The sequence below is a fragment of the Manihot esculenta genome, chromosome 7 (assembly GCF_001659605.2).
Source record: "Manihot esculenta cultivar AM560-2 chromosome 7, M.esculenta_v8, whole genome shotgun sequence".
In the NCBI taxonomy this organism is placed as follows: domain Eukaryota; kingdom Viridiplantae; phylum Streptophyta; class Magnoliopsida; order Malpighiales; family Euphorbiaceae; genus Manihot; species Manihot esculenta.
Genome location: NC_035167.2, coordinates 2,239,277 through 2,311,365, shown reverse-complemented (window position 1 = coordinate 2,311,365; position 72,089 = coordinate 2,239,277). Strand labels below are relative to the sequence as shown.

The following is a 72,089-nucleotide window of genomic DNA, read 5'->3' as shown; positions in this document are numbered from 1 at the left end:
ACTTTAAGTTTTAAAGCAAATTAATGAAATGTTTTAGCATGATTCATGCATCATGAATGCCATGAGATATATTAGGTTGTTTGCATTAGAATTCACGAATATGTTGCATTGCATACTTTGTTGTTGATGTGGATGAATGTTGAATGATCCATTAGCCCTTGTATGTCATGATAGCCTATGTGAGTCCAGGTGTGCCTGCTACGGCTCTACGCCCCTGGCACTATGACAGATTATGGAAGTCCGAGTGTGCCTGCTACGGCTCTACGCCCCCGGCATGTATAAGTAAGAAAGATAGGGGCTAAATGGTGACAAGTTCATCCTTGTTGTGAAATGTTTGTGTTATGGCGCATACATGAAAGCATGATTTAAATTGATGTTTTATTATTCTGCTCACTGGGCTCTAGTAGCTCACCCCACTCCCTTTATCCCCAGAGTTGCAGGTACAGGATAGATCAGGAAGTCGGCTAGAGTGAAGTTAAGTCATGTATGTTGTAATAGATAGTAGTGGACATGAACATGATGTAATGAGTATTTATGACCATGTAATGTAATGAATGATTTGATGATGTATTGAGGATTATAGTAGTGCTTGACCTAGAGGTGTGTGAATCCCCATTATGTACAGAGTGTTTAATGAGTAATGATGTTAATGACCATGATTATCCAAGCTGATATGTATGATGATGATACCCCATTGGAGTATTTGATGAGGACTCCAGTGTGGGGTTTATGTATGATTTTGTGCATGCACAGGTTTTGCTTGGATAAGAGAAAAGAAAAATTTTTACAGATCATGTATATGTTGTTATGTATGGGATTCCACAGGTTTACAGGAGGTATGTAGGCTTGCTACGGGTCCCGGCGGCCTTAAGCCGATCTGGATCCTAGCGCCGGTAACGGGTCGGATTTCCGGGTCGTTACAGGTTTTATTTGAAAATTCTGGCGACAGGATAATCTCTTTCGTTTCCACAAACGATGCCAATTGATGAACTAAGATCTGGTGGGGTGGCCAGATGCGGATACCTGGACAGCGGCTCGATTCCATGGATTGCTTGTTGACTCATGATTATTTTCTTATAGGTCTCTCCATATATGATCTTGAGGAAGGGAACCTCCAAAATATGAAAGGACGGACAAGGGTCTACGGGGTGCTTCCGGTGGAGACTCTCTGACACTCAACTTAGATCTAGAATCATTTTTAGAGACGCATTAATACAAAAAGAAGATAAATGACGAAGGAGCATTCAAAAAGGATTTCTAGAGGGCATGTATTATGAGAGTTCTTCTATGAATGTGTGTAAGAGAGAGATTTTGAGGGAAGGACTCTTAAAAAAGAGATTAACCCCTTTTTTGGGCTAGATCAGGGATATATATAATGGATAGTCATTCTAATGGTATCCATTGTCAAGTCCCATCAGATCGGATGGCTCATAAATGACTGGTAGATTCAACCCATATCCTATTTATCGTGTACGTCATGTTAGTCAGTTTCTCTGCACGCACATAAAAAAATTTCATTTGTGAATAAATACAATAAATATAATTTCATTCGTAAACAAATATAAAAAAATTTTAACGAATCAAATTAATTTAAATTTATTTACACCGGATTATTCACTTTTATTTTTAAGTCCAAAAACCTCTATAAGACTACACATCAATCATGCACGTTGATATATGCACACTAATATATATGTCAAAAATTTCCAGTTAAAGGATAGACTCTTAGTTATGGATAAGCCCAATCAAAATCATTCACTTTATAAGTTGTAAGATAAATATTATTATTATTAATTGTCCTATAAGGTTGACATATTTGAAACCAGAATGACAAAGTTGACTTACATTTGATAATAAGAAAGAGATTAATTGAAAAATAAAAAATATGGATAAAAAACAAAAAAAAATAATTAAAAATAAGAATGATATGAAAATTGTAATTGATGGGTAGCCGTACAAGGAGAAAAATAAATTAATGTCATCATTCATCTTCTAGAAAGAAAAAGAATTTCAACGATCAATTATTTTCGTATTAATTAAAAAACAAATATATAAAAAGTAAGTGTATAATCATCTACCCTTTCTTGTTTGATCTTAAAAAACTGAAAAATAATTTCTTATAAATAATCATAAAATTTAAAAAATTCAATCACAAAATACAAATTTATTGACAAATTACAAGATACAGACTCCCATACTAAATAAAATCACACCTTTTTTTTTATAAGAAAAAAATACACGGATTATGATCCGTCTTCCAAAACTAAGCAAAGAAAAAATAAAACACCTGCCCATGCATGCATGCATGCATAGCCAAACTGCTGAAACTAAGACACAGAGGATAGATATGGCTCCTTGGAGTTAGGAACCACCTTAAAAGCTTCAAAAATTGAAGCTGGCTCAGGTTCATGCATGCCCGTTGAGAGTTCAAGGCTGGTTGTGAAGCTTTTACACTTCGACCCAAGACTCTTCTCCCCTGAATAATATAGTTTTCCTCAAGCCTCTAACTTGTATCTTATCAGGTAGGTCGTCTCGCCTTGTATAGAAGAGCACAGAATCACCAGCACGGAGACCATACTCCGCCACAAATGGATGCCAAGAAGCTGGGGGAACTGTCGGTTTTGGATGAGGACCAGTATTGCGGGTGGCGAGGGGAAACTCCCATCGCTTGCCATTCTTATCGAATGAAATGATGAACTTACTCACATGACCATTTTGATCAAGAATTGGATATCTCTGCAGGACATCGCTTGGAACAATCAGCTGAAGCTCAAGATCAGTTTTCGTGAGCAGCTTGCTAAATAGCACGACTGTGTTTGGATCATTGATGGGGATGATGCCCTGCATTTTTTCTTTTGGAAAAGATTGAATGCTGATATATATGCTTGAAGAAAGCTTAATTTGCTGAAGAACAACAAAGAAAAAGATATGAATTGAAACTTGCAGCTTGAAATCCCTTATTTATAATTGCAGGGATGACCACTGTCACTGTCACTTTCAACGGGGCCGCTAATGTTGTAAAGCAGAAACAGGCCGAGGTAGGTAGGTAGCTAGATTTCAAAATCTCAAATCCCACTATAATTCTTGGATGAAGGTTCAAAGAAAGCTCATGGCTTGATATTCTTAGTACATTAAATTAAAATTAAATTTTATTTACACTGATTAGGTTATTAAGCAGTAAAATATTTTTAACGATCGAATTATGGATTTAAGAGAGAAAAGTTTAGAAACTCTAGTATATGGCCAGTATCTCTTAGTGTTGGCACTGCAACTACTGCCCCCATCATGGACGTTTATTTGGTCAATGACGGCGGCTTGTTGTCGCAAAACAGGACGTGCATTGGCAAAATTTTGTTGTATAATTTCTCTTTAGTAGAAGAAAAAACCAGCAAGTGAAAATGAGTGGCTGAAAGCCTTTTGATAAATTAGACGCGTAGTAGAAGAGCATTGGGTACGGACAAATTCACTCTGAAATTTTAAAATTTTTTTATGATATATAGGTAGTTTTTTTTTAAATATACAAAATTATCATTAAATCCCTACATATTTAAAAAATTTACAAACTCATCCTTATTTCAAAATTATTTAATTAAATCATCATTATATTTTATAATTTCAAATTCTTTAATCCATTTATCAAAATAGTTTTATTATTTAGTCTCTCATCTTCTATATTATTTTTCAATTTAAAAAATTATTTTTCATTTTCAAGATTTCAAATCTTCGCTTAATTTTTTCTTAGGTTATTCACACATTGTTTAATTTATTTTAATATATCATTTTTATTATTAAGTTATAAGCTTTTTTATTTATTTCATTTAGTTATTAATATATTTATACGATTAAAATTATATGAAAATAATTTTTAATGGGTTAGAATACTTTAAAAAAAAATAAATTGCCATAATAAATTATGTATTAAAATATTATATTATTTTAATAATTTTTTTATAAATTTGCATATTACAATAATAGCAAAAAGAAATTTTTCAATAATATTTTTATTAAAAGTCAACTCCATATTGATGAACTATAAATAATTAACCAATAATATATATTAAAAGATATATTTGTAATTATTGATAATGATATCATTAAATATATACTTTTACTAATGATTATAATTTAATTATAATAGTTTATTATTTTTTATAAAAATTTATTTTTTAAATATAAAATTTTCACATATATTAAAAATTATAATTTATTTTATTAATTTTTAATTACACTATTTTAAAAATATTAAATATTAAAACATATTTTGAATATTATGAATATTTATTTAAAAAATAATAATTAATGATAAGTTTGATAAGAAATAATATAAAATTAAATAAAATTATAATAGTTAATTATATATTATTATAACAAAAGGGAGTTAACAATAATTTTAGAATAATAATAAAAAATTAATCAAATAACAAAACAGTAGGTATTTATTTAAATTAAATTTCTAAATTAAATTACTGTATTCGTAATTAATTGAGTACTTGTAAGAATTGTAAAAAAAATAAAAATAAAATAAATTCATAGAGCTTAGCAAGATGTCATAGTTGAGCAATAAATGATCCATGAAAATATAGATATGAACAGAAATATTATTCTGACTTGTAAAGTTAGTTCATGTTTGCATCAAAATCCATATCTAAATTGTAATAATAATAATCTGTGGGTCCCAATCAATTATAGATAGCCAGATTGACGTTGGTTGAATTTTTGCAAGGGTACGTGCGAAACCACACTCTTTCACTGCTTAGATTCGGCGGCGTCGGTAGATAACATTATTGTCTTCTTTTTGGAAGTTTTCGCTATAAAATCTTTATGAGTTGTTATCAAACTCATATGCGCATGCTTTTATCTTATGCCATCCCATGGTCTTGGTAGCATGTTCGTAGGGTTCTAGAAAGTTCTAGTATATTCATATTTAGTAGATTTTAGTGTATTTTTTAACACACTTTTATATCTAGATATTTTATAAATAGACTTTCTGTATATACTGAAAATACTTTTCACAATACCGTATTCAATACAAATAAAGTATTTTCTATCAAAATAAGATGATATCAGAGCGGGTTATTTCTCTTTAGTCTTTAGCTTTTTTTTCTCGTCCCGAAAATTTTCTCTAGATCGAGAAATGACAGAGAGTAACTCCGACGAGAGGCGTCTCCAAAACAATCGTCGACAACACATTGACGCTGCAAAACTATAGATGACAATCTGGCGATGGTTCTCATTTCCATTCAATTAAACGACATTAATTATAGAGGCTAGAATCGCGTGATGAAAATTGCTCTCGGTGCTAAGAACAGGCTCGCATTCGTAGAAGAAAAAATTATTGAATCTAAAGATGGATCTGAAAATTACAAGAAGTGAGATGATGCAATTACAGGGTAACGTCATGAATTCTCAACTCTACCTCAAAGGATCTCGTTGGAAGCTTCTTGTATGCCACCACCACTCGAGAACTTTGGGTCGAATTAGAAGAACGACATGGCGAGAGCAACGGGCTGATGATTTATCAAATCAAGCAAAGAATAACATCGATCTCCTAAGAGAATCTCTCGATGAAGACGTATTACAGTAAATTAAAGCAACTGTTGGATGAATTAGCCAATATTGTCCCGATTTCTCCATGCAGTTATGGATAAGAGAAACTTACCAATCATCTAATGAAATTTCTAATGGGACTCAACAATGCCTTCGACTAGGTTCAACCCCAAGTATTGCTTCTGGATCCATTATTGCCAGTGAACAATGCCTTCTCGATGGTTCTGCGAGTATAGTCTCAAAAGCAAGTTCAAACCAACCTCATAAAGCATACTGAGGTTACTACCCTAGTTGTCTGATCTCAAGGTAATATGTGTGATTACAGGAGATATGGCACGAGAAAGGGCCATTGTGATTACTGCGATTTAGATGGACATACACGAGTGGTGTGCTTCAAGCTAATCGGTTATCCAGAATGGTTCAAGAACAAGAATAAACAATTTACTAATCCAGGGGCATTCAAACCAAGATACGCATCTCATATGTCACACATCGAGTATCATAACATAGAATCAGTCCCAAAAATACCATTAGCAGGCGCTAAATCGGTTGCCACCACTGAATTGAACAAAATGGAAAAGGTCAATGCAAAGCTCAAACTACTGCAGCAAGAGATAAGTAGGTTGATCAAAGGTAAAGTAGTTCCTGTGATAAATATAGTCAATTCACATTTAGGCTACTCTTACAATCTAACCGATTGTTTTGGTAATAACCTCAACCCCTCTCATTTCAATCATAAAGTTTCTTCTTCGGTTTTTGCTTATTGTGCCATGATAACTGAAACAGAGGCATGGATTGTTGATGCTGGTATATTAGATCATGTCACAAAGTAACTATGCACTCGCCGAATGGCTCTTCCACACAAGTTTCACACACTGGAACTATAGAATTACACACGTATATGAAATTAATTGATTAATTGACAAAATTACAAGATACAAACTCCCACACTAAAATCACACCTTTTTTTTATAAGAAAAAAATACACTGATTATGATTCGTCTTCCAAAACTAAGCAAAGAAAAAATAAAACACTATTTAGTTTGAATAAATTTAGCTATCTCATTCACAACAACATTCTACAACTGAAGTATAGGTAAAGAAGTGGGCTGATACCCATAAAAGACTTCAAAAGGGGACATTTTCAGAGCTGAATGATGGTTGGTATTGTACCACCACTCAGTGATAAGTAACCGCTTAGTCCATGAATGGGGTTGCTAATAAGAAAGACATCTCAAGTGCCCTTCCAAGTTTTGGTTCAACCTTTCAGTTTGGCCATCAGTCTCCTAGTGATATGCTGAGCTATAGGCCACCTTGATACTCAACTTCCTTAATAACTCTCTTCAAAATAAACGAGTGAAAATCTTACTCTTGTCCGTTCTAATGGAAGTTGACAACCCGTGAAGTTTAAAGACATTATCCAAGAATACTTCTATGATGGAAGCAGAAAAATGATGCTTTAGTGCAATAAAATGCCCATATTTAGTAAACTTACGGATGACAATCAAAATGGTATCCAATCCTTTTGACATGGGCAGTTGCTCTATAAAAAAAATTTACCTATTTAATTTTATTGAAAAAACTGAGAATCAATAACCAATTTTATATATGTGTTTTGTATATTAGCAATTTTCCTTATAAGCATATATATATATATATACCTTATAATTTTTAATAATAATAAATCAAAACGAAATTAAAATTTGGATTTAATATAAAAAGAATTCAATAAAATGGCAAAAAGTCTAAATTAACTCTTAAAATCTGAATTTTTTTTTTGTCAAAATAAAATTAAAAATTTTATTTTTTAAGTTTTAATAAGTGATACCAGAATAAAATATTATATACAATTTCTGTAATTTAAATATTAAGTATTATTTATTATTTTTAACTACAACAAAAAAATTAGAAAATACAAAAATATAAGAATAAAAATAGTAAATAGTTTTAATATTTAATATTACAAAAAAACTTTATCATTAAAATAATTTTTTATTTAAATGTAAATTTAAGGTTTTATATTATGCTTATTTAAACACTGTTGAGCAAATTATGGGTACTTTTTATAGAACCATATCCAACAACTTAGATTTTGAATAAAATTAGTGAATTTATGTTTCTCTAACATTGATAATTAAGAATAAATTACACTTTAATTCTTAATTTTTAATATATTTAATTAACCAATTCCTATATTTTTAAAATTATATATTTAAATCTCTTTATAATCAGTTGGTCTAAATTAGAAGTCTTTCTATCTATTTTTAATATTAAAAGTATAACAATATCTGTATTACTCTTTCTAAATAAATAAATTACACTTAAATTTTTAAATTTTAATATAATTAATTAATCAATCGTTGTATTTTTTAAATCATACACTTAAATTTCTCTATAATTAATCCATCTTGATCTATTATAATTTAAACATTTTAATTCTTCATTTTTTATTTAAAATCATAATTAAATCTTTATTAACTTTTATCTATAATATTTTATTTAACTAATTTTTAATATTTTTTATTCTTCAATTTTTATTAATTAAAATACTTTAATATTTATAATTTTAAAACTTTTAAAAAATATTTATAATTTCAACTATTTTTAAGTAATATTAAATAATTTTTAAATAGATTATAAACTTTTATAAAATTTATTTTAATGATTGAATATCTATTAATTTTGAATTAATATTTATAATGGATAAAAAAATTTAATTTTAAATAAATTAAATATAAATAAAATTAATAATTTAATTTTAAAAATATAAAAATTAATCATTTAATTGTATTAAAACTTTACGAAAGTGATCAGCACCGCGATTTTATGGAGCTGAGCTCACAGTCAGCAAAGAAATGCGTGTGTCGGATGACGTAAGCAGCGTAGCTGAGCTGAGTGAAGCTCACCATCACAGCCGCAATTTTGGATGGTCAGGTGTTAAAGATAACCTCAAAATAATACAATCATTTTTTGGCTTTATGTTGACCATACTCAAGTGAACTCAAGCAAACCATAGAATCTGGGAGATTCTCTCTTGTGGGACCCACTTATCCAATATGTCCCCAACGTGGATCTCTTTTATTTTTCCAATTTTTTTTATCCACTTGCTTACCATTACGCGGCAGCCGCTATTAATTATTATTACAATAATTTTTGTTATTTTTTATTATTTTAAAATTATTATCCATTTTTTAATTAATTATTATAATCTTATTAAATTATATTTTATTTTTAAAACCATTCATTAATTAAATATTATTAAATTTAAAACTGAAAAAAATTAAATTTCAAAACATTTCAAAATCTGATAATAAAGATATAAAATTTGTGATGCTTCATTAAGCACGTTTCTTTATGTTTAAAAATTTTTATTCAACGCTTTAATGTGTTTAATGATTTATACATAAATAAACATATAATTTGTAAATTAATTTTTAAATAAATAAATTATTTTTTATAATTAACTCCGATTAAAATTTAAATTCGACTTTTCACCACTCTAATATGAAATTAAAATTCATTAATATGAGTTTTTTAATCTAACATAACACAATATATCCAAAAAAAATAATAATTAAAAAAACTATCTAAATTACAAGTATAATACAAACAAACTGGTTTTTTTTTTATTATTAATGATAAAAATATTATACAAGCTTACAACCCAAACAACACTTCAACAAGCAAGTTGATTACAGCAAACCAACACATACATAAACCACTATCAACTTATCCTAAGTTCATCTAAAAATTCTTTTTATAAATTTATTTGAAGAAAATTTTTATTCGCACTAAACTTATATTATAATATATTTTTATGAGAAAAACTTACCATAATTTTAATATATATGACATTTTTATCGATAAATTTACCTTTAATTTTAAATTAATTAGACTCACAATTTATTCAAATTAAAAACATACTCAAAATAAAAACTAACTCACAAAACATTCATCGTCATGCAATTGGAACCCAGCTCCCCATAAGCTTTGTCTCAGCTCTAATGGTGTACGATCGCTCTCCAGTAGCTTCATCAAGCTCCATTGTCAAGATGATTTTGTTACCCTTACGAAGATTCTTGCTACGTACAAACTGAAGCCAATCTCCAGTGAGTTCAGGTTTTCTGTATCTCTCGCCATTGTTACTATTGCGAAGGCAGAGTCTGAAGTTCCAGTGTTCATGGATATTATCAGCACTAGTAGCTTCAAACTCCATAGCATTTTGTCCCTCAGGGATTTGAATACCCCACAAGCTAGCAGTTGGAAATGCTAATCGATAATCAACATCTGTTTGAGATAGGACTTTGTCGATGATCTCTTCCCTTACCATAATGACTATTAGTTTTTTTGGAATTGAAGAAGATGATAAGCTGGTTAAGTAGAGGCTTAGAACAAGCGAGAAGTGTGAGTTATTCTTTAGAATCATATCATATTTATAGAGAGAAATCAACCCTTTTTAAATAATATTATATTTCTTTTTAATGATGAAGACAAATATTTCATTTTCAGTAACTCATGATATTAAACTGTAGAATTGGATAATCTTTTGTTAGCTTTGAGCACATGTGATCTTTGTCATATCATACCTGAGAAAAGAAGAATGATGTTTTCTTATGAAAATTTCTTAGTCAAAATAAATCTTTGGATTAAAACTCTCTTTGTTTCACTGAAATTATTTCTCAAATTTTTTTTTATATATTTTTTTAACATATGAGACAGCCTAATTAATTATTTTAAAAAAAAAAATTTTTAAACATCAAATATATTATTAATATATTTAAAAAAATAAATTTTTTTTTAAAAGAGAGTCGTTTGCTGAAATTTCAGCATAAAATTTTGTGTATCAAGTTCACATGCAGTATTGTTTTGTACATAATATTATTTAGGAGAGCAGTTTAATATCAATTTCAATTTCTACTAACTATATACTTATTTATTTATTTATTTATTTTCTTATACTTAGCGTACATAAATTTTTAAACCATTAAATTCCCTTTCATCTCCAAACCTACCGCAAGCATGGAGTACCCACAAATTGGACTTGATTACAAGCCGGCACAACCGCACGAGCTACCCAGCCGGATCTGAAAAGTTTTTTTTTTTTGTTTTTTCTAATAATATAAAGCAAAAGGGTGATTATCCTATCCGTCTCTCAACTTTAAAAAATTGTTATATTTTTTTTATTATAATCACAACTATTATTTTATTAGATCGGACGTAGACAGTCTTTGGCAAGTGTATCAGGCAGCTCATAAATGACCGGCAGGTTCAGCTCATACCCTGTCTATCGTGTATATCATGCTAGTCAGATATTTTGCACGCACATTTAATACTTTGGAGGGAGTTAGAGGGGTTGACCATCGAGTTGGAGGTTAGTGCCTTACCCTGGTTTCACCCGATCTATATAGAGGTGAGTTCCTTCCGATCATTGAGGTCGGCCATGCCTGCATTCAATACCTCATTATAGTATGAGTTTTGAAGAGATTTGTCCATCCATTTTAGGATTTGAAGAGGTCGGTCAAGGTTTGTATTTGTCTTCAGACAGTGAGGTCGGTAGTCTCCATATTTAATTTTCGTTTATAGTACAAGTCTTGAAGTGATCGGCCTATTCATTCTGGGCATTGGTGAAGTCAGGAGTATTGGTGGTCTAATCTTCATACTCCATAGATCGGGTTTTCCACTGCCCAGTCGAACTAGATGGAAAAGTCCACACGTACCTTTCAAATCTCATGTACACGTGTCACGATCTTAACAGACCCTATTTTTTAGAGACAATCAGCAAGAAGAGGAGGCTGGTAAAGGAGTCTGAGCTGGTCCATTTGCGGAAGGGAACTTCGTCTTCCTTGCCTCCGAAAAAGCCCTCATCGGATAAAGCGAGCAAAGGCAAGGTCAAGGAGAGCTCATCTCAAGGGGCCAACGGCAATCTTCCGACCGCCATGATTTCCAATGAGTTGGGGGTACCTTTTCAACTGAGCCCCTACTTCCATTGCCTAGCTGCTTAGCAATCACGTCTTCGAGCTGTCCCCGAATTTGACTGATCCTCAAGTTGTGAGCACAATTTTTTGAGTAGTTCAATCCATCGAGCAGTCGGCTTCATTTACTTCCCAGAAGAAAGATGACCTTTTGAGTGCCTCCAAAAGACAAATCCTTCTTGTAAGTCTTTCTTACTATTTTTCTTGCTTTTGAATTTTTAGTCATTTTCTGACTTGTCTTCTTGCTTTGTAGCTTCTTAGTGCTTTATTAGAGCTGGAGTGTGAAAAGGCCAATTCCCGAGAGGCTGCCCTTCGTGATATCGAGAAGGCTAAGGAAGAGGAGGTTGCGCAGGTAATCATTGTTCTGAAAAGTTAGTATAAAGAGGAGATGAGCCGGCTAGAAGGGCTTCTCCAAGATAACCAAGCTCAGGGTGAGAAGATTGCTCTCTTGGAAGTGCAACTTGTTGAAAAGAGATATGCCGCAAAAATCAGGTTTGCTTAGGAGAAGGCTTCTGCAGATGAGAGAGAGAAAAGCCTCTCTGCCCGGTTAGTCTAGTTTGAGGAGGAAATACAATGGCTGTCCGGGGAGTTAGAGGAGGCAAAGGTGGAGTTGAGTAGGGCTCGAGGGGACTTGGGTGCTTCTGAAGCTGTGAGGAGGCAGCTTAAGAGCAAGGTCAATGAGCTTACTGTTCGATGCAAAGATTACGAGAAAAAGATTGTGGATGCTTGAGAGAATGCAAAGGTGGTCGTTTGGAGTTTAAATACAAAGTTTTTTAGCAGTCTACTTATTTCTATGCAACGGGTTTCAATGATGGCCTTCGGACAGCTCAGGAGTCTCCTACTGTCTCACTCAGTGCTCTTTGTGCCGTAGAGTATGATTCTGATGGTAAGGAGGTGCAATATGGCCCTGATAACCGTGCTCTCCCCAAAATTCATCCTCATGCTCCTCAAGAGGCCTTAGCCCATTTGGTAGCTAAGTTTGATTAGGGTGCCAGTCAGGTCCGATGATGGTCCACCTGTGCTTGAGGCTGCAAATGCCCATATGGGTCCTCCTTTGGAAATGATATTATAGCAGGTCCGACTTTTGTGACTGTTGATGATTCAAAGAACACCTCTGAAGTTGAGCCCGACTTGATTGGTGATCTTTCTTCGTTTGGGGAGAGTTGAAGGCTTTCTCGTTTCACAAAGTTTTTTAATTTGTTAATATGTGGCCGGCTTGTGTTTGCCTTGCCCCCTTGTTAGTAAAGGGTCTCCAATTTCCTGTAACACATATTTTTATTTTAATGGAATCGCTTCTGTTTCTTGATTGCAATTTAATGCTTGATTTTTCGCTCCTCAGTTTGGACTTTTTTCTTATGGGGCATACTCAATCATGTCGTTTATATGAGATCTTAATATCTTATTGGTTCGGCAGGTCATTAATGACTTGTCTTAGCTCCGATGGCATGTCAAAATAATGATACTTAAGATTCATATAAATAAAAAGAGTAATAGACAAACTATTTGATAAAAATCATAATAAAACTATTGTAAGTTGTTGTATGGAACCTTTGGTCTGTGTGTTTTTTTTTTTTTATTTTCAAAAGTCGTGATATATTTTACTTTTTCTTTTCGTATTGTCAATACATACTCCTTTTTAGAAAGGACCTTCTAGGCTTTTCAATGCCTGAATTATTTTTCTAAACTTTTAGCACTTACATCATCTTTGGGGTTTTTTAGCTCTGAGTATTTTTCATGAGTGTTTCAGCTCTTTATCGGGCTCTTTAACCTTCATTATTATTCTGAACATTTCAGCTCTTTACCAGGCTTTTTAGCCCTGATTCTTCATCCAAGCTCTTTTGGCTCTCTGTATTATTTCGGGCTCTTTAGCCCTGATTCTTCGTTCAAGCTCTTCTGCTCTTTGTCATCTTCTGAGCTCCTAGTCTTGATTCTTTGTTTGAGCTCTTCTGCTCTTTGTCATCTTCTGGACTCCTAGCTCTGATTCTACTTCCGAGCATTTTCGGTCTTGTGCTTCTCCTGGGCTTTTTGCCTTGGACCTTAGTCCAAGCATTTTGCTCTCTAATCGGCTTCCGAGCTCCTACGCTCTGATTTTTTATCCGAGCACTTTTGCACTTATTGTTTTCCAAGCTCTTAGTCCTGGGTCTACTTTCGAGCATTTTCACTTGTGTGCCTCTTTCAGGCTTTTTGCCTTGGACCATAGTCCGAGCATTTTACTTTTAAGTTTCATCCGGGCTTTTTTCTCTCTAGTCGGCTTTTAGGCTATTTTCCCTGATTCTTTACTTAAGCACTTTTACTTATAAGTGTCTTATGGGCTCTTGCTCTTAAGTGTCTTCAGAGCATTTTCTCTTTTAACCATCTTTCGAGAATTTTTCCTCTTGTCGTTTTTCGAGCTCTTAGCCCTGCAATCTTCTTTTGAGCATTTTGCCTTGATTTTACTTTTGAGAATTTTTTCTCTCGCGCTTCTTTTGTGCTTTTTGCCCTTAAGCGTTTTTCGAGTACTTAGCCTGATTTTACTTCCGATCACTTTTGCTCTTGTGCCTTTTACAGGCTTTTTGCCCTTAAGTGTCTTTTAAGCGTTTTTGCTCTTGCGTTTCTTTTGGGATTTTTGCTCTTAAGCGTCTTCCGGGCATTTTTGCTTTAATTCTATTTTTGAACATTTTTTCTCTTACTTTTTTTCTAGGCTTTTTTCCTTAAGCTTCTTCCGAGCATTTTTGCTTTGATTTTACTTTCGAGCATTTTTGCTCTTGCATTTCTTCCAAGTTTTTTGCTCTTAAGCATCTTTCGAGCTCTTATGCCTGAGTTTTGGTTGGAATGCTTTTAGCTTTTCATATTCTTCTAGACACTTTTTAACCTTGGGTTTCTTCCAGGGTCTTAGCCCTGCTTCTGAACATTTTTGCTTTTGAGCATCTTCCGAGTATTTTTGCTCTCGCATTTCTTCTGGGCTCTTAGCCCTAATTTTTTCATCTAAGCTTTTTGGCTTTCTGGTCGGCCTCCAGGCTCACTGGCGATTTCGGGGATTCAGGCTCATGGCCTTACTGGGGATTTCGAGGATTCAGGCTCATAGTCTTACTGGCGATTTAGGGGATTCAGGCTCGTGGCCTTACTGGCAATTTCAAGATTCAGGCTCGTGGCCTTACTGGCGATTTTAATATTTAGCCTCGTGGTCTTACTGGCGATTCTGAGATTCAGGTTCATGGACTTACGCGATTTTAGTATTCAGGCTCATGGCCTTTCTTAGCGTTTTTGGGATTCAGGCTCGTGGACTTACTAGCAATTTCAATATTCAGGCTCATGGCCTTTCTTGGCGTTTTCGGGATTCAGACGCATGGCCTTTCTTAGCGTTTTCAAGATTCAGGCTCATGGTTTTTCTTAGCGTTTTCGGAATTCAGACTCATGGCCTTATTAGCGATTTCAATATTCAGGCTCATGGCCTTTCTTGGTATTTATGGGATTCAGGCTAGTGGCTTTACTAGCGATTTTGGGCTTATTAGACTTTCTTTTACTTTTAAAATTTATCTACAAAATAAAAACTTGCACAGAATATACATAATATAAATGCTTGTTGTTAATTGAGTAATATTTATCAATGAATACTGTGGCACGCAATATACTTAGCTTTACATTTCAAAAGAACGTAAATATTAGTTTTGACCAACTACATCGTCTCATACGATTTGATGAATCTAATAAATAATGTTTCTCATGTGTAAATTATTTCACAGCTTTTAAATTACATAGCAATATGCTTAAACAAATAATCTTTTTCTTAGCGAATTCATGCTAATATTAATCACAGATGAGGGCTTTTAAGCTACTTCAGTATACCATCATGTTCATATTCAATTATATAAGGCTTTCGTCTAAGATTTTAATTTTGTAACTCGTCATGATAGCAAAAAATACTTTGAGCTAAAGCAAATTACTGTACAGTTTGGGTAATTCATGCATGTCACCTCTCTTCCACAATTGATGGATCGCTCTTGGTTTGCACTTTCCTCTCACACCGGCATCTTCCTTCTATCTGACTTTCACCATGTGGCTTTTAGATGTAGCCGGTGATTCTTGGGCCTTTCCCCATCTCTCTTCTCTCTGGTCTTTCTTGTTGCTGGTTGTTAGCTTTTCTGGGTTTTCCATATGGATTTCAATGGGTTTTATTTGGAAACTCTGGCAACAGGATAGTCTCTTTTGTTCCCACAAACGACGCCAACTGATGAACTGAGATCCGGTGGGGTGGCCAAACACGGATAGCTGGACAGCGGCTCGATTTGATGGATTGCTTGTTGACTCGTGATTATTTTCTTATAGGTCTCTCCATACATGATTTTGAGGAAGGGAACCTCCAAAATATGAAAGGATGGGCAGGGGTCTATTGGGATGCTTCCGATGGAGACTCTCTAATACTCAAGTTAGATCTAGAATCATTTTTAGAGACACATTAATACAAAAAGAAGATAAATAATGAAGGAGCATTCAAAAGGGATTTCTAGAGGGCATGTATTATGAGAGTTCTTCTATGAATGTGTGTGAGAGAGAGATTTTGAGGGAAGGACTCTTAAAAAAGAGATTAACCACTTTTTTGAGGCTAGATCAGGGATATATATATTAGATAGTCATCATTCTGATGGTATCCAGTGTCAAGTCCCATCAGATCGGATGTGGACAATCTTTGGCCGGTATATCAGGCGGCTCATAAATGACTGACAGATTCAACCCATACCCTGTCTATCGTGTACGTCACATTAGTCAGTTTCTCTACACGCACATTTAATATTTCGGAGGGGGCTAGAGGGGTCGATCATCGAATTAGAGGTTAGCGCCTTACTCTGGTTTCACCATGTCGTCTCAGCTCACCCGACCTATATAGAGGTGAGTTCCTTGCAGTCATTAAGGTAGGCCACACCTGTATTCAATGCCTCGTTGTAGTATGAGTTTTGAAAAGATTTGTCTGCCTGCTCCGAGCTTTGAAGAGGTCGGTCAAGGTTTATATTTGTCTTCAAACTATATCAGATTGTACTCGGCTTTTATTGACGTTGGTAGTCTCCATATTAAATTTACGTTTGTGGTACAAATATTGAAGTGGTCGGCCTGTTCGTTTTGAGTATTGATAAAGTCAGAGTGTTGGTGGTCTGATCTTCATATTTCATAGATCGAGCTTTTCGCTACTTGGTCGAACCGAATGAAAAGGTTCACACATACTTTTTAAATCTGTGTACACATGTCATGATTTTAATGGGTACTATCTTTTATATCGAATTCGAAATTAATATTAATAGTTTTATGTCATTCGTATAAGCTCAAGTGCCCTTAAATTCTTAAATAAAGGTGAGCTTTCTTAAATAAAGGTGTTTAAACTCATGACTAGTACTACTACTACGTATCTTATCTTGGACGGTTGTTGGTTTTTATTTGGTCAATAATGGTGGCTTAATTAATCATTATAGCATCCCAAATGTTCATTTATATCCCAACATTCCTTGCAAGATTATCTATCCATAAATTTTTTAAATAAAAGTAAATTAAAAATTACCGATCGAAAAAAAAAATTGCTATTTTATATTCAGCAACGAGAATAAATATGATTATTTAAATTATTACTTTTAATTTATAATTATAATTAAAATATATAAAATAATAATTTATGATCGTTGTTTTAAACCTGATTTTATAATTATGATATTATAACTTGATTATTATAGTTTTAATTTAACCGAAATAATATTGATTCGGTTTTTTTTTTTAATTTAGACCTTTATATGGATAATTTTAATTTTTTAGGCTTTTTATAAATTATATATTGTATTAAAAAAAAAACTATAAAATGAACAAAAATCGTCATGAATTAGACACAAATTAATCGGATTAGTGATTTGATGAACATAATCAAACTGAAAACTAAATTTTTCAAAAATGCAAATTATAATAATTGCTTTTGCTTTTATAACAGGGACTGTAATTTTTAGAAAGTGAACCAAAAATTCCTTTGCAACAATAAGAAGAAATGTAAATCGATTACAAATTGGGATACTTTCATTCGTAAGTTTTGAAAGCCATAATCAAAACAAGTACGAAAATTGAGATTGAAACAGCAGCAGCATAATACCCAATAATTTTGCAACAGTCTTTATCACAATCTTTGTCTGGATCAGTGGTGGCTGCAGGAGAGGATGGTCGCTGCACTGGATTCTCTGGGTCTGTGGGATTAGGTGCCTTCTCTGGGCTGCTGGCTGGAGAATGGTCTTGATACTTCATCATGGTGATTAATTATGGAGGTCTTATGAGATAGTTGCAAGAACAAGTAGCTTCTATATATATAACTAGTCTCTTGCCAATGCAACGTACCTATAAGTCTTATCGAATGTTTAACACTTTTTTTAGCGAGATCGATAATTTCATTCGTAAATAAATATAAAAAAATTTTAACGAATCAAATTAATTTGAATTTATTTACACCTGATTATTCACTTTTTTATTTTTAAGTCCAAAAACCTCTATAAGACTACACATCAATCATGCATGTTGATATATGCACACTAATATATATGTAAAAAATTTCCAGTTAAAGGATAGACTCTTATTTATGGATAAGCCCAATCAAAATTATTCACTTTATAAGTTGTAAGATAAATATTATTATTATTATTATTAATTGTCCTATAAGGTTGACATATTTGAAATCAGAATGACAAAGTTGACTTACATTTGATAATAAGGTATTAAGGAAGAGATTAATTGAAAAATAAAAAATATATGTCAAAAATTTCCAGTTAAAGGATAGACTCTTAGTTATCGATAAGCCCAATCAAAATTATTCACTTCATAAGTTGTAAGATAAATATTATTATTATTAATTGTCCTAACCAGAATGATAAAGTTGACTTACATTTGATAATAAAGAAGAGATTAATTGAAAAATAAAAAATATGGATAAAAAACCAAAAAAAATAATAATAATTAAAAATAAGAATGATATGAAAATTGTAATTGATGGGTAGCCGTATAAGGAGAAAAATAAATTAATGTCATCATTCATCTTCTAGAAAGAAAAAAAAAATTCCATGATCAATTAATTTCGTATTAATTAAAAATATATATATATATAAAGCAAGTTTATAATCATCTACTCTATCTTGATCTTAAAAAACTGAAAAATAATTTCTTATAAATAATCATAAAATTTCAGAAACCCAATCACAAAATGCAAATTTATTGACAAAATTACAAGATACAAACTGCCAGATAAATCTATTTTCCCACACTAAAAAGCAAAGAAAAAATACAACACCACCCCATGCATGCATGCATGCATAGCCAAACTGCTGAAACTAAGACACAGAGGATAGATATGGCTCCTTTGGAGTTAGGAACCACCTTAAAAGCTTCAAAAATTGAAGCTAGCTCAGGTTCATGCATGCCCGTCGCTGGTTGTGAAGCTTTTACACTTCCACCCAAGACTCTTCTCCCTTGAATAATATAGTTTTTCTCAAGCCTCTAACTTGTATCTTATTAGCTGGGTCGTCTCGCCTTGTATAGAAGAGCACAGAGTCACCAGCACGGAGGCCATACTCCGCCACAAATGGATGCCAAGAAGCTGGGGGAACTGACGGTTTTTCATAAATACCAGTGTTGCGGGTGGCGAGGGGAAACTCCCATCGCTTGCCATTCTTATCGAATGAAATGATGAACTTACTCACATGACCATTTTGATCAAGAATTGGATATTTCTTCAGGACTTCGCTTGGAACAATCAACTGATGCTCAAGATCAGTTTTCTTGAGCAGCTTGCTAAATAGCACGACTGTTTTTGGATCATTGATGGGGATGATGTCCTTCATTTTTTCTTTTGGAAAAGATTTAATGCTGATTTATATGCTTGAAGAAAGCTTAATTTGCTGAAGAACAACAAAGAAAAAGATATGAATTGAACATTAAATTCAGTTTTCTTGAGCAGCTTGAAGCTTTATTTATAATGCAGTGATGACCGCTGTCACTTTCATCGGGGCCGCTAATGTTGTAAAGCAGAAACAGGCCGAGGTAGGTAGGTAGCTAGATTTCAAAATCTCAAATCCCACTATAATTCTTGGATGAAGGTTCAAAGAAAGCTCATGGCTTGATATTCTTAGTACATTAAATTAAAATTAAATTTTATTTACACTGATTAGGTTATGAAGCAGTAAAATATTTTTATTGAGCATTTATTTTGTATTGAGGATCGATTTATAAATTTGAGAGTGAAAAGTTTAGAAACTCTAGTATATGGCCAGTAACTCTTAGTGTTGGCACTGCAACTGCTGCCCCCATCATGGACGTTTATTTGGTCAATGAAGGCGGCTTGTTGTCGCAAAACAGCACGTGCATTGGCAAAGTTTTGTTGTATAATTTCTCTTTAGTAGAAGAAAAAACCAGCAAGTGAAAATGAGTGGCTGAAAGCTTTTTGATAAATTAGACGCGTAGTAGAAGAGCATTGGGTACGGACAAATTCACTCTGAAATTTTTAAATTTTTTTGATGATATATAGGTAGTTTTTTTTTTTAAATATAAAAAATTATCATTAAATCCCTACATATTTAAAAAATTTACAAACTCATCCTTATTTCAAAATTATTTAATTAAATCATCATTATATTTTATAATTTTAAATTCTTTAATCCATTTATTAAAAAAAATTATTATTTAGTCTTCCATTTTCTATATTATTTTTCAATTCAAAAAATTTACTTCTCATTTTCAAAATTTTAAATTTAAATCTCCACTTAATTTTTTTAGGTTATTCATACATTATTTAATTTATTTTAATATACTATTTTTATTATTAAGTTATAGTTTTTTTTATTTATTTGATTTAGTTACTAATCTATTTATACTATTGAAATTATATGAAAATAATTTTAAATGGATTAGAATAGTTTTTGTTGAAAAAAATTAAATTTCAATAATAAATTATGTATTAAAATATTATATTATTTTAATAATTTTTTTATAGATTTGCATATTATAATAATAACAAAAAAAAATTATAATAAATATCATTAAAACGTAAACTTGATAAATCATAAATAATTAATCAATAATATATATTAAAAAGATATATTTGCGATTATTGATAATGATATCATTAAAAATATATTTTAAATAATAAAAAATAAATGAAAATGATTATAATTTAAATATAATAGTTTATTAGTTTTTTATAAAAATTTATTTTTTAAATATAAATTTTTCACATATATTAAAAAAATTAATTTATTTTATTAATTTTTTAATTACACTATTTTAAAAATATTAAATATTAAAAAATATTTTGAATATTTATTTAAAAAATAATAATTAATGATAAATTGATCAGAAATAATATAAAATTAAATAAAATTATAATAGTTAATTATATATTATTATAATAAAAGAGAGTTCACAATAATTTAAGAATAATAATAATAATAAATTAATTAAATAATAAACTGAATTAAATTACTGTATTCGTAATTAATTGAGTACTTGTAAGAATTGTAAAAAAAAACAAAAATAAAATAAATTCATAGAGCTTAGCAAGATGTCATAGTTGAGCAATAAAAGATCTATGAAAATATAGATATGACCAGAAATATTATTCTGACTTGTAAGGTTAGTTCATGTTTGCATCAAAATCCATATCTAAATTGTAATAATAATAATAATCTGTGGGTCCCAATCAATTATAGATAGCCAGATTGACATTGGTTGAATTTTAGCAATGGCATGTGCATTCAACCACACTCTTTCACTGCTTAGATTCGGCGACGGCGGTTGATAGCAATTATTGTCTTCTTTTTGGAAGTTTTCGCTATAAAATCTTTATGAGTTGTTATCAAACTCATATACGCGTGCTTTTATCTTATGCCATTTCATGGTCTTGTTAGCATGTTAGTAGGGTTCTAGAAAATTCTACTGTATTAATAGATTTTAGTGTATTTTTTAACACACTTTTATATCTAGATATTTTATAAGTAGATGTTCTGTATATATTGAAAGTATTTTTCACAATACTGTATTCAATATAAATAAAATATTTTTTTATCAAAATAAGATGATATCAGAGCGGTTATTTCTCTTTAGCCTTTAGCTTTTTTCTCTCGTTCCAAAAAATTTCTCTAAATTAATGATAGAGAATAGCTCTACTAGGTCATAAAGTCAGTCAACTCCGATGAGAGACGTCTTCAAAATAATCATCGACAACATATTGACGTTGCAAAACTATAGATGACAATCTAATGATGATTATCATATATAGGTAGTTTTTTTTTTTAAATATAAAAAATTATCATTAAATCCCTACATATTTAAAAAAAATTTACAAACTCATCCTTATTTCAAAATTATTTAATTAAATCATCATTATATTTTATAATTTCAAATTCTTTAATCCATTTATCAAAAAAAATTTATCATTTAGTCCCTCATCTTCTATATTATTTTTCAAATTAAAAAATTTATTTCTCATTTTCAAAATTTCAGGTCTTCGCTTAATTTTTTCTTAGGATATTCACACATTGTTTAATTTATTTTAATATATCATTTTTATTATTAAGTTATAGTCTTTTTTATTTATTTCATTTAGTTATTAATCTATTTATACGATTGAAATTATATGAAAATAATTTTTAATGGTTAAAATACTTTTTTTAAAAAAAATTAAATTTCAATAATAAATTATGTATTAAAATATTATATTATTTTAATAATTATTTTTATAAATTTACATATTAAAAAAAATTTTTTCTATAATAAATATCATTAAAAATCGACTCTATAAATTATAAATAATTAATCAATAACCAATTTTATATATGTGTTTTGTATATTAGCAATTTTCCCCATATATATATATATATATATATGGAGCTGAGCTCACAGTCAGCAAAGAAATGCGTATGTCGGATGAACGCGAAGGGGATGACGTAAGCAGCGTAGCTGAGCTGAGTGAAGCTCACTATCAATTTTGGATGGTCAGGTGTTAAAAATAACCTCAAAATAATGCAATCATTTTTAGGCTTTATGTTGACCATGCTAAAGTGAAGTCAAGCAAACCATAGAATCTGGGAGATTCTCTCTTGTGGGACCCACTTATCCAATATGTCCCCAACGTGGATCTCTTTTATTTTTCCAATTTTTTTTATCCACTTGCTTACCATTACGCGGCAGCTGCTATTAATTTTTGTTATTTTTTATTATTTTAAAATTATTATCCATTTTTTAATTAATTAATTATTATAATCCTATTAAATTATATTTTATTTTTAAAACTATTCATTAATTAAATATTCTTAAAATTTAAAACTGAAAAAAAATTAAATTTTAAAACATTTCAAAATCTGATAATAAAAATATAAAATTTGTGATGCTTCATTAAGCACGTTTCTTTATGTTTAAAAATTTTTATTCAACGCTTTAATGTGTTTAATGATTTATACATAAATCAACATATAATTTGTAAATTAATTTTTAAATAAAATAATTATTTTTTATAATTAATTCCGATTAAAATTTAAATTTGACTCTTCACTTCCATAGACCACTCTAATATAAAATTAAAATTCGTTGGTATAAATTTTTTAATCTAACATAACACACTATATTAAAAAAAACAATAATTGAAAAAAAATAAACTATCTAAATTATAAATATAATACAAATAAACTGATTTTTCTTTATTATTAATGATAAAAATATAATACAAGCTTACAACCCAAACAACACTTCAACAAGTTGATTATAACAAACACCAACACCTACATAAAGCACTATCAACTTATCCTAAGCTTATCTAAAATTTTTTTATAAATTTATTTCGAAAAAATTCTTATTCGCACTGAGTTTATCTTATAATATACTTTTACGAGAAAAGTTGACATTTTATCGATAAATTTATCTTTAATTTTAAATTAATTAAACTCACTACTTATTCAAATCAAAAGCAGACTCCAAATAAAAACTAACTCACAAAACATTCATCCATAAGCTTTGCCTCAGCTCTAATGGTGTACGATCGCTCTCCAGTAGCTTCATCAAGCTCCATTGTCAAGATGATTTTGTTACCCTTACAAAGATTCTTGCTACTTACAAACTGAAGCCAATCTCCAGTGAGTTCAGGTTTTCTGTATCTCTCGCAGCAGAGTCTGAAGTTCCAGTGTTCATGAATATTATCAGCACTAGTAGCTTCAAACTCCATAGCATTTTATCCCTCAGGGATTTGAATACCCCATAAACTAGCTGTTGGAAATGCTAATCGATAATCAACATCTGTTTGAGATAGGACTTTGTTGATGATCTCTTCTCTAACCATAATGACGGTTAGGTTTTTTAGAATTGAAGAAGATGATAAGCTAGTTAAGTCGAAGTTGGGACAAGCGAGAAGGGTGAGATATATAAATTTTCTATAGAATTATACCATATTTATAGCGAGAAACCAACCCTTTTCAAATAATATTATATTTCTTTTCAATGATGAAGACAAATATTTCATTTTTAGTATTCATAATATTAAGTCATAGAATTAATTGGATAATTTTTTGTTAACTTTGAGCACATGTGATTTTTGCCATATCATACCTGAGAAAATAAGAATGATGTATTTTTATGAAAATATCTTAGTCAAAAATAAATCTTTGGATTAAAACTCTATTCGAGTCACATAAATTATTTCTTAAATTTTTTTTATATTTTTTGACATATGAGACGGTTTAATTAATTATTTTATGAAAAATATGTTTTTAAATATAAATATATTAATTATTTTTTAAAATATATTAATAATATATTTAAAAAAATAATTTTTTTTCTTTTAAAGAGAGTCGTTTGCTGAAATTTCAGCATTAAAATTTGTTTATCAAGTTCACATGCAGTATTGTTTTGTACATAATATTATTTAGGAGGGCAGTTTAATATCAATTTTAATTTCTACTAACTATATATTTATTTATTTATTTATTTTATTATACTTAGCGTACATAAAATTTTTAATCCATTAAATTCCCTTACATCACCAAACCTACCGCAAGCATGGAGGACCCACAAATTGGACTTGATTACAAGCCGGCACAACCGCACGAGCTACCCAACCGGATCAGAAAAGTTTTTTTTTTTAATAATAGTTAGAATGGTAAAGCAAAAGGGTTTAAAAATTGTGATTTTTTTTATTATAACCACAACTATTATTTTATTAATATCGGATTGAACTTTGTAAGAGAAAGTGATCCATGCAAATATTGATTTTTTTATAAGCACTATGGAACTCATTTAAAAACAAATATTCAATAACTTATTTAACTGTTCATTTTAAATATAATAAGTTTTCGCCCAATCTTCTTAACCACATGGAGGACTCACAAATAGGATAAAATTCGAACACATTACGAGCATCAAGTACTTTGCTAGCTAGTTTCTTTTATTATTATTATTATTATTATTATTGCATTATTCAAAATCTTAATAAGAGTGGATTCAGATTATTATTATTATTATTATTATTATTATTATTATTATTATTATTATTATTATTATTATTATTATTGTTAATGCATTATTCAAAATCTTAATAAGAGTGGATTCAGATTATTATTATTATTATTCAAAATCTTAATAAGAGTGGATTCTGATGGATTGCGATTTGATGGGTTCATCGTTAACCTATAATTGTTTTTTTTAGGTTCTTCCATACAGGATTTTGAGGAGGAAAACCTGTAAAATATGAAAGGATAGTCAAGGTCTACTAGGGTAGACAATGGAAACCCTCCGACGCCCAAGTTAAATTTAGAATTATTTTTAGAGATGCCTTAATACAAAGAGGAGATAAATGACAAAGGGGCATTCAAAAGGGATTTTCAGAGGACATGTATTCTAAGAGTTTTTCTATGAATGTGTGAGAGAGAGATTTTAAAGGAAGGGCTCTTCAAAAAGAGATTAACCCCCTTTTTGGAGCTAGATCAGGGAGATATATATTGAGTGATCATTTTGATGGTATCCAGCATCCAGTCCCATTAGATCGGACGTGGACAGTCTTTGGCAAGTGTATCAGGCGGCTCATAAATGACTAGCATGTTCAGCCCATACCCTGTCTATCATGTATGTCACGCTAGTCAGATACTTCGCACGCACATTTAATACTTTGGAGGGGGCTAGAGGGATTGATCATCGAGTTGGAGGTCAGTGCCTTACCCTGGTTTCACCAGTTGTCCCGGCTCACCCGACCTATATAGAGGTGAGTTCCTTCCGATCATTGAGGTTAGTCATGCCTGCATTCAATGCCTCGTTATAGTATGAGCTTTGAAGAGATTTGCCCATCCACTTTGGGCTTTGAAGAGGTCAGTCAAGGTTTGTATTTGTCTTCAGACTATATCAGATCGTGCTCGGCCTTTGCTGAGGTCGATAGTCTCCATATTTAATTTTCGTTTGTAGTACAAGTCTTGAAGTGGTCGGCCTATTCATTCTGGGCATTGGTGAAGTCAGGAGTATTGGAGGTCTGATCTTCATACTCCATAGATCGGGCTTTCCACTGCCCGGTCGAACTGGATGGAAAAGTTCACATGTACCTTTCAAATCTCATGTACGCGTGTCATGATCTTAACATACCCTATTTTTTAGAGCCAACCAGTAAGAAGAGGAGGCTGGTAATGGAGTCTGAGCTTGTCCCTTCAGGGAAGGGAACTTCGTCTTCCTTGCCTCCGGAAAAGCCCTCATCGGATAAAGCGAGCAAAGACAAGGGCAAGGAGAGCTCATCTCAGGGGGGCCAACGGCAATCTTCCGACCGCCATGATTTCTAATGAGTTGGGGGTACATTTTTAGCTGAACCCTACTTCCATTGCCTAGCTGCTTAGCAATCACGGCTTCGAGCCGTCCCCGAATCTGACTGATCCTCAAGTTGTGAGCACAATTTGTCGAGTAGTTTAGTCCACCGAGCAATCGGCTTCATTTACTGCCCAGACGAAAGAGGACATTTTTAGTGCCTCTAAAAGACAAATCCTTCATGTAAGTCTTTCTTACTCTTTTTCTTGCTTTTGAGTTTTTAGTCATTTTCTAACTTGTCTTCTTACCCTGTAGCTTCTCAGTGCTTTATTAGAGCTGGAGGGCCAAAAATCCAATTCCCGACAGGCTTCCCTTCGTGATATCGAGAAGGCTAAGGAAGAGGAGGTTGCGCAGGTAATCACCATTCTGAAAAGTCAGTATAAAGAGGAGATGAGCCGGCTGGAAGGGCTTCTCCAAGATAACTGAGCTTAGGGTGAGAAGATTGCTCTTCTGGAAGTGCAACTTGTTGAAAAGAGATATGCCGCAAAAATCAGGTTTGCTCATGAGAAGGCTTCTGCAGATCAAAGGGAGAAAAGCCTCTCTGCCTGGTTAGTCTCGTTTGAGGAGGAAATACAATGGTTGTCCGGGGAGTTAGGGGAGGCAAAGGTGGAGTTGAGTAGGGCTCGAGGGGACTTGAGTGCTTCTGAAGTTGTGAGGAGGCAGCTTGAGAGCAAGGTCCATAAGCTTACTGTTCGATGCAAAGATTACGAGAAAAAGATTGTGGATGCTCGAGAGAATGCTAAGCTAGCCGTTCGGAGTTTAAATGCAAAGTTTTTTAGCAGTCTACTCGTTTCTATTCAACGAGCTTCAATGATGGCCTTCAGACAGCTTGGGAGTCTCCTGCTGTCTCACTCAGTACTCTTTGTGTTGTAGAGTATGATTCTGACAGTAAAGAGGTGCAATATGGCTCTAATAATCATGCTCTCCCCAAAATTCATCCTTATGCTCCTCAAGAGGCCTTAGCTCGTCTGGCAGCTAAGTTTGATCAGGGTGCCAGTCAGGTCGGTAATGGTCCACCTATGTTTTAGGGTGCAAATGCCCATACGGGTCCTCCTTTGGAAGGTGATATTATAGCAGGTCCGACTTTTGCGACTGTTGATGCTTCAAAGAACACCTTTGAAGTTGAGACTGATTTAATTGGTGATCTTTCTTCTTCCGAGGAGAGTTGAAGGCTTTTTTCCTTTCACAAAGTTTTTTTAATTTGTTAATATGTGGCAGGCTTGTGTTTGCCTTGCCCTCTTGTTAGTAAAGGGTCTCCAATTTCCTGTAACACATATTTTTATTTTAATGGAATCGCTTCTGTTTGTTGATTGCAATTTAATGCTTGATTTTTCGCTCCTCAGTTTGGACTTTTTCCATATGGGGCATACTCAGTCCTGTCATTTATATTAGATCTTAATATCTCATTAGTTTGGCATGTCATTTATGACTTGTCTTAGCCTTGATGGCATGTCAAAATAACAATACTTAAGATTCATATAAACGAAAAGAGTAATAGACAAACTATTTGATAAAGATCATAATAAAACTATTGTAAATTGTTGTATGGAATCTTTGGTCTGTGTGTTTTTTTTTTAAAAAAAATTTCAAAAGTCATGATATATTTTACTTTTTCTTTTCGTGTTGTCAATACATACTGTTTTTTAGAAAGGACCTTCTAAGTTTCAGTGCCTGAAATATTTTTCTAAACTTTTAGCACTTACATCATCTTTGGGGTTTTTTAGCCCTGCGTATTTTTCATGAGTGTTTTAGCTCTTTATTGGGCTATTTAGCCTTTATTATTATTCTGAGCATTTCAGCTCTTTATCGAGCTTTTTAGCCCTGATTCTTTATCCAAGCTCTTTTGACTCTCTGTATTATTCCGAACTCTTTAGCTCTGATTCTTCGTTCAAGCTCTTTTTCTCTTTGTCATCTTCTGAGCTCCTAGTCTTGATTCTTCATTTGAGTTCTTCTGCTCTTTGTCATCTTCTAGACTCCTAGCCCTGATTCTACTTCCGAGCATTTTTGCTCTTGTGCTTCTCCTAGGCTTTTTGCCTTGGACCTTAGTCTAAGCATTTTGCTCTCTTATCGGCTTCCGAGCTCCTACGCCCTGATTTTTTATCTGAGCACTTTTGCACTTATTGTTTTCCAAGCTCTTAGTCCTGGGTCTACTTTCGAGCATTTTCGCTTGTGTGCCTCTTTCAGGCTTTTTGCCTTGGACCTTAGTCTAAGCATTTTACTTTTAAGTTTCGTCCGGGCTTTTTGCCCTGGACCTTAGTCCGAGCGTTTTGCCCTCTAGTCAGCTTTTAGGTTATTTCCATTGATTCTTTATTTGAGCACTTTTGCTTATAAATGTCTTATGGGCTCTTGCTCTTAAGCGTCTCCTGAGCATTTTCTCTTTTAACCATCTTTTGAGATTTTTTCCTCTTCTCGTTTTTTGAGCTCTTAGCCCTGCAATCTTCTTTCTAGCATTTTGCTCTTGAATATCTTCCAGGCATTTTGCCCTTCGGGATCTTCTGGGCTTTTAGCCTTGATTTTACTTTCGAGCATTTTTTTCTCTCGTGCTTCTTCTGGGCTTTTTGCCCTTAAGCGTCTTTCAAGTACTTAGCCCTAATTTTACTTCCGATCACTTTTGCTCTTGTGCCTCTTCCAGAATTTTTTCCCTTAAGCGTCTTTTGAGCGTTTTTGCTTTGATTATACTTTCAAAGACTTTTGCTCTTACATTTCTTCCGGGATTTTTGCTCTTAAGCGTCTTCCGGACATTTTTGCTCTAATTCTATTTTTGAACATTTTTTTCTCTTACTTTTTTTTCTAAGCTTTTTTCCCTTAAGCTTCTTTCGAGCGTTTTTACTCTGATTCTACTTTCGAGTATTTTTGCACTTGCATTTCTTCCAAGTTTTTTGCTCTTAAGCATCTTTCGAGCTCTTATGCCTGAGCTTTGGTCAGAATGTTTTTAGCTTTTTGTATTCTTCTGGATACTTTTTAACCTTGGATTTCTTCCAGGCTCTTAGCCCTGAGTCTGCTTCCGAGCATTTTTGCTCTTGAGCATCTTCTGAGTATTTTTGCTCTCGCACTTCTTCTGGGCTCTTAGCCCTAATTTTTTCATCTGAGCTTTTTGGCTTTTTGGTCGGCCTCCGGGCTCACTGGCGACTTCAAGGATTCAGGCTCATGGCCTTTCTGGGGATTTCGGGGATTCAGGCTCGTAGCCTTACTGGCGATATAGGGGATTCAAGCTCATGGCCTTACTGGCGATTTCAAGATTCAGGCTTGTGGCCTTACAGGCGATTTTAATATTCAGCCTCGTGGTTTTACTGGCGAGTCTGAAATTCAAGTTCGTGGACTTACTGGCGATTTTAGTATTCAGGCTCATGGCCTTTTTTAGCATTTTCGGGATTCAGGCTCGTAGACTTACTAGCAATTTTAATATTCAGGCTCATGGCCTTTCTTGGCATTTTCGGGATTCAGAATCGTGGTCTTTCTTAGCGTTTTCGGGATTCAGGCTCATAGCTTTTCTTGGCATTTTCGGAATTCAAACTCGTGGCCTTATTGGCGATTTCAATATTCAAGCTCATGGCCTTTCTTGGCATTTATGGGATTCAGGCTCATGGCCTTATTGGCGATTTTGGACTTATTAGCCTTTCTCTTACTTTTAAAATTTATCTATAAAATAAACTTGCACAGAATATACGTAATATAAATGCTCGTTGTTAATTGAGTAATATTTGTCAATGAATACTGTGGCACGCAATATACTTAGCTTTACATTTCAAAAGAATGTAAATATTGATTTTGACCAACTATATCATCTCATACGATTTGATGAATCTAATAAATAATGTTTCTTATGCGTAAATCATTTCACAGCTTTCAAATTACATAGCAGCATGCTTAAACAAATAATCTTTTTCTTAGCAAATTCATGCTAATATTAATCAATAAGAGCTTTTAAGCTACTTCAGTATACCATCATGTTCATGTTCAATTATATAAGGCTTTCGTCTAAGATTTTAATTTTGTAACTAGTCATGATAGTAAAAAATACTTTGAGCTAAAGCAAATTATTGTACAGCTTGGGTAATTCACGCATGTCACCTCTCTTCCACGATTGATGGATTGCTCTTGGTTTGCACTTTCCTCTCACATCCGCATCTTCCTTCTATCTGACTTTCACCATGTGGCTTTTAGATGTAGCCGGTAATTCTTGGATCTTTCCCCCATCTCTCTGCTCTCTGATTTTTCTTGTTGCTGGTTGTTAGCTTTTTTGGGTTTTCTATATAGATTTCAATGGGTTTTATTTGGAAACTTCGACGACAGGATAGTCTCTTTCGTTCCCACAAACGACATCAATTGATGAACTGAGATCCGGTGGGGTGGCCAGATGTGGATACCTGGACAATGGCTCGATTTGATGGATTACTCGTTGACTCGTGATTATTTTATTATAGGTCTCTCCATACATGATCTTGAGGAATGAGACCTACAAAATATGAAAGGACGGGCAGGGGTCTATCGGGGTGCTTTTGGTGGAGACTCTCTGACACTCAAGTTAGATCTAAAATCATTTTTAGAGGCGCATTAATACAAAAAGAAGATAAATGACAAAGGAGCATTCAAAAGGGATTTTTAGAGGGCATGTATTATGAGAGTTCTTCTATGAATGTATGTGAGAGAGATATTTTGAGGGAAGGACTCTTAACCCCCTTTTTGGGGCTAGATTAGGGATATATATATTGGATAGTCAATCTGATGGTATCCAGTGTCAAGTCCCATCAGATCGGATGTGGACAATCTTTGGCCGGTGTATTAGGTGGCTCATAAATGACTGGCAGGTTCAACCCATACCCTGTCTATCGTATACGTCGCGTTAGTCAGTTTCTCTGCACGCACATTTAATACTTTGGAGGGGGCTAGAGGGGTCGACCATCGAATTAGAGGTTAGTGCCTTACTCTGGTTTCACCAGGTCGTCCCAGCTCACCTGACCTATATAGAGGTGAGTTCTTTGCAGTCATTGAGGTAGGCCATGCCTGCATTCAATGTCTCGTTGTAGTATGAGTTTTGAAAAGATCTGTCTGTCTACTCCAAGCTTTGAAGAGGTCGGTCAAGGTTTATATTTGTCTTCAAACTGTATTAGATTGTACTCTGCCTTTATTCAAGTTGGTAGTCTCCATATTAAATTTCCGATTGTGGTATAAGTATTAAAGTGGTCGGCCTGTTTATTTTGGATATTGATAAAGTCAGAGTGTTGGTGGTCTGATCTCCATGCTCCATAAATCGAGCTTTCCGCTGCCTGGTCGGACCAAATGAAAAGGTTCACATATACTTTCTAAATCCGTGTACACATGTCATGATTTTAATGGGTACTATATGTTATCGAATTCTGAAAACAGAAATCAATATTAATAGTTTTATGTCATTCGTATAAGCTCAAGTGCTCTTAAATTCTTAAATAAAGGTGAGCTTTCTTAAATAAAGGTGTTTAAGCTCATGGCTAGTACTACTACTACTTATCTTATCTTGGACGGATGTTGGTTTTTATTTGGTCAATAATGGTGGCATCCCAAATGTTCATTTATATCCCAACATTTCTTGCAAGATTATCTATCCATAAATTTTTTTTAAATAAAAAAAATTTTAAAATATTGACAAAAAAAATTACCGTCATATATTCAGGAACGAAAATAAATATAATAATTTTTAAACTGTTACTATTAATTTATAATTATAACTAAAATATATAAAATAATAATTTATGATCGTTGTCTTAAACTTGATTTTATAATTATGATATTATACCTTGATTATTACCGTTTTAATAAATAATATTGATTCGATTTAATTTTTTTAATTTAGACTTTTATATGGATAATTTTAATTTTTTAGGCATTTTATAAATTACATATTGTATTCCATAAAAAAAACTATAAAATGAACAAAAATCGTCATGAATTAGACACAAATTAATCGGATTAGTGATTTGATGAACATAATCAAACTGAAATATTTTTCAAAAGCAAATTATAATAATTGCTTTTGCTTTTATAACAGGGAGTGTAATTTTTAGAAAATGAACCAGAAATTCCCTTTGCAACAATAAGAAGAAATAGAAATCGATTACAAATTGGGATACTTTCATTCGTAAGTTTTGAAAGCCATAATCAAAACAAGTATGAAAATTGAGATTGAAACAGCAGCAGCATAATACCCAATAATTTTGCAACAGTCTTTATCACAATCTTTGTCTGGATCAGTGGTGGCTGCAGGAGAGGATGGTCGCTGCACTGGATTCTCTGGGTCTGTGGGATTAGGTGCCTTCTCTGGGCTGCTGGCTGGAGAATGGTCTTGATACTTTATCATGGTGATTAATTATGGAGGTCTTATGAGATAGTTGCAAGAACAAGTAGCTTCTATATATATATATATATATAACTAGTCTCTTGCCAATGCAATGTACCTATAAATCTTATAGAATGTTTAACACTTATTTTTAGCGAGATCGATAATTTCATTCGTAAATAAATATAAAAAAATTTTAACGAATCAAATTAATTTGAATTTATTTACACCTGATTATTCACTTTTTTATTTTTAAGTCCAAAAACCTCTATAAGACTACACATCAATCATGCATGTTGATATATGCACACTAATATATATGTAAAAAATTTCCAGTTAAAGGATAGACTCTTAGTTATGGATAAGCCCAATCAAAATTATTCACTTTATAAGTTGTAAGATAAATATTATTATTATTATTAATTGTCCTATAAGGTTGACATATTTGAAATCAGAATGACAAAGTTGACTTACATTTGATAATAAGGTATTAAGGAAGAGATTAATTGAAAAATAAAAAATATGGATAAAAAACTAAAAAAAAAATAATAATTAAAAATAAGAATGATATGAAAATTGTAATTGATGGGTAGCCGTATAAGGAGAAAAATAAATTAATGTCATCATTCATCTTCTAGAAAGAAAAAAAAAATTCCACGATCAATTATTTTCGTACTAATTAAAAAACAAATATATAAAATTTCAGAAAAACTGAAAAATAATATCTTATAAATAATCATAAAATTTCAGAAACCCAATCACAAAATGCAAATTTATTGACAAAATTACAAGATACAAACTCCCACATAAATCTATTTTCCCACACTAAAAAGCAAAGAAAAAATACAACACCACCCCATGCATGCATGCATGCATAGCCAAACTGCTGAAACTAAGACACAGAGGATAGATATGGCTCCTTTGGAGTTAGGAACCACCTTAAAAGCTTCAAAAATTGAAGCTAGCTCAGGTTCATGCATGCCCGTCGCTGGTTGTGAAGCTTTTACACTTCGACCCAAGACTCTTCTCCCTTGAATAATATAGTTTTTCTCAAGCCTCTAACTTGTATCTTATTAGCTGGGTCGTCTCGCCTTGTATAGAAGAGCACAGAGTCACCAGCACGGAGGCCATACTCCGCCACAAATGGATGCCAAGAGGCTGGGGGAACTGACGGTTTTGGATAAATACCAGTGTTGCGGGTGGCGAGGGGAAACTCCCATCGCTTGCCATTCTTATCGAATGAAATGATGAACTTACTCACATGACCATTTTGATCAAGAATTGGATATTTCTTCAGGACTTCGCTTGGAACAATCAACTGATGCTCAAGATCAGTTTTCTTGAGCAGCTTGCTAAATAGCACGACTGTTTTTGGATCATTGATGGGGATGATGTCCTTCATTTTTTTCTTTTGGAAAAGATTGAATGCTGATATATATGCTTGAAGAAAGCTTAATTTGCTGAAGAACAACAAAGAAAAAGATATGAATTGAAACTTGCAGCTTGAAATTATTTATACTGCAGATCCGACCACTGTCACTTTCATCGGGGCCGCTAATGTTGTAAAGCAGAAACAGGCCTAGGTAGGTAGGTAGGCAGTTAGGTTTCAAAATCTCAAAACCCACTAATTCTTGGATGAAGGTTCAAAGAAAGCTCATGGCTTGATATTCTTAGTACATTAAATTAAAATTAAATTTTATTTACACTGATTAATTTATTAAGCAGTAAAATATTTTTAACGAAGATTTATTTTATACTGAGGATCGAATTATGGATTTGAGAGTGAAAAGTTTAGAAACTCTAGTATATGGCCAGTAACTCTTAGTGTTGGCACTACAACTACTGCCCTCATCATGGACGTTTATTTGGTCAATGAAGGCGGCCTGTTGTCTGAAGAAAAAACCAGCAAGTGAAAACGAGTGGCTGAATCATGGTTAGTAGAAATGAAATAGGTGAAAAATTAGACACGTAGTAGATAGTTTTTCTCTGCTTTTGTATTCCATGAAGAGCATTGGCTACCGACCCATTCATGGTAAGAGGGAATCATAGCCTTCTGAAATTTTTGAAATTTGTTAAAGGACATATACATGAAAAATTTCAAAATTATTTAATTAAATCATCATTATATTTTATAATTTTAAATTTTTTAATCTATTTATTAAAAAAAATTATTATTTAGTCCCTCGTCTTTTATATTATTTTTCAATTCAAGAAATTTATTTTTCATTTTTAAAATTTTAAATTTAAATCTCCACTTAATTTTTTTAAATTACGCACACATTATTTAATTTATTTTAATATACCATTTTTATTATTAAGTTATAGTCTTTTTTATTTATTTCATTTAATTACTAATCTATTTATACTATTGAATTTATATGAAAATAATTTTTAATGGATTATAATATTTTTAAAAAAAAATTAAATTTTAATAGTAAATTTTATATTAAAATATTATATTATTTTAATAATTTTTTTATAAATTTACATGACAGAAAATTTTTTTTCTAATAATAAATATCATTAAAATCGGCTCGATAAATCATAAATAATTGATAATAACTTATATTAAAAAAAATATTTACAAATATTGATAATAATATCATTAAAAAATATTTTTTAATTAATAAAAAATAAATGAAAATGATCATGATTTAATTATAATAATTTATTCACTTTTTATAAAAATTTATTTTCTGAATTTAAATTTTTCACACATATTAAAAAAATCAATTTATTTTATTAATTTTTTATTATATTATTTTAAAAATATTAAATTTTATTAAATATTAAAAATATTTTAAATACTTATTTAAAAAATAATAATTAATGATAAGTTAATTAAAAATAATATAAAATTAAATAAAATTATAATAGTTAATTATATATTACTATAATGAAAAGAAATAAATAATAATTTTAGAATAATAATAAAAAATTAATAAAATAGTAAATATTTATTTAAATTTAATTTCTCAAATAAATTTCTGTATTCGTCGTTAATTAAGTTAGAATTGTAAAAAAAATAAAAATAAAATAAATTCATAGAGATGTCATAGTTGAGCAGTAAAAGATCCATGAAAATATAGAAATGAACAGAAATATTATTCTGACTTGTAAGGTTAGTTCATGGTACAAAGTTTTGTTTGCATCAAAATCCTATCTAAATTGTAATAATAATCTGTGGGTCCCAATCAATTATAGATAACCAGATTGACGTTGGTTGAATTTTAGCAAGGGTACGTGCGAAACCACACTCTTTTCACTGCTTAGATTCGGCGGCGTCGGTAGATAACATTATTGTCTTCTTTTTGGAAGTTTTTGCTATAAAATCTTTATCAGTTGTCATCGAACTCATTACGCATGCTTTGATCTTATGCCATCCCATGGTCTTGTTTGCATGTGGTGTTAATGGGGTTCTAGAAAGTTCTAGTGTATTCATGTTTAATAGATTCTAGTATATTTTTTTAACACATTTTTATATTTAGACATTTTATAAATAGGTGTTCTCTACATACAGTTGAAGTATTTTTCACAATATAATACTCAATACAAGTAGAGTATTTTCTATTAAAATAAAATAGTATCGAAGCGGATTATTTGTCTTTGACTTTTAACTTTTTTTTCTCATCTTGAAAAATTTCTCTAGGTCGAGAAATGGCAGAGAGTAGCTTTACTAGGTCACAAAGCCAGTTAACTCCGACGAGAGACGTCTCTAAAACGATCGTCGACAACACATTGACGCTGCAAAACTCTAGATGACAGTCCAATGATGGTTCTCATTTCCATTCAATTAAACTGCATCAATTACAGAGGCTAGAATCGAGCGATGAAAATCGCTCTTGATGCTAAGAACAAGCTCGTGTTCGTGGAAAGAAAAATCGTTGTACCTAAAGATGGATCTAAAGATGACAAGAAGTAGAGATGATGCGATTACATGGTAATGTCATGAATTCTCAACTCTATCTTGAAGGATCTGATCGGAAGCTTCTTGTATGCCACCACCACTCGAGAACTTTGGGTCAAATTAGGAGAACGAAATGGCAAGAGCAACGGACCGATGATTTATCAAATCAAGCAAAGAATAACATTGATCTCCCAAGAGAATCCCCTGGTAATGGTGTATTACAATAAATTGAAGCAACTGTTGGACAAATTAACCAACATTGTCCCAATTCCTCCATACAGTTGTGGATCAGAGAAACTTGCAACAAAAATCCACAACGCCAATCATCTAATGAAATTTCTAATGGGACTCAACGATGCCTTCAACTAGGTTCACAGCCAAGTATTGCTTCTGATCCATTATCGACAGTGAATAAAGCCTTCTCGATGGTTCTGCTAGTAGAGTCTCAAAAGCAAGTTCAAACCAACCTCACAAAGCATACTGAGGTTATTACCCTAGTTGTCCGATCCCAAGGTAACATGCGTGATTACAAGAGATATGACACGAGAAAGGGCCATTGTGATTACTGTGATTTAGATGGACATACACGGGTGGAGTGCTTCAAGCTGATCAGTTATCCAGAATGGTTCAAGAACAAACAATTCACCAATCCAGGGGCATTCAAACCAAGATACGCAGTTCATATGTCACACACTGAAGATCATAACATAGAATCAGTCCTAGAAACACCATTAGCAGGCACTGAATCGGTCGCCACCACTGAATTGAACAAAATGGAAGAGGTAAATGCAAAGCTCGAACTACTACAGCAAGAGATGAGTAGGCTGATCAAAGGTAAAGTAGTTTCTACGATAAATACAATCAATTCACATTTAGTCTACTCTTACAATTCGACCGATTGTTCTAGTAATAATCTCAACCCTATCATTTCAATCATAAAATTTCTTCTTCGGTTTTTGCTTGTTGTGCCATGATAATTGGAACAGAGGCATGGATTGTTGACACTGATGCATTAGATTATGTCACACCATATAGGCATTATATGATATATATGGGTTCTTTTTCTACACCAATAACTGTGCACTTGCCGAATGGCTCTCCCACACAAGTTTCACACACTAGAACTATAGCATTACACACACAAACATGAAATTAATTGATGTTCTCCTTATTCCTAATTTTACCATGAATCTTTTGTCTGTGTCCAAACTGCTTAAACATACCAGCTTGACAGTACAGTTTTATTCATCATGTTGCTTCTTTCAAGACCATAAGACTAGGTCTATTATAGTTGTTGGACGAATAATATGTGGACTATATATTTTAGACAATAATAGTTTTTCTACTTTCAATATTCAATCATGTATTGACTTTGTGTATAATGTGGTAGCTTCAAATCTCATTGTAAATACTGTTGAGTTTCGTAATTGTAATAAAGAAGCTGCAAACTCCATAAGAAAAGTTTCTTTTTCTGTACTTCATGCTAGATTAGGACACTTTTCTTGTTATAAAATGTCTCATATACCTGCTTTTAAGCAATTTGTTGTTACTAATTATATATATGCTTTGTGTCCTTTAGCTAAACTGTCTAGGTTGCTCTTTCATAACAGCAATAGTATTACTATTAACTCTTTTGACCTTGTACATATGGATTTATAGGGACCCTATTCCATTCACTCTATTACTGGTGCCAGATTTTTTTTAACTATTATTGATGATAAAACTAGAGCAATCTAAACCTATATGCTTAGGTTTAAATATCAAACATATTATGTTTTGGTATTTTTCATTCAATATGTCAATGCACAATTTAGCATAAAAATTAAAACTATAAGGTCTGACAATAGAGGAGAATTTCTTAATACAAAATGTGCTTCTTTGTTTTCTTCCCACAGAATCATTATCAAACTACATGCTCTTATACACCTTAACAAAATAGCACAATAGAAATTAAATATAAATATATTCTCAATATAGCTAGAACTATTCAATTCCAAGTTCAATTTTCAAAAACTTATTGGTTTGAATGTATATTAGCTACTTACTTTATTAACAGAATCCCAGTTAAAACTTTAGGTTGGTTAACTCCTTTTGAAGCTTTGTTTCATAAACCACCTAATTATGATCATCTAAAAACTATTTGTTGTCTATGTTTTGCCATCAATCACAGTCCTCACAAAGATAAGTTTGATCATAGATCTGCCAAATGCATTCTCCTTGGATACTCCAATACTCAGAAAGGATATAGATTACAAAACTTAGACACAAAATAAATTTTTGTCAATAGAGATGTTCTTTTTCATGAGAATATTTTTTCTTTCTACAATCATCCTTCTCAAGGGCCTTCCATTTCGGATCATGTCTTCCCTGTGAGTTTGTCTAATTTTCCTCAGGTTCTCACTCAATCTGATTGTGTTTCCCAGTTACCTTCACAAGAAAAGGTCATTTCTCCTCCCCTACCTTTAAGAAAGAGCACCAAAATTCATAATTAATTATCTTGGATGCAAGATTTTGTTGTGAATCACTTATCCACTGCTTCTAATTTTGAATTGTCTATTCACTTTACACCTTCACATCACACCTACCTCAACACAATATCTCACATTTATGAACCTTGCACTTTCACTCAAGCTTCAACTGACTCTAATTGAGTTGAGGCCATGCAATCTCTTGAAAAGAATGAAATTTTGATACTTACTAATCTTCCAAAAGGCAAAAAGGCTATTGGCTCTAAATGGGTGTACAAGATTAAGACCAAGCCCAATGGAGAGATCGATAGATATAAGGTTCGTTTAATGGCTAAGAGGTATAATCAAGTGAAGGGATTAGATTTTAAAGATCATTTTTCTCCTATAGCCAAAAAATTGTTGCTATTTAAATTTTTATTTCCTTAGCTACTTCTAAACATTGGCCTATCTTTCAGTTTGACATTAATAATGCATTTTTTACATGGTTTCCTAAAAGAAAAGGCTTACATGCAGCCCCCTACAGGTTATTCAAAAGCTAGTCCATGACAAGTTTACTTATTGAAAAGGTCACTTTATGGTTTAAGACAAGCTTCTCGACAATGGAACTTGGAATTCACATCCTTCTTGTAGTCCTTGGGCTTTGTTCAGTCAGTACATGATAATTGTCTTTTCATAAGAGATGCCAATGGTACCTTTACTGTTATGCTTATCTATGTAAATGATGTGATCATAACTGGTAATTCTGTTTCTGTCATTGATCAAATTAAATGTGATTTACATTATAAATTTACTATTAAAAATCTTGGACATTTAAAATATTTTCTTGGTTTAGAAGTCACCAGGTCTACTTTTGGTACCCTAATCAGTCAAAGGAAATTCATTTTTTTATGTTTTAGGTGATACCGGTATGTTACATGCTAAGAATGCCTCCACTCCTTTATCCAAAGGTTTGCATCTAGTTGTTTTGCTCCCTGATCCAACTTGAGGGGGAATGTTAGCATGTAGTGTTAGTAGGGTTCTAGAAGGTTCTAGTGTATTCATGTTTAGTAGACTCTAGTGTATTCTTGAAGACACTTTTGTATCCAGATATCCTATAAATAGATGCTCTATATATACAGTAAAAGTCTTTTCACAATACAGTACTCAATACAAGTAGAGTATTTTCCATCAAATAAGAGTATGATCCTTAAGAAGAAGATGATGAAGTTCATCGTAGAGCAAAGTGTATAGTTGATGTATTTGTATTGTATTTATGTTAGTATAGATGGTAGTTGTATTTGTACGGTAGCTGTTAGTAAGTGCACGTGGTTTGCACATGACTGAGACTATTATAAAAAGGCTTGTACATATATTTATGAGAGATTTACTATTTAGTCTCTAGGTCTTGCTATTATTTATAAGTCAGTCTTTGTATTTTTAAAAATTTATTAAAATGTCCTTACCTTTTGCGTCTGTTAACAATTTAGTCCTTCCATCCAATTTTAATCTATTTTCCATTTAAAAAGTTGGTAAAATGATTGAGAAGAAATTAAAAACCCAAAATTGTCCTCTCCCACAATTTTCCTCTCTTAAAATTTCCATCTCTTCCACTAGAAATATAAAGAAAAAAAAAACACTTGATACAGAATATCTCACAGCAAGGCAATGCAGCTCAATCAAATGTTGATCGGCACATTCCTTCACAAATGATGATCATTCTACTTAATGCCCATATGCTAATCGCGAGATAAACTATGGTTTACATACAGATGTAGATTTATCCCAGATTCAAAAAGCAATACATCAACTAATATTTAAACCCCAAATCTAAATAAAAATAAGTATAATCACTCAAAATTTTGGATTTAGAAAATCAGAACATGAAGATCCTCTGTTGTAGCAGTCTTCGGATAGTGTGATTCTTGCTTATGTGCGACTAGTAGCTAGGAGCTAAAACTGAAGTTAGGGTTTCATCGTGGATGTTAAAATTGATATCTAAAGATCTAGTGGAAGCGTTCATTTGCCCGACTTCTGCCAGAGGGTTGTGATTAGAGATTAAAAGAGAAGTTTTGGGAAAGTAAACGACCTCAAATTTATCAATTACAATGAAAAATTGCTTCTACCACCCAAGAAAATTCCCTTTTCAGTATATTTTACGAAACTTAAGGTATTGTGGCATGAGCTAAGATCAGCGGATGTGTTACCATCATGTACATGTGGTGTCTTAAGTTCAAGAGAATAAGGGTTGAAAGACCAAGCCTGCTGGATTAAGCGATCAAAATTACGGTTAAGCAACTCTCCAATTCATGCAGAATATTATACAATATGTCAAACCTATTTACAGTTGAATTTCATGGAAGAGAGCAGTTGCATTTTGCTGATATATTTCATTTCGAAATTAAGTAATGCTATCAAGAGTATAACAAAGCTTACGAGCTCTTGGCAGCTGGGCCTTGCACTAACAAAATTAAATTGGAAGAGTAACCTTGAGTAACCTTTCTCAGGTGCCCTCGTCCTAAAGTTTATTGGCTCAGTGAAGCATTGGCAAGAGTTTAAATGAGATGGCCTGTGAAAAAACATCAAACAATAGTAGCTCAAGAGTTCAATTATCCTCTTTCTAAACCCCAGGAAGAGGGAAATTCCATAAATCAAATGCCAGAAGCTGCATCACAAGTTTCTTTTCCTACCACAAAAATAAGGACTCAAAACTTTCCTCATCCTTTAAACAAAATATGAAGGAAGACATGAACTTCATTGAAGAGATTTTACAAGAAAGCATTTCCTTTGAATATTGTCATTACAAAGTATGCATATCCAACAGGCCCTACATATCCTTTAACTACATTTCACTCCACAAAGTGGATACTTCAAATGGACCAGATCAGAAGTGGAGCACACAAATTTCCTGAATTATAATCACCTGAACATACAGAAGGGGCCCAAAATATGGAACCCCACAAGTTACCACCTCCTGTGAGTCGGCTTGCATGAATTTGTGATTTTCAGCAACGACTACCAGGTGCGCATGAGGATATTAATTATCAAATGAAAAGGGGCAAGAAACAGTGGAAAAACAATTTGTGCAAATCAGGCAGAGAGATGGGATGAAGACTGGAGCAACTCGGCTTTACCCCACTCGAGGAGAAAATAATGATGGTTAATGTGGCAGCCCAAGGTAAAATGGTGGCACAACAAATCTCTGGTTAATGCATTTATCTAAGTGCGGAGTGGACCTGTCACAGGATCTCGGCCAGAATTAGCATCCTTATATTTCAGGGAAAGATTTGCAAACTGGGATTCAATGTCCCTGCTGTTAGTTCGGCGATGGCTGGAAGATGGTTGCTGCTGTGGCTGTGGTTGCTGCTGTTGCTGATACAAGGTTCGTAGCCTTCCAATTTCTCTCTCCAAAACTTCATGTTCCACTGAAAACGTCCTCTAAAAGTTTAGCATCCATGAAATAACCCAAAAAGCAAAAACAAAAGCAAAATCCATTTATGAATGATGATGAACTGTTCATTGTGCAGGATCCAATCAGGCCTAAATTTCAGCAATAGACTGGCCTAGTCAACACAATAAATATCTAATATATTTTATTCAATCAGGCAATCCTGGTTGGGTCAAGCCATAAACATATAGCAATCTCAAGCCTGATCCACCTTTCGACTGGGCTGGGCCTCGATTCAAGGACTCTAGCTAGAGCAAGGCTTTTATTCAGGCTGGGCTAGAAAGGTTCCCAAGCCTGTGAACAGATTCAAGGATAGGCATTAGGCAGATGTGAGATTTCCTCATAGTGATTTGCCTTTTTCTTTTAATAGCTTTATTTACTATACTAAGAGGTTCGAGAAGAACAACACTTTCAAAGAGGAAACAATGATTTCAGGAGGCAGAAAATCATTTTCTAGCCCTCATGGGGACCAGCAAAAAGTGGAATAAGATTACAAACCCACATGTCCTAACTAGCCAGTACCCATCTACTCCCGAACCCAATCCCCTCCCCCGATCCCCACCAAAACAGGGAGAAACAACTTAAAACTGTTTTCAGATAGTGGAAAACTGAACAACTAGTTTTCTGGCTCTGCATTTGGAAAACTACCACATGTAAATATGAAACTCTTTTATACTTTTCTTAGCAAACTTTTTCCAAAAAATTACTCCAATTTTCTGTAAGTGAAAAGCCCCCTATACTCTCAGGAAAATCTATGCCAATTAAACAAAATAATCAGAACGAAGACTTGATGTATACCCCTATTTGATATTTGTAGCTAATTAATTACAAGCAGCAATAGCTTAGTACTTCATCAGTTTACTTCATTATTTGCAGCAAAGAATAATCATAATATGAGTTTCTTCTAGTAATTTTAATCAACGAAAATATAGGTGTCATACTGTAATGTTCTGTCTGTTCTGTCCCATACCCTCAGTATTCTTAGAAGTGCAGAACAACAATGTCCACTCGTGTATGTGTATGCAGAAACACATGTCAAACATGCACACATGTCAAACATGCACACATGTAAACTTAAAGAGTATGAATAAGTTCAAACATAAAGAGGCAAAAGGCTTTGCTTCTCAATCTGAAAAAGCAATGAAACTAAGCCCCTTAATGAGCGAATCAAGGCAAATTAAACAAGAGTCAAACCGGGACTGGTTTACTCTTCCATTACAAATCTTGCAAGTTATGTAAGGCAAGGCTCAATGCAACTTCATAGAAACTGGACCACGTTATTTGACAACAACTTTCTTGAACTAGAACTAACATCAACCTTACCCTATCCATTACTAATTTGCCAAAAAGAATGGCACTATCATCTGACAAAAGGAACAAATTGTCAATAATTTCAGTAGCAAGAAGCAATTCTTTAATGATACCAACAAGCCAAAAAATATTAAAGCCTTCCCACAAGATGGTAACAATTTCCAAAAAATTGTACAAGAAGAAAAGAAACCTATTTCCAATATTTTAGTCACAGGGACAACCTCCTATTATGGACCACCAGAAGTAAAACTTTAATGGACCTCTTCTTTCAATTTCTATTCCTCTATGCCAAGGAAATGGATATAATTCAATCTCCATCAGATCATCTCTGGTCATTCCCAAACTTTTTCTATTTCTACATATCAAGTTCTTCATACACTGGATGATGCAGTTCTTAACATTCTCTCTTCAAATGACATGAATCCTTAGGCAAATACTGTGTAAGGGCACAACTAGAAGCATGCCCTCTTGCCTCAAAATCTTCCCACTTCCTTTGCAGTTGTACCACAAGCAGTTGTACCACAGTTATGTTGAACATGGTTTTGGTGGATGAAGAGTGGACATGAAGTGGCAAAAAATATATATATTATTCCTTCCCAAATTCTGTTAACAAAATTTCTAGTGATATTTAGGGTGACTGAGTCGGAAAATGAAGGCCTTTTGGAATTTTTTGAGTCAAATGACAAACAACAACAATAAGTAAGCTTTTTCTTTTTCTTAGAAAAACAACTAAACCTTGATCCCAAATTAATTAGGATAAGCTTTACGGGTCCTCCATCGCCATTCTGCTCCGCTAGACACCAAATCCACATTAATAATTACAAATGACAAACAAGATCAGCTAAAAACATACCACATATTCTACTCAAATAAGCTTCTCGCAATGAAACTACTGTTTGAGTGAATCACATCTGAGTTTCCAAGTAAAAAGTGAAGGGCAATAAAATAATATTTTCAACACCTAAACAAGAAGAAATTGAGAACTAAACTCACCGTATTTGATAAGCTGCTCCTGAGCTAAACTTTCCAAACGTTGCTTGAGAGCTTTATTCTCCATGCTTAGAATAAGATTTTGCTGGTTGAGAAATTCAACCTGAGCTGAAACTTCAGATCCTTCTGCCTGTGGAGTACAAGATAGAAATTAGAAAATTAAACTGGTCCAAGCGTTGCATATTACATAATTTTTTTAAATTAAACTCTAAAACCACAACCATATTTAGCTTTTATAGATCACAAATACTTGCCTGTAAAGCTTGTACATTCCTTTCCAGCTCAGCAATGTACTGAAGTTTCCGAACCCGGGAACGTTGAGCAAATTGTCTACATTAGATAGCGGTTTAAGTTTTAGCATCATATATCACTGACCACTTTATTCCACATCATACACAACTTTTCAATTTTACATATTTGTGTATTAGACTATCTTCTTACGAAACAAATTTCTAAAGTAACTACCACATATGAGTAAGAGGATGTTCAAAAAAGATTGAAGAGAACAAATTAAAGTTATAGGACAAGCCCAAACCTTAAGGTAGACATGTATGCTTAACAAAAATACAGAAATCTTATATAGGATAGGAGTTCATATTTTCTCTTGGAAACATCAGTTATTCCCGCTCATGCTTGAATGATTTAAATCATAGCTTATCACATAGGTCAAGACTCAAAACTGGCATGCAACTCTATGATATTCCAATAACGGAAAATTACTATTTGGTGCTTGTTGTATTAGGAAACTCCTCAGTCCCTTAATTTTAGAAAATACATTAAACGCCTCTGACATTTTAAAAAATTTACTAATTAATTTATTCATTAATTTTATCCGTTAAATATTACAAAAAAGTCTAAAATGCTCTGAATACAAAGGAACTAATTGTAAACTTTTTACAAAACTGAAGGATCAGCAAATGAGTTTTTCAAAATCACATAGCAACTAATGAGTTTTTCCATAGCATAGGAACTAAATAATAAATTCCCTTCTAAGAATGAAGGTGCATCAAACATCTGTCTAAGGATGAGAAGACATTAATGCAGCAATCATGTGCCTTGACCCATACGATATATAAAAGTAATATACCAAGATAAGAAAAAGATACAGGAAATTTCAGGAAAAAAAAAATTCTATAAAGTTCATACTGTTTAGCACGTTTTGTATCAGTCTCTAATGCTGAAGACCTAGCATGAGAACCATCCTTTCTTTCAGATGATTTTTTTGAATCATTGGAACCAGATTCAGCTGAATCTTGCTTTTCATTCAAAGAAGTTGGGACACCATCTGCTTCCTGTGGAGTACATGATGACCCCAAGCTCTGTGAAACAGCATTCTCCCTTGCAGAAGGAAGTCCACTTGGAGAGGTTGCAGCATTCAAGGATGAATCCCAAGACCTATTTTTTTGTTTTTTCATGTTAACGTCAGCATAGAGAAAGTTTTGACGAGCATCATTGTGATAATCAAAGTCTTGGGATCCCCAAGAAGGTTTTGACATCATATTTTTGTATCTATACTCATCCTGTGCAGCATTGTCTATGTTAGAAGCATTAGCTACATCTACATATGCAAAGGAGTCGCTGGATGAACGCCGATGACCTCCTCTACGAACAGGTGTCTCTGGCTCATTAAGGAGATCATCAAGCCAGGAAGGTTGCTCCTCTAGGAGAAGTGTCTCAGAGGATGTTCGCTGGTGATGACTGTTTCCCTCTCTAGGCCTTTGAACAGCTTTTGATCCAATTACACCACTGGGCATATAATCAAGATATGATGGGGTAACACTAGGAAAAGGAATTTTTGGAGGCAGTAATGCATGCTTTCCAGAGTACATATAACTTCTCATATTTGAAGACCCCTTCGAATTTGCCATGGCTGAAAGAGAACCACTTCCTGCCAAAGAAAATAACAAGAAAATAACAAAAGAAAAGAGGGTTATTGAGAAAATGAGGCAATCTGAATGATGGAATTACTATCTTTATCAGTATATCTTCATTTCAAAACATTAAAGGGGCATCAACGAGAGCATTTCATAGAAAGGATCTGAATAATTATCAAAAAAAAAATTTAAATTTTCCAAATCAGTACTCTTACAACTTGACAATATTATCTGAAAATTTGTCTCCATGCGATTAAAGTCCAATAACAAACACAAAATAGCATGAGATTTGTCCACCTAAGTTCTGATTATCTCGGTATTTTAAAGGTAGAAATGTGAGTAATAACAAGCCAAATCAACACCTACAGAAACAAAGAACACGCAGGACCTATTTAAGCATATCCATTCTATATTTGCTCATAAAAGAGGACTTAAAAAATTGCTATGGTATAGATTCACTACTGATTATCTATGGGATTTAAGTAATTCTGCACTTTCCTCACAAGGTCATTCACTAGACGTTAGTGAACCTGCAATGTTAGTAACCCATGTGCTGCCTACCTAATGTTGAGCAAAACAAATTATTAAATCAACATAAATAATATTATGTAGACACTAAGTTTTAGAAGTGATTAGGGTTGTGTGTGTATGTCTTTTTCCACTTTTGATGACCTGGAAACTGTAGTGGGTTTCCCAATATCCACTCACAAATTTAATTTTTCCAATAATCAAACCAAAAAAGGTCCAAAGTGGTTATTCCATCTAATTTCTCTCACAAACTGCAATCTATGGATTCTTTTTTTTTTTTTTTTCAGAACCTTTCACAACGCTCATCCAATAATTCTATGAAAATTTTCAGTCAAGTAAGAGTTGGATCCAAGCACTGTCCTATAGAACCAAATTAACAACACCTACCAGAAGTTTGAGCATAATCTTAACAGATATGGAAAACGCCAAGTCTCTAATCCAACAGGAGAAAAGAAATCAGAGAAAAAGTAAAGCACATGTACTCTAGGGTCTCACAAACCTTAAGCTACTAACAAAAACGCAAGCTAGAGAAGAAAGTAAATTCAGTTGAGTGTATGCTGATATTATCCAGGCCCAGAAGGAGAAAAAATTGAGGAAGTATTAAGAAAGAAAGGAAGAAACCCACAATTCAAATTTGCAATTTCGACTATTTCCCACATTTCCCAGCAAACAAACAAGATAGTAAAATTCAAACTGTCCAAAATCAGACGTAAAAAGAGATGTATTATCCAAAACAAACGAGAGATGAGTACAAATTTAAAAAATAAATTAGTCAATAAGCTAAACAAAACATAGCAATGCACGATAAAAGAGCTTAACAAAATTAGAATCTAAGCTTATGTTAACAAATTAGAAGCAGAAACTGGAACAGATTCGTTTTGGAACAAAAAAAAAAGATGTTTTTGCTTAGAAAGATATAAAAGTTTGTACCTTTTATTGATTGAGGAATTGAGATCTCGAAATATAATTATAAAAGGAGAAGAATCGAGAGGATACTTTCTGCTATCTGTCACTCTTTCTTAGGTTAACGACGCCCCTTCACTGTCTCTGCTTCTCTCTCTCTCTCTCTTTCTTCTGGTTGAAGACTATGGGTTGAAAAAGGACTGGAATGAAAATTTAATTAAAAAAGATATAAAAATCATATTCTTTTGTTTTTAGTTCATTGCTTCCAGTTTTGCTTTCTTACTCTTTCAACCCCTGTAAAACTCATTATTTTCACATATACCCCTCTCTCAAGTATATAATGTTATTTTCAGTTAAAAAAAATTTAGCCTTTTAACTTTTTAATATATTGAAAAATCTTAAACAGAACAAATCATCCTTTTCTGTAGAGTGAATTTTTTTTTTTGCGGGTAATTAAATTATTTATTTGATATAATTTATTTTGTAATAAAATAATTTAAATAAATTTTTATAAAATCATACAAAATTTCATTTTATATTAAATTAAAAAATTAAATTTTATTTCATTTTAAATAAAAAAACTATGAAAAAAAATTACATTAAATTATTAATTTTAAATTGACAGTAAATAAACTAATTAAATGGAATATGATAATTTCTCTCCATTGAATAAAATTTAAAATATATATATATATATATATATTTTAAGACTATTAAAATAATAAGACTATAAAAGATATTGTAAAAATATAAAATTTAGTCTTAAAAAAATAAATTTAGACAATACAGTTCAATTATAGTATCTGTCAAAATATTTAAATATTAAAAATAAATCCCCTTTTGATATCGATGTGACTTGATTATAATCGAAACAGCAAAAAAAATTAAAATTTACAATAAAAAAGACAATTATTTCACTGCATAGTTTATTAGGTCAATAAAAAAAATTCTATTGGATGATAAAAATTCAAAAATTTATATTTTTTAAAGATTATTATTTAAATGTTTAATTATAATTATAACAAAATTGAAAGAATGGGTCTCATCTTTCAAAATTAAAAAAAATAAAATTATAATCATGAGAAAAGGTAAAGTTTTGAAATTTTAGATATAGAAAAACATTTAATAAAAAAATAAAATAAAATGTGAGAAAGATATGAGGGGAAAATAATTTTGGGTTGATAAAATAGTGGTCCCTATGCATAAGTACAAGCTTTTCACTTATTGTAAATTGCTAAATATAAAGGACCAATGAGGTATTGGGCAGCTTAGTTGTCAATAAGGATTGGATTTGGATGGTTCTCACTTGTCCAAATAGATATCACAAATGCTAATAACAGTCATTTTTTCAAAAAATATTTATTTAATATTTTCATTTTTATTAATTAAAAAATACAATAATTAATAATTAATTAAGGAAATAGAAACTAATAAATAATACAATGAATATATTTCAATCAAAAGTATTAAATAATTATTTTAAAAACATGAGCATTTTCTATTTTAAGTGAATTATAATATAAAAAGTAGTTTTATTTAGAATCAGGATTTGGTATTGAATTTAAAATTGAACTCAACTAAATAAATTAAAAAAAGAAATTTTAATATTTATAAAAGTTGAATCAAGCTTATTTTAATTAGAAACTGAATTAAATCAAATCGATCCGATTTAATTCAATTCAATTTGATTGATTCGAATTTTAAATATTTTTTTTATCTTTTACACTTTATTTTTAATATTTTAAAATTTAATTAAAATATTTTAACTTTTGATATTAAATTAAAATATTTTAACTTTTGATATAATATCATCTGTATATTATTAAAAATAATATATTATTATCACTAATCAGTTCAATTTGATTATTTTAATTTTTTTAATTTTTTCGGATCAAAATCGAACCGAATCGAAATAATCAAAATTTTTTAAATTAAAAACTAAACCAAACTGAAATGAATAAAAAAATAAACTAAATGTTCTTGATTTTTTCGATTTAAACCAAATATTATTGGCTCTACTTATAATGAATGAGTTAATCACCTCAACAACCCACACTAACAAAGATAATTAATGGGTAATTATCATCTTAATAATATCATTATTGTTGGCTACCATACAAATTAGGACAAGGTGGGATTTCTTTTTCTTAGAGTTCTTTTGAGATTAGAAGGGAAAATGATTGGATTATCTTAATCCCAAGTTGAGGAAAGGGTGACTTAATTAGACTTAAAGTGTGAGCAAGCTGTTTAAAAAATTATAATCAATAAATAAGTGGAATAAGCCAACCAACTCCCACAAATACTTAATAATTATTATTATGCTAAATGTTCAATTTCACCATATACTTATTAGGAATGTTCAATTTGGTCCATTTTTTAAATGTTTTTTCTAAATTAATACAAAATTTTCAATTTAAGCTTACTTTAACCTCAAAATCAAAATTTTTAGACTAAATTTCTTAATTTTACCAAAAATTAAGAATATCAAATTATGATTTTTAAGTTAAATTTATTGATCTCTAATTTAAATTAAAAACCATGAACATCAATTTATTGATTTTTTTGATTTTTTAATTATTATGGCTCAGGACAAAATGGAGGTGGCTTAAGATAGAGTCAGAGAAACAATACCCTCACAGCTCTTTTAAGTTTGCCCAAGTCCAGCCCTTCCTCTTTCCTTAAGAATCTAAGATCTTCATCGTCTCTCTCTACACTACTCTGGTGCATATATTTGATCTTCTCTCTTCCAATCTACAGCAGCAGACTCGGAGTATCCTTACTAGTTTATGCTACAAAAATAGAATCTGATAGTCAAATAGCTCCAAAAATGTCTATAACATGCACAGAACCATGTATCCATCCTAGCCTGCAACACCTGCACATCTTCAAATTTATGCTAAGCATGTATGCCACTCATAAACGTCTTGCTGCCTATACCACAGTGCTTAATTAGAGTAAAATCTAACATCTCAATTCCATCAATCCATCCAAAGAATAATTAACCTCAACCAGAAAAGAAATTTCAACATGAGATGGTATATTTATTAATCACAGCATTAATGTTGAGTATCATATGAGAAACAAATTGAAAACAAAAATCTACAGGTTTCACTTTCCTGAAATCCTATTTTTGATTTTTCAATGCATTTCATCAAGAGAGAGAGAGAGAGAGAGAGAGAGAGAGCATTTGATACAGCTTGGAGGCACCATCTCCTAAGTATACACTTCAGAAGATTTTATCATTTGCCAGCACTAATAAGCAAATTCTTGTATGAATCCCAAATATGTGGCGCATGATATTGTTGAAAATGAGCTGGACTTATGAACCAAGCAATTTCTTCCATCTAGCATATCCTAGAACCAGCAGGAAAAGTAAGAAACATGCTGCAGAAGTAGCCCCAACAAAGTACCCAAATATCCCTTGTATTTCATACAATCGACAGGGGATATTCATGCCAAAGAACGATGCTACTAAGGTATCCATTGTTATTGCAAATGATGCAATAGTTAATGTAAGCTGAAGTTGAATGAGCTCATTTCGCTGCTGGTCAAGTTGGATGTTGACATAGTCTTCTGTGTCATCAATATATTCACGAACCTGTATGTTCAATAAAGCAATAAAAAGAAATATATATTCCAGTTACCTTAAATGATATCAACTAAGTAATTACAGTAACTGAATTTAATAATTCCACACTGTAAATAATAGCCAAAATACTTACAGACAAGATCTTATTACGTGTTCCATCCAACTGCATAAAATATGCTTCAAGCAACATCTCCAAGTCCTCCACATCATTTTCACCCAAAATGCTGCCAGTCACCAAACTTGCACTGTGACTAGAACTAAGTCGGCGGAGAGGAGGGGCAAAAGTGATAATGCTATTTGAAGCTGCAGTTCCCAATAAAGCCTCAGATTGCTGATTCTGGACCCACTTCCTCGTCAAATATAAATCTGCCATATCTTCATTATCATCTAATAGATGTTCAATTTCATCCCTCACCTGAGATTGAACACATATAAGTTCTTAGTAAACTACAACAACAATAATAGTAAAGCTTGTTCAGCAGTCTCAGCCATTACACCCCACGAATTCTTGTTTTTCCACTTAAATAAATTTAACACTTTCATAGCAAGCTGCATCTCTCCAAAGCATCATATAGTAAATCATAATTTTACATAAAAAAAATGTGCATAATTTAAGAAATACTAATCCACTTAAGTACTAACCTGAAGATTTTTCAAAAAGGTAAAAAAAATGTGTAGCAGACTTAGTTAAGTTTTAAGACATTTGCATGAGTTTTCAAATGTTAAAACAAATACAGCGGAGAAAGCAAAACGTAGCAATAAGTAATTGCTCAATTAGTTATGTATGGCAATATTAACTTATTAAGATGTATCAACAGTTCTTGCATGCCAATAGCCAAGTTCAAATAGGCACTTTCCAACATTATGTCCAAGATAGGACTACCAAAGGCGTTCCTAAGCACCTGCATTCTTGGTTCTAAGTTCCTGAGAAAAAAATTACAAAAATTGACATATGTGAAAGAAGGCAACATGTTGCTACCGAAGGCTTTCTTAATTTATATCATGACAACATATCTCTGCATCAGGACTAGTAATTCATTGAGATGCCCAAAAACTAAGTGAAAAGATGTACGCATGCTTGGACTATTTATTTATCAAGATAGCAATAATGCCAACTGCATGCATGATCCCCAGATAATCCCTAAGAAACAAAAGAAGAAGATTCTGTCTGGACAAAGATCAAGATCCTCAGGTCACAAACCACATACAACACATGGAGAAAAAAAAATTATCTATTGGAACTACCAAAGCTTTCACTAAGACAGATATTTACTCAGAGGCTAGATCAGGCAATTTTCAGAATCAATCCACAAACACCAAATATGGGCAATAGAAGGTTAGAGTATAAGCAATAAACTTTTATGTATTTTTCACAGTTTGTTTCTAGAAATGCAAGCCGCAGCTTCCTGCTAAATAGATGTATAAATTAGACGCCCAAACTAGAAAAAATCCAAAAATCATGGATGACGTCAATGACTGTTAGACAAAGCAAGAGATTTTGGGTGCATTTCAGAGGAAGATGTAGATGATAGGTTATTTCACTTCATATTTATGGATGGGTTGGCTGGCAGACATCATAAACATTTTCATTCTTTTGCACATCAAGTTTCATTTTCATCATTTGATTGCAGCATAAATAGTGACATACTGAACAACTAGGTAAATCCAGGCAGGTATAAGAACGGAGAAAAATTAATCCACACCACCTTTTGCACACGTGCAAGAAGACGTGTGAGATTGCTTTTCAAACTTCGAACGTGTTCAAGATTCTTGGTGCTAACATTCCTGGCTAGTTCATCCAGAACAGGATAAGCATCTCGCTCTAGGTCTGCCACATTGGAGTCCAAATATGTGCAGACAACTTCTAAAGCGATTTCTAGAACCTGAAACTCAAATGGAAGCTCACACTGCAAACCTTCAGCGGCTTCTGTTGAATGCACTTCATTATCTTGGGTATCAGTGTGACCTGCTTCCTGGGTATTAACTGACCTTTTAAGAGGAATTTGTTGCCTGAGCTGATCCACAAATGGAAGAACCTCTTGGCATAGAGGATCCAGAATCAGGACTTCTTCAGCTGTAACTATGGCCCTTATAAACTCTAGATTAACAACCATGGCTTTCTCCCTGGCTGCAAAGAGTAAAGATAAAATCTGAATCCATTTTTTTCACCATTATCACTGACCACATATATATAATGCCAAAAGATAAACTAATATTGAACAACAAAAAGCAAAATGCAAATTTTGATTCAAGATAACAGACATCAGAATGTATTGAATTTGTGATTAATGGAAAAAAAAGCAAGTAAAAGATCTTGGCATACTGAAGGTGTGAATATATACAATAGGAAATATGAAGTCATGTTTAATACTTTTTATAAAAAATTGTTTTTTGGCCTAATCACTAGCTCCTTCATTAAGCCAAAAGTCATTTTGTCAGACATGAAAGACACAAGCAAAGATGATAGTAACCAAGAGAAGGGTCAAATTGACTAGCATTAGTAGGTCTAAATATAAAAAGCATACTTGAAATTAGAAGAAATTAGTATTAGTAAATAGTGAACATCGTGTGCCATGTTTGGTCTTTTTTTCTTTCTTTTTTTTTATGGGTTTCTTTTTCTACACAAATCGTGTCATTTCTCAAAAACCTGAACAAAATTTGGTAAATGAGATAATACCTCATAATGTTGAAAATGTAGCAGTCAAATAAATAATATTAGTAACCCAAATGCACCCTTTGATTTTCTAGGCAGAATATATTTTAAAACCACGTACAAGTTAAATTCCAGATGATGCAAAGTGATTAATCAAATCATTCAAGGAAATAAATTGTAGTTATTAGTTCAGACACATAGTGAGTATGAAATCAGCTTATTTCGCAAATTTATAAAATATAAGCCATTCCATCACCTTCTAGACCACATAAAACTATTAAAACTAGAAAATGTACGGAGAAAGGAAATAGCTATATCAAAACTCAATAGAATTTCCACAGATCATCTAGGAAGCGAAATCTAATCAAACATTCAATTTCATTAATGTATATGTTCCATTAACAGGCCAGTATGCTTGCTCTTTAACGATTACTTTGATCAGTTTAGCAAAATGTTTTAGAAAATATTGTCCCTTCACAGGCCTAATATCAAACCATAACTCTTTATTCTTACCACAATTTCGCAACACCCATGAATAAGAAATAATAATTGATAACTCCAAGCAAAAATCATACGAAATCTACACGATCAAATTACCAAGAATATTGGACGAATGGGAAAAGACAGGGCCAAGAATCCTCAAATCCCTAGCAGGTATTGCCACACGCTTAATGATTGTGCTTTTGTCACATTCCATCAGCTCCGAAATCCCAAACCTATCAAACCTCATCCACAGCCTCGCCCCTACGGCCTTCTTCTTCGTCTTCGCCCCGGTCCCCGCAATTAAACTATTATTGTTATTATTATTATTATTATTACTCCCATCAGTCAATTGCTGCGGCGATGATACTGCCCTCAACGGTGGAGGAGGAGGAGGGGTCAGCACAGGTGGAGACGGAGGCCCCGACTTCTTCTTCAGGCGACGCCTGGAGCTCTTAGAGAAAATAGAGGACCCCCTTCCCATTCTCCGAATTTGATTTTTACAGAAATTGTATAAAGGTGTTTGTATAGAATTTCTGGTGTGTGGTTTAGGGTTGTGGGATTACGGAGCCATGGAGAAGGGTGGCGTAAGCGGTGGTACTGGTGGCGGACTGATGGGGCGTCTTCCACTTCTTCTTCTGCTTCTTCTTCTTCTTCTTCCTCTCCTCCTGCTTGCTCCTCTGCCATAAATGCCTTCTTTTTGTGAGATTCCTTCCCTCTTCCTCATATTATAATAATTAATTTAATAAAATTACTATATAGTCCTCCTGATGTATGCCGAAACTGATAAATTAATTTTTATATTTTAAAGATAGACCAGATTCATTTCTTTATTATTAAAACTCAATATTTTAATTTTTAAAATTTAATTTTATTAAAATTATAATGAATAATTATGAAAATAATAATTTTATTAAAATATTAAAATTTAAAGATTAAAAAATAAATTATGAAAATTTATATTTTTCACATTTAATTAAATATTATAAAATAATTATAAACTAATAAAACAGTTAAAAACTATTTAAATTATTAATATCCACAAATATGATTTAAATAATATTATAATTTTAAAATTTTATTTAAAAATATCTCATATTATTAAATTATAAATATTATATAAATTAATAATAACGATATTAAATTTTAACGAGAGAGATTTATTAATTGAGTTTTTAAAATAAAAGATTATTTAATATATTTTAAATATATAAAAATTAAATAATTAAATTTATCATACTATAAAATTAAATTTTAATTTCTATTTAATTTAATTAACCCTCAATATTAAAAAAATAAATTAATTAAAAAATAATAATAATAAGACAATTAAACCAGGAAAATATGGGGAAAAAATTAAATAAAATACTTTTTATCGAAATAAAATACTTTCTCTCTGTTTCATTCTTTTTATCCATTCAATTTTTTATACATATTAAAAAATATTTTTTTTAAATTCTCTAATTATATTTATCTTAAATACATTAAATTTTATTAAAAATTAAAAAATATCTTAAAAGATTATTTGAAAATTAAATAAAATTATAATAATTAATTTATATATTATTAAATAATTTTATTTAAAAATGAATAAAATTATAATAATTAATAAAAAAATATTTCTTAAATCCTTTTAGTGACTTAAGCATTAAATACACAAACAAATATTTTTCATATTTTTGCAATTTAGTATTACAAAAACCAGATATCATATGCACTCCAAGGCTTAGCCTGGTGGAAAATGCATCACGTAGCCTTGAAAGGTCTAAGGTCATATTTAATTAGCTATAATATGTTATGATAATATATTATATTAAAAAAATTATTAATTAAATATTAATTTATTTGAATTTAAATTTAAATGTACATTAATGATCAGATTTTATCATTATTATTAATAATCAGATTTTTATCATTTTTATATTTCATTAAATTAAAGTAACATAAAATCCTCATTTTGTTGGAATTAATTTATAAAAATTACTTTATAATCGCTTAATATTTATAAAGTATTTTTAATTTATAAATAATTTAAAATTAAATAAAAAGAAATATAGTAATTTAAAATGAATTATCATCCAAAATGAATCTCTAAAAGAGGATTGAACAGTTAAGAACGGGCAAGACTTCCGTGAACTGAAAATACCTTTGCGTATTTATTTAAACGGCAGCATTTTAGGGAATACTAAAGCCTTGGATTTGTGCTTGAAACAGCCAAACGGCTTCTCCATAAAAGCAAAACGACAATGCGGATAAAAAAAAAAACGACCACAGTGGGAGTCGAACCCACGACCTTCTGATCCGAAGTCAGACGCGCTAATCCACTGCGCTATGCGGTCTTGATGTTAACGTTAACAATTTTCTATATATTCATTGGTTCTCTTCAATTGCAGAAGACCTAAATAAAAGAAGTTTGCAGCCTATTTATTTATGAAAAAAATAATTTTTATTTTTCATTTTAGCTAATAAGAAAATTTTATTTTATTTTTTAAAAAAATTATAGAAGGAAAATATAAGAAATGTATTTTATATGAAAATAATAAAAATATTTAAAAATTAAAAAAATATTTGTATTTATAATTAAAAAATATATTTAAAATATCAAATTTTAGATATATTTTATTTATTTAATTTAAAATAATGTAATTAATTTTTTAAAACAATTATTGACAAATATTGTTCTTAAATAATTAAATATCTTTCCAACAAATATGATTAATTAGCATTTCAATAATACACATGGGTGGTATCAGAAAGCTTTAAATAATGCTTCACTTTTATTATTTTTTCGGATTCCAATTGAAAACGGAAATTTTAGTATTTATAAAAATCAAATCAAATTGATGTTAATTAAAAATTAAATCGAATCAGTTTAATTTAGTTCAATTTAATTTAATTTGAATTTTTAATAAAGTTTTTATTTTTTACTCTTTATTTTTATTATTTTAAAATTTAATTAAAATATTTTAATTTTAATATAATATAATCTCTATAAAAGTAATATACTATTATCACTAGTCGATTCGATTCAATTTTTTTAATTTTTTTCTGATCAAAATTGAACCGAATTGAAATAATCAAAATTTTTAAAATTAAAAATCATCCAAAAAAATAAAAAAATTAAATTTAATAATTTGAGATCCATAAAATAGAATTTTACAATAGCATTCGGATGAACTCACTAGGAGAATGAGCTGACTACCTTTACTCCTCCGAGCTGGACCGAAAGATAAGAATAGGACTGAAACCCAAGGGAGGTCTGGTCTTAGGGCCGGAAGGGCTGAGCCGGCCTGATTGAGAGATTTAAATAGAATTCGGTCCCAAGGATGAGCGGGTTATACCTGGTTCGTTCGAAAGATTTAGAAATTTTCAGATCACGAACTGTCATTATGGGACCAACCTCGTAACGGAATGTTAAAATTTCATCAAAATTAAAATTTTAAATTAATTTAATTTTATCCATTTTTTTAATTTGAATAAAATAGTGCTAATTCCTGTTTTCAATCTTCAAAAATTTGTTAAAAGTAATTGGTTTGCTTTCAATGGAGCTCACATGCTAATTGGAGGTCCATTCACCTAAATCTTTTCCTCATACAAAAGGCAATAAAAAAATAAATAAAATTATTATTTAATTCTTATAAAATAAATAAAATTATTAATTTAATTTTAAAAAATATATTAAAATATTTAAAATATCATCAACATAAAATAATTGATCAATAGATATTTTTAAAAAATTAAAAGATTAATTAATAAATTTTTAAATAATAAACTATCTGTTAGCTAGTTTTCCTAAGCACTAAGTAGTAAATTTCTCCAAAGAGAGAAAGTGATGCAGCCTCCATGTGAGCAGGTTGCATTCGGTGAAAACTGTAGCCTGTATGCGTATGAAAGAGAGAGAAAGTGAAGTGCAGCAGCGATTCCCATGCAAGTAAAAGTGGGCTGGCTTGCTAAATCCAAAGCAAAGATCCTATAAACAACTAATATCTCCAAACACATCCGTAGACCTTGCATGTTCTCTTTGCAATTCAACTCTCACTAATGACAAAAAGTAATAATAATAATTTAATGTTCAGTTTTCAAAAGCATTATTGATCTATTGGATTCACTTTCCTTCCTCATGTCCTGGATCCTACACTTTCCCTCACTGTCACCCACTTTCACTTTTCATGGGAAAAATACTCTTCTGTTTCTCAGAAAGTAGTGGGGAAGTTTAAAGTTGGAAACTTTCAGCTGGTTGAAGGTTTCTGGAGAAAGTACTCAGTTTTCCCAGGAAAGTAGTGGTGAAGAAGTTAAAGTGGGAGCTTTTTTTTCTTTGTTGTTGTGTTGTTGGTTTTGTATGATTTGAGAAATGGCAGAACAAGTGTTGATGAGACCAGGGAGGTCTCTGGCTGAGACTCCTACTTACGCTGTAGCTACGCTGGTTACTGTCTTGGTTTTCGTGTGCTTCATTGTTGAACGCTCCATCTACAGATTTGGAAAGGTAGAGAATGATTGTTTGTTTCTTGGTTTTTCTTGCAAGGAAGACTGAGGGAGGTGGTGATTTGCTTTCCTTGAATAAGTTTCAGGAAGTTAGAGAGCATAGCAGTTTTGTAAGAATGATTTTGCTTTGCTTTTTTTCCTGAGAAACTGCCGGAAAATGCAATGCACTGGAATAACTGTTAATTCATTGGGGATTACCTGAAAACATATAAGATTCAAATGTTGAAGAACGGAGCAAATTTCTTTACAATGTCCTGTTTGGTTGCCAGGAAAATGTGGGTTCGATGAATGAAACAAAGCCTGGATATAGAAATTTTGTCATACTCCTTTATTGATACATAGCAATTAGCAAATAGCTAGACTTTTCATTTTGCTCATAAAAAGAAGAGAAAATAATCATTTTTCTCCGATTCTCTCTACAGTGGTTGAACAAGACAAGGAGGAAGGCTCTGTTTGCGTCTCTGGAGAAAATTAAGGAAGGTGAGCATTTTGATTCATCAATGGAAACAATCATATCATGCCTATTGATCAAGGATTGAAATAATTCTAGGCTCAAGTTTTCAATTTTTTTTATATGGGTTTAGATCTTAATTTGATCAGTTTTTATTACATTGTTTTGCATATCCCCTTTGATAAGTTTATGGTTTGGATTTTAATCTCCATAAATTTTTGCTGCCTTTTTATTCTTGTTAGAGCTGATGCTGCTTGGGCTTATATCTTTGTTCTTGGCGCAATGTGGAAGATGGCTATCTGAGATTTGTGTAAATTCATCTCTTTTCAATAGTAAATTCTATCTTTGTTCAAAGGAGGATTATGATCTCACTGAACATGTCTTACTTGAAAGTTCATCATTTTTTCTCAACAAGACTGATATTCCTCCAAAAGGGATAACAACTCGAACGTCTCATCAATGTGGTGAGGTAAATTTTGCTTCTTTCTCTGTTAGGACTTTATACATTTGTTCTGCATGAAAAGAATTCAAATGAATTCTTATAAAATATGCAAACTTTCACTTTCTTTTTAAGATGATTTTTTTTCAAGTTAAAAGTAATCTAATTCTTTCATTCCAAACCATAGAATTGTTAGAAAAGAAACCATTTGAATTGAATTCTTACAAAATTCTTGATAACAAATGGAGCAAATGAGATACAATGGTGGGTGAACTATATGTAATAATTAAGTTGGGTGATTTCAGGGTCACGAACCCTTTGTTTCATTGGAGGGTCTTGAGCAGCTCCACCGGTTTCTGTTTGTTCTTGGCATTACTCATGTTCTTTACAGCTGTTTGGCTGTTGGCCTGGCAATGAGCAAGGTACCTCTTCATATCTTTTTCACCAAATTGGGGCTCCTAAATAAAGTCGAGCCCATGATTTCTTGTTCGATATCATTTGTTATATTTATCTAAAAAGCTATGCTGTTGTAAATTTATCTATATGCAATTTGTGATGCTTCTACATAGATTTATTCCTCTTCCATTCTCTGTCTTTGTAGATTTACAGTTGGAGGAAATGGGAAAACCAAGCCAGTTTAGTGGCTGATGGAAGTTTGCATCAAGGTATACAAATGAAGCAATGAAAAATAAACTGATATGTTGACTATGGCTTATTTAGCAACATCCTTCAGCTACTAGAGATTTGTGGTTAATGATTACCTGATGAACAACCAATTGATAGATTTTCCTCAAGTATTAATCCACAGAGACATTGGCTTTGCAGATTTAGGCTTTGAGGCCATTTGAAAATTGTGTTCGATCATATTGCATAGTCGGATGAAAGGAAACAAAATTTTATCCCAGAAAATCCAAGATTCTTATAAATACTGTTAGGGGATTTGACATCACAATGTTATCAATATGGATGTTATGAATGCACATATGGTGTTAGCAAAATAGCCTCACAGACTCTCAACCAGCTGACCTTGCATGCGTGCTCGTAGCAATCTGTGTTAATTTTAGCAAAATATTTGGACTATATTTTAGAAAGATGAATATAAATGAACTGACTAAGCCTAAGGAGATAAAAAGGATTTTCCAGATACCATTAACAAAGAGAAAATAATGTAAATATCAGTATATTAAGCTAGTGTGATGTAGTTATCTGATTGTTCAAGGCATCAACTATAAGCTAGCATGAGAAATCTGTCTATTACCAAGAGGGCGTGTATGTGTGATCTTGGACGTGTAGCAGACTGAATTCCAAACACATTTTAGAGACTATTTTTGTGCTTTTATAGTGAGGTCTTCCCAACTTAGTAGTCATCAGCAATGGCATCAAGTTTAAAGATTAAACTGCTAAATTGTAGAGATCAGAAATTGCTAAATGACGCAAGTGAAAAAAAGACCAATACAACCAGGCATCTTATTTTGAACTTTAGATTATTTAAAGATAACTTTTTAAATTAAAAAAAATATATATATATATTTTGTTAACTTTTTTATTGCTTTTCCATGTAGTGTCTTTACATTGTAAATCTTTCGGTATGTAACCTTTCCTACTTTTGATATTTTTTATAGCCAAGAAAAAGAAGGTGATGAGGCGACAATCAACCTTTGTTTTCCACCATGCATCTCATCCGTGGAGCAGAAGTCGGATTCTCATTTGGATGGTGAGTTTCTTTCTTTCTTCCTTTTCACAGAAATAATATATGATTGTTGATGCTTTTTAGCGTACGAAACCTTCTAACTTGTGGCTTAGCAACTAAGACGACACATTGTTCTGCACCACAAAAAGACAGGGGTTCGGCATGAAAACTGAAATCAGCAGTTATCTTGCCTGTAAATATAATACTCTATTAGAAACTACAACCTCTTTGTCTAATTGATTTCCATATCGCTCCACTAGCCATGTAAAGGTAGACAACAATGCTGTCAACTTCCTACATAAAATCCAACTTTTCAAGTTATACTGTACTAACATCTTAGTAACAGCCTAACAGGACTGATGATGCTGATAATTCTCATGGTGAAACAATCTACTAATGGATTTATAATTATTATTAGCTTATTACTCTTTAAATGTTTGCTTAAGGGAATTGATCAGTATTTTGACTATGAAAGTGGTTCATTTCTGCAGCTTTGCTTTCTGAGACAATTTAAGAGTTCTATAAAGAAATCAGACTACTTGGCACTGCGATTGGGTTTCATCACAGTGGGTATCAAACTTATTACACTATTTTGTTGTGTTCTTTCTTTTGGGCAACTTTTCCCAGGCTGTAAAAAATGAAAACTCTCTTTTTTAACCATGTGTGTTCTAGTTCAAAAGCTCACTTCAGCCTTATCCACTAGAACACATGCTTCTTGAAAGAATATTCTATTTCTGCATGCATTGAATTACAACATTACTGCTTCCTTTCATACCCCACAAAGTAGGTTATTGTCAACATTTGTTTTTACATTTATATGCAATATCCAAATGGCAATGGATAAAACCAAAGTAAGAAACTAAAATTTATAAAGTCAGGGTTTGAATTGTTAATTCAGAAGCTGTAGTTTGGATATTGTGCAGATGAAATTCTTTTAATATTAATATCTCAGGCTTGCTAAAACTGAGTCTAACTTGTGCTCTTGTAGTGTTGCAAATTCACATGGCTAGTTTATTCAAGAACTCTGTTTATCTATTCTGATTGCTTTATTTCACCCTTCCTTGTACTGAACTTATGTTTGCATTTTGTCATGCTTTTCACTTTTCAGAAGCATAAATTACCACTTTCATATGATTTCCATAAATACATGGTTCGGAGTATGGAAGATGAATTTCATGGCATTTTGGGGATTAGGTATGCATTCAACCTATTTGAAATATTTTTCTTTCATTTTCTTGATGTCAGAATGTCTTCGGTTCTTAGATCTACATATTCAGCTGACAAGCCTGTCCTAATGTAATTGGGAGCTCAGATACTCCTCCATTTCTATTCTTTTCACATGCCGAGTTTTAGATATATATATTTAATATTTTATTGCCTGAGATCTAGCAAGAGTCAAGAAGAAAAACTTAACATGAAAGCCTTTTTTGATTCACATCAAAACCAAGCTTTTTCTAACATAACATATTGGTTCTGGTGAATATTATCCGTTCCTGTAATGGTTTCGCATGGAAATCTGATCGTTTAATAGTCTAGGAATTGTCTGAAACTCAATAATCATATGATTGCCAACATAACCTACTTGATCTTAATTTATGTAAGCTATATTAGTAATAAATTAATTTCACAAGTTGACAAAACAAATAGAAAATGAGGTGAACTGAATCATTTTTCAATTTTGTAGCTGGCCGCTTTGGGTTTATGCTATAGTGTGCATCTTCATAAATATTCACGGTAAGCTGCCATTTTCAGAATGTGAAAAAGAAACGCTATTTGCATTCTCAAGTTATAGTTCTATGGATGGTGAAGTTGTCTAATGTTGCAGGCTTAAATATCTACTTTTGGCTATCTTTCATCCCTGCCATTGTAAGTACATTAGCTCTTTTGGTCATTTTTACTAACATAACAAGATGGCTATTCATTTATAGCATGATTATTTTACATGTCAAAGCTTGTCATGTTGGTTGGGACAAAACTTCAGCATGTTGTTTCCACATTAGCACTTGAAATTGTCGAACAAACCGGTCCATCTGTTGGAACTCAATTGAAGCCACGGGATGATCTGTTTTGGTTTGGAAAACCTGAGATACTTTTAAGGCTGATACAGTTTATTATATTTCAGGTGAGGATCTTAGGCATATCTTGTATATCAATACAGAATTTATCTACATTTTTTATATGCAGTTGTTAATATTTTGCTTTTTCTGCAGAATGCCTTTGAGATGGCAACATTCATCTGGTCCTTGGTAAGAATAAGTCCTCCATCTGTCCGTGCGTGGGTATTTTATTTGTTTTATTATTTTTTATTTCATTTATGATAAATGCAATTGTATTGAATTATATTTTCCTTGTGTTAGTGGGGATTTAAGGAAAGATCATGCTTCATGAAAAACCATGTGATGGTAGTTATTCGGCTCGCTTCTGGGTATGTTATGTTTTGTCTGGCAGAAACTCCTACACTTCTTTGGTGTGTAGTAGTTTGATTAAATTGTTGAATGCAGGGTTCTTGTTCAGTTCTGGTGTAGCTATAGCACAGTGCCTCTGAACGTAATCGTTACTCAGGTTTGCTGACATTTTTACTGATAAAGTTAACATTGTCATTGCTTACCTAATATTGTTCTAGCATGAGCATCCATCTTGTTTTCTTCGACAATTCATGCGAAGCGGACAATGCTTCCAGCTTATTTTGTTACATTACCTGCATTTTGCATGGCCAGACCAAGTCCGAGCCCAGCCACTAGGATCATCATAGACTCTGGGGATATGCATAAATAGATGAAGCATGAAGCATGAAGCATTACTTCTGTTAAATGATAAGCTAATATATATCAGTTTTCTGTCTCTCGGTGACTCCAGATGGGATCGCGGTTTAAGAAAGCCTTAGTTGCTGAGAGTGTGAGAGACTCTCTTCACAGCTGGTGTAAGAGAGTGAAGGAGAGGTCTAAACGTGAATCTGTGCATTCAGTCGCTACAAGATCAGTATGTTCACTTGATACAACACTTGAAGGAGATGAAATTACAGTTGCATCAGGCACTATATCTCGGTCATCTTCCTTAGGTTCATTGAATGAGATAACTGTAGCACCTCCAGAACACGCAGAAGATGCTGAGAATTCAAACCCTCACCATATCGGACTTTCCTCACGGATTGAAGAGTACTTAAATGACAGCACATCGCATCCTCCTATCATTGAAGAAGATGATGATGCAAGCTCAGAATTGTTTAGGACTTGAGTGAGTTTTCATATTAACTATAGTTATTTTTTTTCCTGGCCTAAAGTGCCTTCTTGGCATGTTCTGCCTGAAATTGCAAAAGCTACAACTTATCTCAGTTGAGTTCCTCCGAATTTTCTCATTCGCTTATTTAAAACTTATAAACACAATATCAGACAGAGGATAAGCAATATAAGTGAGAGCCCAACCAGCTTCTATCTGCTCATCTTCAAGATAGTTTCCTTCTGACTGATCCACAGTCCCTGATACAAGTTTCTCTGCACAAGAAGAGCAAGAACCAGCCCTGCATGAAAATGGCAGGTCAATGTCAGCATCCTCTAAAGCCTCAAGAATTTAGGTATCATTAGGACATTGGACTTCCACTTCACCATCTGGTGTTATGGCCTTCACTTTGTATGTTGCCATTGCCTTAAACTGCCCTCCACGGCTGGTTTTCAAGCAGAAAAGAGCCTCGCCGACGTTGGGAAGAGCTCGGAGACTAGGCACCGGCTGCTAGTGGGTGAAGGAGGTGGTGAACATGGGATCGGATAGTGTGGCTGTAGAGGCCACTTTCTGTCTAAAAGATGGGAAGATTTTAATCATAAATAAAAAATAAATATTTTCTATAAAAAATATTTTTTAAATACAAATTATTTTCTGAAAAAAAACTTAGTTTCTTCTATTTAAATATAACATAAAATGAAAAAATGTTAATAAAATTGTGTATAAAAAGTTTTATAATTGATATTAATAAAATTTTCAAGTTTTAAAGACTTTTTATAAATAAAAAAATTATTATTAGCAAGAAACACAAGAAATTTCTTCGCATTTATTCAGTAAAATTTTATTATTTTAAATTAATTATAAAATATATTATATTTTTAGGGTGGTTGTTCAGTCGGTTATTTTAAAATCAAATCGAAATAAATGAAAATTAAAATTTTAATATTTATAAAAATTAAATCGAATCGATTTTAATCAGAAATTAAATCAAATTGAATTGATTTATTTTAATTTAATTTAAATTTTTAATAAATTTTTTAACTTTTAATAAAAATATTTTAAAATTTAATTAAAATTTTTTAATTTTAATATAATTTCATCTTTTGATATTATTAAAAATAATATATTATTATTATTAAATTAATTTAATTTAATTTTTTTAATTTTTTTCTCATCAAAATCAAACTAAAAAACTAAACTGAACCCATATCAGCCTAATAATTTTAACTAAAACGTCATTATTTTACATTAGCCTCTTTAATCACATTATCTAAACCTTTTCTCTATCATAATAACCAGCTTTTTATATGGCAGAGATACACACACGTATACAGCCTATGGTTTCTGGATCCATCTTATCCCAGTTGGGAAAACATGGGCCTCTCATTCATGATCTTATTTCACAAACCTTTGAACCCCATAGTTTCTTCAATGGATACAAACAAAATAAGAATTGATATGAATCATTCAGAACACACCAGAGAAAAAAAGGAAAAATCTTGGATAGCTTAGCAATCCAACAAATGCTTTAAGAAGTGAGACAGAGAAATCAAGAAAGAAAACACAGCCACATATATAAAATATTATTAAGCTACAAGAGTTTTTGATCCGTTTCTGACAACAAACTTTAACACAACAATCTTGTCCTGAACAACAAACTAAGCCAACCCCACAAACCAACAGACTTAGAAAAGTAAGCAAAAGAAAACTCCGGCGCCGGCTGGAATTTCAAAACCACGTCATTAACCAGTAAGCTCTTCTTCCTTGTGTGTCTCAATAACAATATCGGACTGAGGATAAGCAACACAAGTAAGAACCCAACCCTCTTCTACCTGTTCATCGTCAAGAAAGCTTCCATCAGATTGATCTATGGCTCCTGCTACAATTTTCCCAGCACAAGAAGAGCAAGAACCAGCCCTGCATGAGTATGGAAGATCAACACCAGCTTCTTCAAAAGCGTCGAGGATATAGACATCATCAGGACATTCAATTTCAAATTCACCCTCCGGAGTGATAGCCTTCACTTTGTAAGCTGCCATTGCCTTGAACTTTCCTCCACGGCTGGATTTCAAGCCGAAAAGAGCTTTTCCAACGTTGGGAAGTGCCCGTAGGCTAGTCGCCGGCTGCCGGCGGGTGAAGGAGGTGGTGAACATTGCACTGGAGAGGTTGGCTGTGGCGGCCATTTTTGCCTAAGAGAAGAGTCTGTTTCTTTGGCTTAGGAGGCTAAAGAGTGGGAGAGAGGAGTGGCGTTGATAAAAGGGTGGCTTGTGGAGATAGTGTGGTTAGAAAATGCTGGGAGTTGAAGTGGCATGGAACCCTATCTGCCACGTGGCAATCATTTGTGGCAAACATTATCTTTTTTATTATCACCACAGAATTTTTTTTTCTTGGCATTATATATATATATTTATGGTTTATATTATTAACCATATTGTAAAATTCATACGTGGAAAAATAATGAGTTAAAATTTAGGGTAATTTATTATTTAATTTTTATATTATATAATTTTTTTAATTTTATATAATTTCTTGAAAATAATACTTGATCTAAGGGTTAAATTTGTAATTTTATACATTTCCTGCCAAGCCAAACATCGTATATTCCTTGAAAATAAAGACAGGTGATAAAAACTTCATTGTATAATTTCTCTTTGCAGCGCCACTCCATTCCCTTCCAACAACTGTGCCAAGCAGTGCTAGAGGGGGAGGAAATGAAAGCCCAAATTACGAAATCCATCACCATGGCATAGAACATAGTAATACTCCATTGATAATAAAACTTTACTAAGCTGATGAGAGTTTGATCCGATTGTGACGACAAACTTCAACAAAACTCCATTAACAACAAAACATGACAGTCTTGTTCTGAAGAACAAGCTAAGCCAACCCCACAAACCAACAGAGACTTATTACAAAAACAAAGTAAAGAAGACTCCGACCAGGCTTCAATAATTAATCCTCATCATTAGTCATCTCCTCCTCCTTGTGTGTCATAATGACAACATCAGACCGAGGATAAGCAACACAAGTGAGAACCCAACCAGCTGCAATCTGATCCTCGTCAAGGAAGCACCCCTCAGACTGATCCACAGTTCCTTCTACAAGTTTCGCAACACAAGCAGAGCAATCACCAGCCCTGCATGAGCATGGCAGGTCATGACCAGCCTTCTCCAAAGCGTCAAGAATAATGGTATAATCAGGACAATCGATTTGAATATTGCAATCTGGAGTGATGGCAGTCACTTTGTACAATGCCATTGCCTTAAACCGTCCTCCACGGTTGGATTTCAAGCCGAAAAGAGCCTTTCCAATATTAGGAAGATCCCGTAGGCTAGTGACCGGCTCTCGGACGGTGAAGGAGGTGCTGAACATGGCGCTGGAGAGGTTGGCTGTGGATGCCATTGTCGTAAGAGATGAGAGTTTCTTTCTTGGAGGATTATAGTGTATCTCGGCTATTCCCTATAAGATAAATACATGGTATGACAATTATTTATAGGCAGGGGGATTTAGGCATGGAGTACGAGAGCTATGTTCCCTAATATTTTGTTAAAAATAATAGTTAGGTTGAGTATTCGGTCGGTTTGATTTAAACTGAAGTGAATTGAATAAATTAAAATTTAAAATTTTAGTATTTATAAAAATCAAATCGAATTAATTTAGTTAAAAATTAAATCAAATTGAAACGGTCTGATTCAATTCGATTCTATTTAATTTGTTCGGTTTCAATTTTTAATAAATTTTTTATCTTTTACACTTTATAGTATTTTAAAATTTAATCAAAATATTTTAATTTTAATAAAATTTAATTTTTCTATATTATTAAAAATAACATATTATTATCATTAATAATTCAGTTCAATTTTTTATTTTTTTTATAAAATCGAACTGAATTAAAATAATTAAAATTTTTAAAATTAAAAGTAGAATCGAATTAAAATAATAAAAAATCAAATAAAATTTTAAATTAATTTAATTCGATTAATTTTTTCGATTTGGATCGAATACTGTCTGGTTAGGTATATATTTAATTTTTTCAAATTTAAATATAATTTTTATTCTCATTCGGCAAGCTGTTAATGAATAATAAAATATTATAAAAAATAAAAATTTATATAATTTATTTTTTAAATTATTAAATATTATAGTAAATCTCACTGAAAAGTTTGAATTAATGTATTGATTTAATTATAAAAATTTAAAGTTATTAAAATTACGAATACATTTAAGTTTACAATATTATATTATTAAAAAATAATATTTTTATTTATTTAATATTTTAAAAAAATATTTATCGCTTATAATTATTAAATATATATAAAAATATATTTGAAAATGTCAACATCCTCTTCCCCCCCCTGTTGCCACTTGTATATATATTATAGGTTCAAATTTAAAAATAGCTTTTCGTATTTTTTTTTAAAATATAAAACAACAATTCTTTTACAAACAATTACTTTTAGCAACGGATGACAACTGTCAACTTATTGCTCTTTGTTGTTTTAAAAATGGAGGTGTTTTAATTATTTTTATCAATAAACAAGTACGACAGTCATGTATAATGTATGTCTATTGTTTCTTTTTTTAGTGTTTTCCAGGTTTCTGTTTTTTAAAATTTAGTTTTTTTATTAATTATATTCATTTATTATTTAATTCATAAATATTATCGTTATTAACAATTCAGCTCTTATATTTTTAAAAATTTATTAAAATATTTTTTTTATCAACAAAATAATTATTTTATTTTTTTTGTTAAAAATAAATAAAGAATTAAAGAGAAAAAATTTTAAAATTCAATTTTATCTTTAAATAAAATTTCTTATTTAATTTTTGAATATTGTTATTATTAACACGTAAATTTCTATATTTTCATAAATTTATTAAAATATTTTTATTTTTTTTATATTTATTAAAATATTTTTATTTTTTTTTTTCGTTAATAAAATAGTCTTTCCTTTTCATTCTCCTTATGTTTTTCAGAAAAAGAAAAACAAAAAGAAGAAAAAAAAGGAAATAATGATAAAAGAGAAAAAGAAGAAGAAGACGACGAAAAAGAAAGAGGAGAAGAAGATAGTGAAGGAGAAGAAAAAGAAAAAAGAAAAAGGAGAGGAGAATAAGAAGATGATGATAACGAAGGAGAGTCCCTGCCTCCTTCTCTTTAAAGAAAAAAAATAAAAAAAAATAAAAAAAATTAAGAAAGAAAAAAAACAGAACAAAAAAGAAAAAGAAAGGGAAGAGAAAAAATCAACCAAGAAGAAGGAGGAGAAGAATAAAGGGATAATTTGATCTTTTATTATATTTTTAACGGTAGAAATAAATAAAATGATTATTTTATTGACGGAGAGAAAAAATAAAAATATTTTAATACTTTTTTAAACATATAAGGAAAGATTTTCAAGAACTAAATTGTAAATCTTTTTTATAAAAAGTATTTTTTGCTATATTTTAATATTTAAAATAAAAAATTATTTTTCATGCTTTAAAATTTAATATATTATTTTTTAAATTAAAATTAAATAATAAAAAATATATTATTTTGTTAAAAATTATTTTTTAATAAAAAATACTTTTCATAAAAATACATTTTAAATATAAATTATTTTTCCCTTAATTTGCAAATAAACCCCTATATTTTGATAAATAAGTCCTTTTTTCTCTTTATCTATCTCAAAACTTTTTCTCTCTCTTCCTTTCTCTTTTTTATCTCTTTATCATCATTTTCCCTTTTGAAAATTTTTCTTCAAAACTTTTTTTTTCCTCTAATCCACTTAACAAGGCATGCTTTTATGAATACCCCTTCTATTTTTCTCCCTTTTGTACTTTTAAGAATCACCACTTTAAAATATAAGGACCTATTGCACACTTCATATGTACTTCTTTTCTTTTTTTAAAACAAAATTAAAGGCTGATTTTTTTTTTCAAATTAAAAACCTAAATTTTTTTTCCCAATTTAGATCACATACTTTCACCTAGGGGTGATCATTCGGTCGGTTCGGTTAAACTGAAAATCAAAATTTTAGTGTTTATGAAAATCGAACTGAACCGATTTTAGTTAAAAATCGAATCGAACTGAACCAATCTGATTCGGTTCGATTTGATCGATTTTGATTTTTAATAATTTTTTTATTTTTTACACTTTATTTTTAGTATTTACAAATTTAATTAAAATATTTTAATTTTAATATGATTTAATTTCTCTATATTATTGAAAAAACATATTATTATCATTAATGAGTTCAGTTCGATTTTTTCGATTTTTTTATCAAAACCGAACCGAACCGAAATAATTGAAATTTCTGAAATTAAAAATCAAACTGAACTGAAATATATAAAAAACCGAATCAAATTTTTAAATCAATCGATTTTTTTTATTTAAACCGAATACTCCTCCCACCATAATAAAATAAATAATAATACTAAAATTGATGATATAACATCAACATGTCATTCACGTGGCTGACATTTCAACGGTATATCTTCCATGTGTTTGCAAGATTAGTGGTAATATGACGGTATTTTTATTATTATTATTATTATTATTAATTGACTTATTTTTTTAAATGAGACTGATTTATTTAAAAAATATAAAGGTTTATTAGTTAAATTTTAATTAAATTTTAAAAATCTTAATATCATAATATTTAGATTAAAGATCGAATTGGTAATTTTTTTTTTCATATTTTTGATCGAAATCTAAATATTTTATTTATTCAAAATAAAGAGTTTTGAATACGAAAATAAAAATATCTATACCTAAAAGCTATATAACAATCTAACACTAAAAAAAAATAAGCTAACTTGATATTTTACAGTAATGAAATATTTTAAGAATTTAAAGTGGACATACATTTTTTAATAAATTCAGATAATATAAATATTTTATTTTTGGCACTATAATAAAAAATTTGAAACCTTTTCAAGATTTTATCAAAATTTAGATTTAAAATTGTAAAAAAATGTGGTCATATGACATAAACACATGTCATATTTAGTTTTCTTGGACCCACATGGCACAATAAAAAATTATTTTTTTTTGGAAAA

The 72,089-nt window shown here is 31.7% G+C and overlaps 5 protein-coding genes and 1 non-coding gene across 6 annotated transcripts; 1 reads left to right on the top strand and 5 right to left on the bottom strand.

The window, feature by feature from the left end:
• Positions 1–41,733: 41,733 nt before the first annotated feature.
• Positions 41,734–48,251, bottom strand: LOC110619645 (uncharacterized protein At4g06598). Its single transcript, XM_021763170.2, has 5 exons — positions 48,079–48,251; positions 45,893–46,634; positions 45,001–45,076; positions 44,750–44,876; positions 41,734–42,422 (listed from the first exon to the last, which is right to left on the bottom strand). Exons 2-5 carry the CDS (start codon positions 46,612–46,614, stop codon positions 42,217–42,219), a joined length of 1,131 nt encoding a protein of 376 aa, XP_021618862.1. The 5' UTR covers positions 46,615–46,634; positions 48,079–48,251; the 3' UTR covers positions 41,734–42,216.
• A 2,816-nt stretch (positions 48,252–51,067) lies between these two features.
• On the bottom strand, positions 51,068–55,485 carry LOC110619439 (magnesium transporter MRS2-4). The gene is made up of 4 exons (XM_021762883.2): positions 54,891–55,485; positions 53,347–53,768; positions 51,774–52,055; positions 51,068–51,649 (listed from the first exon to the last, which is right to left on the bottom strand). The coding sequence occupies exons 1-4, from the start codon at positions 55,255–55,257 to the stop codon at positions 51,371–51,373; spliced, it is 1,350 nt and encodes a 449-aa protein (XP_021618575.1). The 5' UTR covers positions 55,258–55,485; the 3' UTR covers positions 51,068–51,370.
• Positions 55,486–57,038: 1,553 nt separating this feature from the next.
• TRNAR-UCG lies at positions 57,039–57,112 on the bottom strand. The gene has a single exon. It is a non-coding gene; the product is annotated as a tRNA-Arg (tRNA).
• A 1,775-nt stretch (positions 57,113–58,887) lies between these two features.
• Positions 58,888–65,190, top strand: LOC110619156 (MLO-like protein 4). The gene is made up of 15 exons (XM_021762418.2): positions 58,888–59,256; positions 59,678–59,735; positions 59,949–60,175; positions 60,451–60,567; positions 60,747–60,810; positions 61,768–61,859; positions 62,327–62,401; positions 62,944–63,029; positions 63,520–63,569; positions 63,661–63,701; positions 63,787–63,957; positions 64,046–64,081; positions 64,193–64,260; positions 64,337–64,397; positions 64,692–65,190. Exons 1-15 carry the CDS (start codon positions 59,125–59,127, stop codon positions 65,067–65,069), a joined length of 1,656 nt encoding a protein of 551 aa, XP_021618110.1. The 5' UTR covers positions 58,888–59,124; the 3' UTR covers positions 65,070–65,190.
• Positions 65,191–66,600: 1,410 nt separating this feature from the next.
• Positions 66,601–67,315, bottom strand: LOC110619861 (ferredoxin). Its single transcript, XM_021763432.2, has one exon. The coding sequence runs from the start codon at positions 67,232–67,234 to the stop codon at positions 66,794–66,796; it is 441 nt and encodes a 146-aa protein (XP_021619124.1). The 5' UTR covers positions 67,235–67,315; the 3' UTR covers positions 66,601–66,793.
• Positions 67,316–67,656: 341 nt separating this feature from the next.
• On the bottom strand, positions 67,657–68,508 carry LOC110619105 (ferredoxin). Its single transcript, XM_021762358.2, has one exon. The coding sequence runs from the start codon at positions 68,451–68,453 to the stop codon at positions 68,004–68,006; it is 450 nt and encodes a 149-aa protein (XP_021618050.1). The 5' UTR covers positions 68,454–68,508; the 3' UTR covers positions 67,657–68,003.
• Positions 68,509–72,089: the final 3,581 nt, after the last annotated feature.

Excerpts from the sequence above, each read along its gene's own strand:
- LOC110619645 (XM_021763170.2), bottom strand. The coding sequence starts at position 46,614 with ATGGCAAATTCGAAGGGGTCTTCAAATATGAGAAGTTATATGTACTCT. Across the intron at positions 45,077-45,892 it reads GATACAAAACGTGCTAAACA|ACAATTTGCTCAACGTTCCC; the intron begins GTATGAACTTTA and ends TATCTAATGTAG. Across the intron at positions 44,877-45,000 it reads GGAATGTACAAGCTTTACAG|GCAGAAGGATCTGAAGTTTC; the intron begins GCAAGTATTTGT and ends TGTACTCCACAG.
- LOC110619439 (XM_021762883.2), bottom strand. The coding sequence starts at position 55,257 with ATGGGAAGGGGGTCCTCTATTTTCTCTAAGAGCTCCAGGCGTCGCCTG. Across the intron at positions 53,769-54,890 it reads CCATTCGTCCAATATTCTTG|CCAGGGAGAAAGCCATGGTT; the intron begins GTAATTTGATCG and ends TACTCTTTGCAG. Across the intron at positions 52,056-53,346 it reads TTCTTGCACGTGTGCAAAAG|GTGAGGGATGAAATTGAACA; the intron begins GTGGTGTGGATT and ends GTTCAATCTCAG.
- LOC110619156 (XM_021762418.2), top strand. The coding sequence starts at position 59,125 with ATGGCAGAACAAGTGTTGATGAGACCAGGGAGGTCTCTGGCTGAGACT. Across the intron at positions 59,736-59,948 it reads TCTGGAGAAAATTAAGGAAG|AGCTGATGCTGCTTGGGCTT; the intron begins GTGAGCATTTTG and ends TATTCTTGTTAG. Across the intron at positions 64,082-64,192 it reads CAACATTCATCTGGTCCTTG|TGGGGATTTAAGGAAAGATC; the intron begins GTAAGAATAAGT and ends TCCTTGTGTTAG.
- LOC110619861 (XM_021763432.2), bottom strand. The coding sequence starts at position 67,234 with ATGGCCGCCACAGCCAACCTCTCCAGTGCAATGTTCACCACCTCCTTC.
- LOC110619105 (XM_021762358.2), bottom strand. The coding sequence starts at position 68,453 with ATGGCATCCACAGCCAACCTCTCCAGCGCCATGTTCAGCACCTCCTTC.